General features: G+C 39.0%; 1 pseudogene; it reads left to right on the plus strand.

Moving 5' to 3' along the window:
- The first annotated feature begins 11152 nt into the window (after positions 1-11152).
- On the plus strand, positions 11153-56120 carry LOC129069350 (nuclear distribution protein nudE homolog 1-like; annotated as a pseudogene).
- Positions 56121-72089: the final 15969 nt, after the last annotated feature.

Consider the following 72089-nt stretch of genomic DNA (forward strand, 5'->3'; position numbering starts at 1 on the left):
TAGAAAAAATATTTGTGGTCAGATGTATATACATGACTCCAAATATTAGTGCTGCGGGTTTATTTCTGTATTATTTTGGGGAAGGTACTTAATCTTTTTGAGCACCAGGGTCCTCATCTGTTAAATGGTGGTGGTCTTATGTCCATCACTGGACATTATAGGGAATATATGGGGTCAGTTATATATAAAAGTCTAGCCCAAGGGCTACACACAGCCACTGCCCCCTACATGCTGATTCCTTTACATTCTTTCAGTAACCATCTTTTCCCGGAACTAAAACACAAACTGCATTCTGGGGAAGGACTTCAAGTTTGAAGACTGCCTGTTGGTTAGTAGGAGCTGGACCAAAGGGGGTCCTTGGGTGTCAATAGAGGAGTTTAGATCTTTGAACCTCTAGCTTCTCATTGCCTATGGCTCTTAGTCACAGATCTGTTTTAATTAGTATATGTAGCCAACCAATTTCAACATGTTTTCACTGAAACTTTTAACCACAGGGATCTTGGGAGACCTTTGTCTGAACCTCTGTGGGTAGGAGAGGGAGGTGGAGCTCAGAGATAGGTTGTTTAGGAAGGTCTCATAATGGGCTAATCTGTGCTAGAAGGATTTCAAAGTGATTTTATGTGCTTCATCTCATTTTATTTATAAGGGCCTGTGTGCAGTGCATGTGTGTGTCTTTATTATGGTTGTAGTTGCTACTATTACTTATTATTATTGCTATTAAGGGTACTATAACTATTACATACTACTATAGATAGTTAAGAAGTATCATAACAGAATGGTTAAAGCCATGGTCATTGAAGCCAGACTGACTGCTTCAAAACCAAGCTCAGTTTTCTCATACAACTGAAATGAAGATATTAACAGTCCTCATTTCATGGTGTGGTTCTGGGTCTTAAATGAATTGAGATACATGAAGAGTTTAGAGAAATATAATATTTGGTCAGAGTGGCACTATATAAGTTGTATCTACTGTACTGTGTTAATATTATTATTATTGTGTGCAGTCATAACTTATCTTCAATTTCAGGCTAAGGAATTTAGTCTTTCATTGATATTGAGAGCACTAACCCTCCAAATGCCCAGTACTGTTTGCTATTTCCAATTTATGATGACGTGCGCATCCTCATAGCATCATGTGAAATTTCCTTCACTAGACTCAGTTTCCTAGGCACAGGGCCAGGCCTGGCATGTAGCAGAAGTACAAAAAAATTGCTATGAGGGTCCATGTTTCTCAGGTTTGTGAATACTTACATGGGGGAAGAGTGGTGGTATGTCAGCACAGCATAAAAAGAGCTATGGGAAAAAGATATTGTGTTTTCATGAACTATCACATTTTCAATTTGGCATAACTTGATTTTCTATTTCATAACTCTTATGTAACTCTCAGGTAAGCCATTAATCCTCAGAGGACTCTTGCACTGGTCGCTTTGGGCTCTACCTCTAGGACCCTCAGGGGCACCTGGTCATTTTCCTCTCTTCTTTAGGTACCTTTAAAGATAATGTTTGAGCAGTGCTGTTTAGCTTCATACTCTGGGAAGTGATTCAAGAAGATAGTAGGGTGTGAGTAAGGCCTCAAAGAGTGAGCAGACATTCTGCAGGCAACAGTTGTGAGGCACAGGTTTCTAAGAAGAAGAAGAACATGATCAGAGTGACTTTTTTTTTTTTTTTTTTGAAGATCATGTTGGAAGCATCTGGCAGTGAATAGGAGGTGAAAGAGACTGGAAGCAGGGGGACCAAACCATAAGATTTTGTAGTTGTCCAGGGGGTTGGCTGATGGTAGGGTACTCCACATGAGGATATAGGAACAGGCTTGGGAGAAAAGTGAATGTACTAGAAGTGGGGACCATAAGCACTTGGTCCACTTCTTCATGTAACTGACTCTTGCCATCAGGGCCAGCTCAAGCCCTGAGGTCATCCATTCTCATGTCATTATGCTGACATGTCCCAAATTTACGTTTCTAGCTCTGTCTTCTTCAGTGACCTCCAGACTCTCCTTTCTACCTTCCAACTTGACATCTCACCTGGATGAAAAAGTTTCTCAGGCTTCAGTTTCACCTCAGCTGAACTCCCCTAATCCCCTCAGTTTTGTACAAGATCTTTTTCTCTCATGGTCTATCACAACAAGATATCATGTCACAACCATTAGGATGGCTACTATAAAAACCCCCCACAAAACCCCAGAAAACCTGTGTTGGTAAGGATGTGGAGAAAACCCTGTACATTGTTGATGGGAATGTAAATGGGTGCAGCCTCTATGGAAAACAGTATGGCAGTTCCTCAAGAAATTAAAAACAGAGACTGCTATATGATCCAGAAATCTGTTTTCTGGATATAGATTTAATAGAAATGAAATCAGGTTCTTGAAGAAATATCTGCATTCCCATGTTCACTGGAGCATTATTCATATTAGCTAAGATATAAAAACCACCTAAGTGTCCATCTACAGATGAATGGATAAGGAAGATGTGAGACATCTATTTACATCTCTGTCTATATGTATCATACTACTTTCATTTGAGGATGGAGTACAGCTGTGCCTGAACAACTTTATGGCTTAATAGGTTAGACAACATCCACTTTATTATGAGGAGCTGAGGTCAAATGTTAACTTGGAGGCCCATAATTAAGCATTCAACATTTACTAAGGAACAGTAGTAATGGTATAGGATTGGAGAGAAGGAAAACATTATGAGGACTATGTAAAGGTAGGCAAGAATGACATCCTGAGGCAGAAGTGAAGTCAAGGGTCCTATGACTTTGGTTAAATTTCATTTTAAGTCTTAGCTCTAGAAATAATCTCTCTCTACCCATCAGAGACCTAGCCTTTTCCCAAGATAATGGGAACCCTGAAGGCAGCAGAAGACAGCAGTTCACACCTCACTAATTGTTACATGGTCCAGACCTCTGGCAGAATAAAGATAACATCTTGACCGAAGTTTTGTTTCAGCTCCTGAACCCTAAACTGGACCGACTTCCTGGCTACTTTCCTATGAGATTAGACACTGGAACAGACCTCAGAGGTGTCCTCAAGATCTGAAGAAATGATTCATTACCTGTACCTCACCTCTGACCAATCAGCTCTCAGCATGGACCCAAACTCCCAATATAGACACTAAGTGTCTAGTGATTTTGCTCTATAGACTCTGTAACCTGCATGCCATTGGGGAGTTCAGGCTTTTGAGAATTAGCTTCCCATTGTCCTGGATGGTTCCATTTATAAGAGAGCCAATAGTTCTCCACTGCAATTTTCAGTGTCTAGTGTTTGGCTCTGCTAGCGCCAGTAGATGAATGTTTTCCATTCTGTAACAGAAGCAAGCTAATATGCTGTTTGTCTAAGACAGACAATACCAAAGGGATGGGGAAAAACCAGGGTGTATAATCTTGGGGAGTTACAGGACATAGCTTGTGCTTTTCTTTTTGTGTGTTTAATTAAAATATACTCAGTATGGAATGGGTAATGGAGACAGTATGTTAGGAGTTCAGAGAAAGGAACAACAGCTATGGGATGGACATGGTGGAGAGGTGGGGATCAGAGAAGCTTCTAAAGGAGATGGCACTTGGCCTGAACCTCAAAGACTTGGTAGGACTTTGGGGGAATTGGAAGAACATTCCAGACAGGAAAAAGGCATTGAGCCTGAAGACCTTAAAATAATACAACTTGGTCTGACTTTGATCCGAGGGGAGGAATTCACCCAAGGCCATTAGCCAAGTGGAAGAGCTCAGAGGTCAAGGACTGTACATTTTTTTGTAGCATTTCTCATTTGTTTGAGCTTAAATGAAGCTGAACCCTGCGGGGAAATGAGCACATGTTACACATCTCCAAAGCCAAGAGGATTTGTGGCCAGGAAACTATGCTGGTTGGATAATAATGCAAATGACTAATGCACCCTCCTAGATCTCATGTGGTTTGAGACCCCAGGAATCTGGGGCAGGCAGGAGACAAAAGGACCATGGCTCCAAGTGAGGGTGATTAAGCAAGAGGCAGCCCAGAGTAGTGAAGAATGTTGTTCTGGGAATTACAAGAGGGGTTCTAACTCCAGTGGCCCTGAACAAGTCAGGTTACTTTTCTGGGCTTCAGTTTCCTCACTAATGTCGATCTGATATTTGAGAGGGCTATGAATTACCTACCAACAAGTGTATGCCCCATTAGCTGGGACTGCTTCTTAATGATGGATACTCAAATCCAACCACATCAGACCCAGACTTAGGGACAAGTCATTTCACTCATAAGCCTGCTCTTCCTTTATGATGTTAGCTGTCTTCTTCACTGGGAAGTTATGATTCCCACAAACAGTGCTGGTCACTGCTGTCTTGTGTCCCTATAGCACTTAGGAATACATAATTGTCACAACTGGGACTTTGCAAGGAAATGTCACAAGGGCCATCTTCTCTTTTCCCCCATGGGCATTTTGAATGTAGGCAAGTCTTTGAATTGGGCTTTTCAGAGCAGAATTCTCAGCCTAAAAATCAGTGACATTGTCTCTATTTAATGCATGGGGAAACTGGAGCCAGCAAATCTGTGATAACTAGAATTATTTTATTTCTCTGAGCTTGGTCTCTTTGATAACACAGAATGAAGAGAAATCCATATTTCAGTCTTCAGAGGAAGACAATGGTAATCACAACACTAATAAAAATCACAGTAATAGTTAATAATATTCATCTAAGCATTGTATAAAGCAGCAGTTCTCAACAGGGATTAATTTTGACCATCAGGGGGCATTTGATAATATCTGGAGATGGTTTTGGGGTGGTATGGTATCTTTTGGATGTAGGCCAGGGATGCTGCTAAACATCTTGTAATATACAACAAAGAATTATCTGGTTCAAAATGTCAGTAGAGGTTGAAGAATTCTAATGTAAAACATTTAAATAAATTATGTCTTTCAATCCTTATTAAAACCAAATTAGATAGGTATAATTATTGTCCCTTTAAGATATGAGGAATCTGAAGCACAGATTGGTGAGGTCACTTCTCCTAAGATGACTTTAAGGAGTAGGAATTTAAATCTAGGGACTGAATCTCGTACTCCTGATGAGAGCAGGGTCATTAGCTCATTGGGGTTTCTCATTGCCTTAGTCCATTCAGGATCCTATATCAGAATACTACAGACATGGTGGCTTATAAAATACATAAACTTATTTATCATGGTTCCTAAGGCTGAAGTCCAAGATCAAGACATTAGGAGATTGGATGTCTGGTGCAATCCTTCTTCCTGGCTCACAGGCAGCTGTTGTTTTGCTGTGTCCTTACAGGACAAACAGGGTAAGGGAGCTCCCTTGTCTCTTTCATAAGAGCAGAAATCCCATCTGTGAAGACTCCACCATTATGAGGTAAGCACCCTGCAAAGGCCCTACTTCTAAATACCTCACATTGGGGGTTAGGATTTAACATATGAATTTGGAAGTGTGCACAAAAATTTTGTCTACAGCACTTCTGGCATTTAATAGAGTGCCCAGTGCTCAGAAAATGGAGGGGTTGTCCTGTGAATATAGTCTGTGAGTTGCTTGGTCCACAAATGAGCTGGCATTGACTAAGGAATGATTGCAGATTTATCCCTTCTTCACCAAGGGTTGGGAAACTTTTAGAAGCAGCAGACATTCTCAAAGCAGAGGAGATCCTAAAAGTTATAGAGAAGTCCTTATAGAAGAAGGCTAAAACCAGACTTTACCAAGCCTGGAAAAGTAGACTTGACAAGTAGATGGCAGGGTGTGGGCCCCAACCCACCCTCCATACTCTTTATTTAGGACCCTTCGCAGGGTCGTGTTATGTTCAAATGGGAAAATCAGTGCAAAAGTGCTTAGAAAGAGGACAAACGAGGTAGGAACATGAGGGATAAATAGGTCACATAGGCTTTTTGAAAAAGGAGAATGACTTAAAGCGTTCTAAGTTCATACATCACAAGTCACCATCTATGGCTTTATGTGTATGGTTGACCACATACAAATGTGATCCTATTTAAGTGGCCCCAAATCACCTGCTAATTAATTTTCCAGACTATAGGTTTTTTACTGTTTCATTCTTTGATATTTAATCTTCTTAAGTTGTCAGCAATTGATTTAATAACGCTTTTACAGTTTTCATTTAATTTGTAATTGTCTCAGCCAAAGGTATCTTTGGTTTCTCTCACACTCTAGCCCCTTACTTTCAGTATTTAAAAGTCCCATGATTCTTTGCTAATAGAATTTGGAGAGCAATAAAAACTATTTGATAAATCTCAAATATTTTATGAATGTGGTAATAGAGAAAAAGGAAATGACTTTGCTATTATAGTAAATCACAATCATAATAAGCATCATGATTATGACTAACATTTCTGCATGTGTGTATAAAGCTTTAAAGTTTATAAATTATTTTTATTTAACTGATCTTGCTTGAACACCATAGCAGCATTAGACAAACAGGACAGAATATATTCTTCTTGCCCTGGCTGGTGTGATTCAGTTGGTTGGAGTGTCACACCATGGACGGAAATGTTGCAGGTTCGATTCCCAATAGGGGCACACACCTAGGTTGCAGGTTTGGTCCTCTGTTGGGGTGTGGACATGAGGCAGCTGACCAGTGTTTCTCTCTCACATATGTCTCTCTCTCTCTCTCTCTCTCTCTCTCTCTCTCCTTTTCCCCCTCTCTCTCAAATCAATGGGCATGTCCTTGGGTGAGGTTAGAAATAATCTCAAATGAAATGAATTGCTCACTAGCTTCGTTTATTGCTTTGAAGGGCATAATGCAACCAAGTTCAAGGAATCAGACAGATCTGGGGTCAAGGTCTGTTTCTAGCCCTAGTAGAAGTGCACCTTTGGACAATTTATTTAACTGGTCTGGATCTTAATGTCTTTATCTGAAAAACAGATTTTTGTACAATTATTGATCATCTATTAGTACTTATTATAATAAAATTGTGGTTATTAAAATGGATTACTCTGACTTTTTGACCTCATCTTCCTAACAATGAGGCTGCCATATGGTTGTGTGCTACACTTGGAGACATAAGGTATCATTCTAGTTTAGATTTCATTCCTTTGCCAAATAAAGACCCATCCCTTTTCCTTAATAGGTGACTTTCTAGTCATGGACAAGGAAAAGTAAAGCACAAGGTACGAAGAGTTACTACAGCCAGAGGTATCCTTCATGATTAAAGGATACACAAACAAATCTTTAGAACAAGGTAGAATATTTCTGAGTAACAACAGCCTTCTACAGTCATATACAGTGGCTGTTTTGAAACTATTTTCCTACTCCAAGGTCATACAGGGGCTGAGACTTCATTATTCTTTCATCTCCAGAATTTATTCCATTTGTAGCCCAATAAGAATCAGTGCTGTCCTGTGGCCACCTAAAAAGCTGGTTGCATATCAGGCTGCCTGACTGGTGTGCAGCTTTCAGTGGCTTATCTCCCATAGTTCCTCTCCTCTGCATGTGCTACAAGTTCCTTCAATCTCATTAAAAACTGGGCTTGCTATTATCTGCTCACAATGCTCCCTCAGTGAGTAAATGGCACCAGAATCTCTTCTGTCAGTTCAAACAGAAATCTGGCAGTGGTGATCTTTGAATGGTACAGAGAAGAGACAATCATGTTCTCCTGAGTTTACCTTTGCAATGCCTTCCAAATTCAGCCCCTGTTTTTAAACTCTAATCCCACTATCCTCATTATGACCACTCTGATTTTCCACTTTAGCGATTAAAAGATTTTCTTAGCCTGTTTTCAAAAGGTCCATATCACTGGAGAGTAATAGACATTTTGCAGGTCCTATCATGAATGTCTTCATATGTTATGCTAAGGAGTTAAGAATTTATTTGGTAATAGGGAATGAATTAAGGCTGTCATATTTTCATTTTAGAAAAATCACTCCAGTTACAATTATAGATAGCTAATTAAATGGTATAAGCATGGCCCTGGCTGATGTGGATCAGTGGATTGAGTGCCAACCTGTGAACCTTAAGATCACTGGTTTGATTCCCAATCAGGGCACATACCTGTGAACCTAAAGATCACTGGTTTGATTCCCAGTCAGGGCTGCAGGCCAGGTCCCCACTTGGGGACATGTGAGAGGCAACCAACTGATATATCTCATCGATGTTTCTCTCCCTCTCTTTCTCCCTCCCTTCCTCTCTCTCTAAAAATAAATAAAATCTTTAAAAAAATGGTATAAGCACAGGGGGTACAAGCCAGGCTAACGAGACAATTACAATAATCAAGCTAAAAGGTAACAGAACCTTAAGTAGAAAGTGACAGTAGGTGTAGAGCAGGGGAGATCATTTGAAAAATAGTGGTGTGTAGCCCTGATTGGTGTAGCTCAGTTAGCTTGGTGTTGTCCCACAAAGTGAAAGGTCACTGGCTTGATTCCGGGTCAGGGCACATGCCTGGGTTGTGGGCAGGTCCATGGTTGGGGTGCGTGTGAGAGGCCACCGATCAATATTTCTTTTATAAACTGATGTTTCTTTCCTTCTCTTTCTCCCTCTCTAAGAGTAAATAAATAAAATATTGAAAAAAGAAAAAATAATAATGTATAGAATTTAAAGGATTGGTATTTAATAGAGTCTAGGTGATAAAGGAGATCTGAATCTTCAATTATAAGATTTTTTTGGTCTTAGAATGGATGAAAACATTTACAGTGAAAAAGGAAAAACTCAATGAAATAAGATCTTCCTTCAAATCCCTCAAAAGAGATCATTAAAAATTGATTGATTCAAGTCCTTAATCCCTTCTGAAGGTAAAACAAAAAAAATCTGAGGTTGGGAGAAGCCGATTTGGATATGGTATAAAAAGAACTTTCTAAAATGTTGCCCCCAAATGGGCTCTGATGGGATATTCATTGGTTCACAGATAGGTCCACTTCCTAGTTATATAATATAAGGTGAATCACTGATGAACATGAAGATTCCTTCAGACTCAATAATTCTGGGATTCTTTGAGATCCACAGGGTCAACCTTATGAAGAGGCACCGAGATGCTATGAAGGCAGTGCTGGGCTGGTAATTTGGTGGCCAATGTTCTGGTCCCAGTTCTTTGTCTAACTTACAGGGTGACATTAAGTTGCATGCCCCCTGGATTTTAGAACCCATCTACATAAAAGATGAGGATTAGGAGTAAATAATGATACTACAAACTAAAATAGAAAGCACACAGTGAATGGGACCACTGTTACTGTGGCCCAGTATCATGCCCCATGTTTCATATGCATTATATTCTTCAACCCTCACAGCTGGCACACTATTCTTCATTTCTTTATTTTACAAATGAGAAGCCTGGGGTTCACAGAGATGATCTCTTTTATCATTTTTACACTTTATGGTTCTATGGTCTTAATGTCAATGGGAGCAGGAGCTGAGTGTTGTTACTGTAGTATTCTACAGAAAAGGCCCTCAGACTGCTGCTGAGGCCCCTGCTTTTCGGTAGTGTGACTATCCTGTCTTTCCTGAATTCTGTAGGAGACCCAAAGACCCCACTCCTTATTCAAACTAAACTGTATTTCAACTCAAAGAATCATAACAATATACTTATTGTCGAGGAACTTAAAGCTGGGTAGAGGATCTGATTATATACACAATGGGCCCAAGTGACCTGTTTATGTCTTCATTGAGGCCAGGTACCAAGTCTGATTCACTTTTGTTTACTCAGTGCCTAGTTCAGGGTCAGGCACCTCAGGCACTCTGCTAGTATTTGTTGAATGAAATACTTTATAGTGGTTATGGAAAAAATGTACTCATAATATTTAGTACAATACATGTACATTCCACATCTGTGAGTATAGAACTGAGCTCAGAAAATAGGAAAAGGACAGATGTGTGGAAGAAAATTTTATATTTAGAACATACTGTATTTGAGATGCCCACTAGCATCCAACTGAAGCTCTCCAGCAGGCATTTGAATATGCCAAATGTACAGTGTATGAGAGGAGGAATGGAGCCGGATTTAGAAATTTGCCTGTTTGATCTTCCACTCATCCCATCCTTTTTCCCCACTCTGTTCTACATTGCAGGGAAATAGGGAAATAGAGTTTCTAATATCACTTCTCAACTGGCTTAAGACCAGGTTGAATTTTTAGGACAGAAAATCAGAGGGCAGAAGATGAGCCACAGTATGCCCCCACCCCCATTCTCCCTGTCTAACCTCCATGGATCTAGCTAGCACTAAATCATTCTCTCTCTGTGGTCCAAGTTCCCACTGGGCAGGGCCACTGAGGTTCTGGTCTCCATGAAGTTCTGGAAACAGTAGCTCCTCTCTGTTTCTTAAGTCCTATAGATAGTAGCAACTTTCTGCCTTACCTTCCCCTGGTCAATCTCTCCTCTCTGCCCTATGCAGAGCCCACTCCCAGAAAAGTCTGATTTTTGGTCAACAGGGTCCTGGGCCTATGTTCCACACATTATGGGCCATTAGCCAGGCATCCTTGTGGTTTCCAAATCCATTTTTGAGAAGGACATGGGGACCCAAGCACCAAGAACAACAGTTCCTTGGGTATTTCTGGAATGGCTCATGGGGTGGCTAATAGACTCTTTCTATTTAGGTGGTGTAGAACCACTCCTCCCAAGGCATAAACCCTTCCTAATATGTGGTGGGCAGGCTTGTTCACAGAAAAGGTTTAAGCAAATAAACCTGCCACCAGTTTCCAAGTGTCCCATCCGAGGAAAGCTAAAAAGAAAGCAATGCACATAAATTAATTTAGCATGCTTTGCATAAATGAGTAGGAGGTAAATTTAGTGGGAAGAGGAGCTTCAAATTCATCCAATATAATTTTTTCCAGGTTAACCATGAGTTTCTGGATTTTAAAATATTAAGATTTTGAGTTTCTTAGGTTTTGAAGGGGTTTTTTTTTTTTTTTTGGAGGGGGGCGGTGTAATTCTTGTGTCTGTAGGCCTCCCCAATCTATAAACATAAGTTGTGACCTCTAAATAATAATTAGCCACATTTTGCTAGCTATTCCCCATTTGCTTCTTATTAGTCCATCCCAAATGTCTTACTGCTGGCCTGGTTCTTCTCTCTCCCCACATCCCCTGTCAGATGGGGCCTCTTTCATAGCTCTGGTTGCCACAAAGCACCATCCTTTGTTGATTTCTTTAACCCTCCCTGCATTTCTGTTAAAACCTTCTTTATTAAATCCTTATTCAGTTAAGCCTTGCTGAGTTTGTCATCCTTTTCTTTCCAAGGCCATGATGATACATCCAGGTACTTCTTAGAGTCCTAGAAGGAACTTGAGTACATTCAAGCAAATTTTTAGCATTAACTGCCTGCCTGCTCTGGGCCAGGCACAAGGTGTCCTTTCGTGTACTAACTGCCCTCACTAGAGGACCTACCCCTCCAGGCTAGATTCCACTTGGCTGTGTCATGTGCTGCCCCTCTCCTGACATCCCCAACGCTGCAGTCTCTTGCTGTGCCAGTGTAGAGTCACATTTCTGGGAGTCTTCATTATGCTGAGGGCTCTCCAGTTCTGCTCAGAACTGAGAACTGCATCCCTCTGTCCTCCTGTGACCACCTCACTGAGCACAGCTGACCCAATGTCTTACAGAATATCCTCATTGCCCAGCACCCTTAAGCTCCCCCTGGAGGCCTCCTCCATGGTCTCTGACACCGGTCTGTACAACTCAGTCAGGAGCTGTAAGAGGATCAGGGTAAAAAGGATTCTATGACTAAGTAAATCTGGATTTAAAACAGTGGTGTCCAACCTTTTAGCATCTCTGGGCCACATTGGAAGAAGAGTTGTCTTGGGCCTCACATTAAATACCCAAACACTAACTAAAACAACAACAACAAAAATCTCATAATGTTTTAAGTGAATTTATGATTTTGTGTTGGGCTGCATTCATAGTCATCCTGGGCTGCATTCATAGCCATCCTGGGCTGCATGTGGCCTGCAGGCCATGGGGGGACACCTGTTTAAAAAGGAGAAAAGAGAGCTTTTATAACCACTTAGAGCCTTTCAGTGGTCTGTGCATTTCCAAAGGAGGCCTGTTGGGTACAGTGTCTGCCTGTGTTATTTGGCTATGGAACACTTCTATTGGGGGAGCATTGTGTGAGCCGAACTGCCCCCCATCCCGCTGCTGCTGCTGCTGCTACACATCCTCATTGCTTGAGAGCCCCAACACCATGCCACAAGAAGAGTGACTTCTTGCCACATTCTCACAACAGAGGACTCGGGAGAGACTTTCAGCTCTGAGGAGGAAGAAGCTGACTATTGGAAAGTTCTAGCTATGACCTATAAGCCAAGGGCAGAGAATACATAAGAGGAACTCTGAGAATTCCAGGAGGGAAGCTGAGAATATGAAGCTGAATTGGAGATGCAGCTGCAATAAATTGAAACCAGGAACAGGGACCTCCTATCAGAAAAGAACCTCCTTCACCCAGAGCTAGAAAGCATCAAGGACAAATGTGGCACGCAGCATTCTGAAGCCTACAGGCAGTTTTCCTCCTTAGAGGATGACCTGTTCAGATAAAGGCAATTAAAAATCAGCTGCAGAAATATACCTGAGAGCTGGAACAAGCAAATAGTGACTTGAAAAGAGCAAAATGGGTCACGATCCAGTCTCTAGAAGAACTGGAGCAGCACTTGAATCAAGCCATTGAAAAAAATGCTTTTCTGGACAGCGTGCTTGGGGAGATGAATCTCCTAGAATATGTTCAGCAACTGAAGGATGAAGCCAGAGATCTCTGGCAGGAATTGGCTGTGCAGCCAAAGCAGGAGAAACCCAGGACACCCCTACCCAGCGTGGTGGAAGCTGAAAGGAGAGACACAGCTGTGTAGGCCACTGGCTTGGTGCTGTCCAGTCCCATGGTTCATTGGTGACCCAGCTCTAGCTTAACTACACTGGGGAATTCAGATGTGGTTTAGTTGATTCCATGGGTAGGACTTCCTCTCGCCTGTGGCCTGGATATTGGCTCTTAACATCATGGCGGACCTGCTGTGGAAAGTAGGGGCATTGGAGTCCAAACTTGCATCTTGTTGGAACTTCATGTGTAAACAGTTGCCAAACCAAACAAGTGGCCCAACCTTAGGGTGGAGGAGCAAGAACAGAGATGGCCCTGACAGACAGCCAAGCAGTACCAGCATGCCTCTGGGCGATAAGCTTCAGCAAAATGCCTGGAATTTGGGAAGCTGCCTTCAAATCTGTCTTCATCATTGCTGATGTCAGCCCAGGGTGTAGTCAAAATGCTGCTTTTGAAAATCCACAGAAGCAAAGCCACCAGTGTCTGTGTGGGAGTTGTTACCTTTCTCCCTCTCTTCACATTAATTGCTTTTTTTTTTAAGTTAGTTTGAGACATACAGGTAAGCAGTCAGACTAGCCAATGACTGAGGCCATTGCCTGTATTCCAGTCTAGAGCACTTCCCTCAATCACATACTGTGATTGGAATACAAAGAAGGGGTCTCAATCCCCAGCCTCTTTGCTGGTGTGCTGCAGATGGGTAGGGACAAACTGTACCCCCTGAAAAGGGCTCTGAACTCCAGGTTACCCCATCACTTGGAGTGGACCCAAGTCCTGCTTGGTTTTGGGAGGTATTTTTAATGTCCACAGACGCCTTGCACATGGGATCTGAGACCACCTCAGGCTCATTCCAGGCCTACTCAGCTGGAGCTCTCTTCCAGAATAAAGTCTCTCACAGCTGTATATCACATACAGTAAGAATCTGTGTATCATGTTTTGGACTAAAGAGTAGACTAGGTATTTTTTTTTTTTCTCTTTAAACTGTAGTCTAGTGTAGCCCCCACACTTTTTAATCTGCCTCTCATTGAGGCTTTTAGTGGTGTGCTTGAGTTTCAGAGTATGTTATGCATGGACCAGGTCCGTGGATAATCTGTGTCCTCTTTAGATCTATTCTGATCATTAGTTGCCCTGAGTCCCACTCCTGGCATGGGGGTGACCTCCACTTCAGGATGCGGAAGGTCATTGGGGTGGAGCAGCCTTAGAAATACAGCCTATAAGAACAGGACTTCATTCAAGGCCATCATGAAATAATCAAGTGAACTTCAAATAAGATTAAACCACCAGGATTGTTGTGGGAAGCTTCCTTGTCAAAGAAGAAATGAACGCAAGATTTCCATGAGGATGGTGTCTGTGCTTAGCTCTGCTTGTTCACAACTGCTGTTTTACAAGACTGCTTTTGGTCACAAGTAAAAAGAGTGCATGAATTCAGGAGTATGTGAGCAGTTTAATGACTTTCCTTTTGCTACTAAGTTATTTTTCCAAAAGAACAGCAAAATTATCCTTGATTTGAAAATAGGACTTTTCAAGGGTTACTGAAATTTAATAGAGAACTAAACTTCAGTCCTTGGTTCATTCCCTAGAAACATTTTTCACTTGTATTGGTAAAAGATTACTTTTATAAAACAACAACAACAATAACAATAAAATCAAAAGAGAAACTAATTTTTTTTTTAAAAAAAGGAGCAATACATTTTTAGGAAATGCTGACCTATGGTGTTCACTGCTTTTCAGTAAGAATAGTGCATCACTTAGTATTTCTACTAATTTATGATAATAAAGCTTTTAATGTTTTTAAAATTTTTATTTCAGGCAGACAAAATGGACTTGCCAATGGGAAGCCACTTAGAGGAGGGGCAACATATTGTCTCAAGAAATAAGTGGGGATTTGGGTGCAGCCAGACTTGAGTCTGAAGTCTGAGTTGCTGAGTGGCATTTGGCAAATTACTTAACATTTCTGGGCCTCAGCTTTTACATCAGTAAAGAGGAACCAATGAAGTCTATGAAATGTGATAATGATGGTAAAGTTTTTACCTGTTTCTGGAACATAGAAGGTGCTCAACAAGTGTGATTTTCCCTTCCTTAAAAACAAATACTGTGTCACAAGACCCGGACATCACTAACTTCTTATTGGACGCTTCCTTGAGTATTTCGTTTTTATTATGAATTTCTCCAGCATTTGAAGCATAGATAGGATCTGGAGAGGCAGAGACTAGGTCTGAGTGAATCAGAGAAAGTTAAATCAAGAGAGAAACTGTCTTTGCAACCCTGGCTCATTAACGATGCCGATAGCTGCACTAACTTCAAATTCTTGGAAATGAATCTTGACAATATCCTTTGAGGCAAAACCCACAAGGATTTCTTCACTTCTTACTCCAAATCTGAAAAGAAGTTTTCTCCTCTAGTTTCTATTTCTTTTTAATGTTATTCCTTATTATAAAAATAATTCACACAAAATTTTGCCACCCAAACACATCAAGTATTTTCATTCTTGCTGGTGCCTTTTGGTTTTTGCAATAGCATAAAATATTTTTGTATACAATCAGAGATTACTAAGCATAATATTAAATTCAGATTGATGCCTTGGCTTTAAAATTATTTCTAATGACTATATGATACTCCAAGATTTTTATGGGTATTAAATTCAAGTAAACTTGGGGAGAAAGTCTGCTCTGGTGACTGGTTATATGATCCTGTCCCCACTGTTGGATAGTTTTTTTGTTCCCAGTTTCTTTTTTCATGGCAATCTTCATGCATGTGTGTTAGGATAATTTTTTGAGATATATTTTTTTTCTTTGTGTCCATGACTCCCTAGCCAAACACAGATATTCTGTTCTTATTCCAGCCTAGAGGAGGCTTGGGGCTGGACTAAAAGCACAGCCTTCTATATAATTCTTCTCTTGACTTTTGCTTTCAAAGGGAGGAGTGTAGACGTTGGTGGGAGGAAAAGGGAGGGCAGCCAGGGGATCTGGGGAGAGGCAGAGTGTCTTGGAAAATATAGTAAGAACATAATTCCTTTTTATCTCCTCTGTGTATGTGGGGGTAGGGGTGTACTATCATTCAGGAAGATCCCAAAAACTGAGATTAAACTTTCCAGGATGACTAAAGAAATGGGTTTCAGAGTCAGAAATTGAGTTACACAGAAATTAGGATACTTCTTTCAATTCCAAGTAAGTGAGCTAAAAGTCACACCTATTTTTAGGTTATTTTTAAAAGATATTTCCTGAAGAAGAATTTATGGATTAAGATATTGAACATTTTTACATCTCTTTCATGGTTCCAGATCATTTTCCAAAAGAATTACCATAATTTACCTGATACCAAGAAAGATTTAAGGTACTATTTTCATCATGTATTCACTAGCTTTAGTGACTAGCATTTAAAAATAATTATTGCTTATTAACTAATGAAAATGTTATTTCAATTTAATGAGTACATCTTAAGTTACTAGTGAGTTTGAAAACATTTCATGAATTTATTTGTGAGTTTCTTCCCTTGTATATTAAGCTTTAGTGTGTAACTATTAACTTAGAAAAATATTTTTATCTTTAATAACTTATTTTTCCTTGTGGATTTTGCCTCTCACAGAATATTCTTCATCTGAAGTCTCTATCTCAAACTAGATCCAATCCCTAACCTCTCACACTGAAAAATATGTCTTTCATCATGTAAAAAATATGTGAATTCAGACCTGACCACCTAAAAGGCCAAGTTCTCCTTTTCATCTGAGATGGACAGGTTCTAATTAGGCAGCATCAGGATTATAAGGAAATTATTCACTTTTGAAATACAGAGGAAATGTGATCAGGAGTAAGGCAATCCACTGCATTATATAAATAGTTGTAGGCACTTGGGACTTAAGACTACTATCACTGGCTGCACACTTTCTAAAGGAAATAGCCCAGATGAGAATTATACATTGGGTGGAGATACACAGTATAAGCCTTGTGTAAGCAAACCCACATTTTATTTATAAAAATGAGTTTAGTAGGATTATAGTTCCATACAATGTTATTCAAGAGTACTTTCTTCCACGCAATCCAGGCAAGTTTGAGAGGCCGCAGCAGTGAAATTGAAAGGTGCACTGGGTGAGAAATGCCCTCCCTTTCTTTGTCTGCTTGTCTTAACTTAGGTCTCACCTCCTTTTGGAAGCTTCCCTTAACCTTCAAAGAGGATGGGTGACTCTGATCTGTGCATAGGTAAGTGTGTTCTTTTGTCTCTCTAGAAATCTTATACTTCTTTCCCCGGGGTCTTTAACTTCTCCCTCTAGGCTATACACCTTCTATCAATAATCAAGGATGCCTCAGTCTCTTCCAACTTATTAAAGTACTTTCAGGAGCCCTCCCAGATACTGCTGTCTTACTCTCTCTCTTTTTTTTTTTTTTTTTTTTTGCTGCTGTATTTCTTAAAAAATCGTCTATGCTTTGTCTCTACTTCATTTTTCATTATCTCTTCAACCCATTCCAATCTAGTTCTGCCCTATAATTGCACCCAAATGGGCCTCCCTAGAGAGTTAGGTTCATGTTGCTAATGCCAGTGAACCACTTTCAGTAGTTCTTGTTGCACTAGGCTTATCTGCAGCATTTATCACTGCTGACCACTGGCCCTCTGTCTTGACTTATTCTTGCCTTGGCAGGGTGATACCACATTCACTTGATTTTCTTACCACGTTTCTGATGGTCCATCTTGAGTCTTCCTCTCTGGATACTCATTTCTGACCATATTCCTAAAAGCTGGCACTCCTCTCCTTCACTCATCATCTCTACACCTGGAATTAACAACCCATCTACTTGCCAATCAGTCATATTTGTATCTGAGCTCTACTCACCACTTTTGCATTTTAGCTTTGCATACCCAAACTCCAACCTGGCCTGTCTAAAAGGCACTTTGAAATCAGTTGTTCCAAAGTGATTTCATCATCCTCTCCCCTAACCTACTCCTTCTCCAGCATCCTTCACTTAGGTATGTTGTCCTTAATGTTTCGGGTTATTTTATTTTTTTCTTTCTAGTTTATGTTTGTTTGCTTATGGATTTATTGATTGATTAATTAACTGGATTTAAGTGATATTTTTCCAACAGTCAAGGAGAAAGCTTTACACTTCATTATCAGCCTAGAAAAACTTCCTGTTTAATGAAAATTGTTTCCTCAATTTTCCTTTCACATGTGATTCATCAGCATTGCCAATGATATATGAATTCTTTGGAAATCCTGATTTTATTTAAATAACAGGATATGTATATTTTATTTTAAACTATTAAGTTTGGAACCATATGTTTACAGTGCTTCTTCAGCACTAATGGAACTAGATTTAATGCAAATAAAATAGAGTTCACTTTTTTAAAAAAAATCTGATGCTTTGAAATTCTTCCAACTATGTAAAAAACAATCACAAAAGACCTATTCTATCCCCTTTGTGGCTATTGGATGAAGCTACAGTGGAAGAAGCTACTCAGCTGGGACATATCTTAATCATGTTTCTAGCCAAACTCTTGCAAAAACACATCAGCTAGGAAGATCCTGAATACTAATGACAATCCCTTACGTTTGCATAAGCAAACACATGCATGAGGGATTGCTTCACAATTTGCAAAGCATTTTTTGATCATCTTGAATCTTGCAGCTACCATTAGGTAAGCAGGGCTCACTATGTATTTTGCAGATGAGGAAACTGAGATCCAGAGAGAGGTAAGGTCTTTCAGTTTGTAAAATCCTGTCGTTTGTAAGCCTCCTTGCTAGAGATTGAATTTAGGTCTCTATATTTTTAGTCTAGGATTACAACCCTCAGGCCACCCCTTGATCTCAGACTACAGGAATCCCAGCCAGTATGCTGCATCAACCTCTTTCAGGGAAGATGGTAGGCTGGTTTTAGCAGAAAAGGAAAAGCATGGGAGAGAGAGAATTTAGACACTATCATGGAGAAGCATACAGTTAGACTGGCCTAAAAATCAGGGTTCAAAGGAGGAAAAGAGCAGGAGATAGGACTGGAAAAGGTGGCTAGAATTGGAGCACAAGGCCCTCAAATGTTAGGCTAAGTATTTTCACAGGGCATCCTCCTGCTGCTGGGAATGCTGCTATAGGATTAATTCTGCCCACAAGGCAGGGTGCTTAATTAAAAGTGACTTCACAAGGCAGGCTGCTTGGGACTCTCATAACTGAGAGACAACCTTTCTGTGGACCTGTAACTCGGAGAAAATTTCAAAATGGCTCCAAGTTCAGTCTGGAAACTGGAGAACTAACTTATAATAGGTTGTACTTGCATTGAACACATCAACTCCTCACCATCTCCTTGCACAACTTTATCTTCCGTTTATAATTTTTAATAATTATTTGTGTTTAGAAATATCTACCATGCTATATTTCAAGCTCCTTTGTAGGCAGGGGCTGCATCATATTTATGTTTAATTACTCACCCTCATCGGCACTTAATACAGAGACTTGCAATAGTAGGTGCTCAATATTAGGTGAATAGACACGAAGACAAAAGAAACCTAGGACCCAAAGAAGTTCAGTGAAGAGATGATGGAGGAGAGGGAGATGAGTGGGAAAAACAAAAAAATGAGTTGTAAAAAGATTCGATTTTAAGTCCAAATGGAGCATTCAATAATGGTTACTTGGGCAAGTGCCTTTATTATTTTCTTTATGCCAACATTCAGCTTTCAAGCCAGGAAACCCATGAGTTTCATCAAGTTAATTAATACCCAGGAAACAGCTCTCAAGCAATGAGGAACTGGGAGTGGGATAAATGCCCTGGTTTTTGTCTCTTGGTAGAGGACAGCTATAGGTGTTTTCTGCTGTTTCTAGTTCCTCAGCAGGCTTAAGCTCCTGTTGTCCATGGTAGTGACTGATTCATTAATACAACATTTACTTGCTTCCTTTTCCTCTCTTTCCCCCCACTTCCCTAAACGTATTTCCTGACATTACTTCCCTCCAAAACTATTTGCACTCAACTCTTTGTCTTAGGGTCTGCTTCTGGGGAAGGCCAAGACAAATGACTTTCAGAATACAGAGCTGGGCTGATGCTTGCATTGATGAAACCCTCACCCTGATAGAACAAAATGTTAAAATAGAATGGGTGACCTCAATTTTGGATGAAACTTTCAACGGTGAGTAGAAGACAGGTGGCCAGCACTTTGTGCAGGCTGCACACAGGGTATGCTCTAAGGAGGTTTTGTGACTCCTAGCCTGTTCAGCATCAACTGTTTCTATACATCTGAGGTATGTATTGGGCTGAGAAGAATTTTTATAACGATGTGGCATTTTCTCTGTTCTGTCTCCTGTGGATCTTTCTCCATCTCAAGATTAGTGAGGAGGGCTACAGAGAGTCCAGTAAGAGACAGGCATGTGTTCCTAGACCTGTGCCTGACCCATATCTGAGATGTCCTAAGGGTCAGAGGTTTTACTATTTATTCCATAGCGGTGGAGCAGAGAGGTGGCTACTTTGGGAGCAACGTGCACTTCTCTGGTGTCATGAACCAGGTTGGCCTTTTGGAGTGACCACATAGAGGATTGTTTTAAAAGGGATCCCACCTAAGAGGACTTCATGGCTGGGGCTGGAGAAGGGAGTCGTAAGAGACCTGCTCTTGTGTCATAACACCAGGGCAGCTCTAAGAGGAGATTCTCATAGTTAGGAAAGCAGGCCTGAAGCCAACAGCCATTTAAATTAAGCCATTTTGGAAACATTGTTCAGCTGTAGTCAAGCATTCAAAAGACCTATTCCCTGGCCAATGACTGCAGCCTTCTGAGAGACCCTGAACCAGAACTGCCCAGCTGAGCTGGTCCTGAATTACTAAGGACATGTGAGATAATAATATTTATTGCTTTAAGCTGCTATGTTTTAGGATCCTTCATATATTCCTACATGGCAATAGATAACTAATACTTTTTGTTAAGAGAGTGGTAGTCAAATGTTCCCCAAAGGCAGTTGTTGAAGGGTTCAGAAAAGCAGCTTATTAGAGAATAAGTTGGCTTTGAACATTTATCTGTCCCAGGGGACTTCGAGGGAAGAGCACAACCATCTCAATCTAGGAAGACTTCTCACCTCTCCCTCTGTGACTCTACCCACCTCTTGCTACATTTTGCATTAGCAAGCTGGGGGAAGGAAAAGGGAGAATTAGGAGACCAGACATAGTAAAAATGCTAACCCCTCAAATCTGTTAGAGAAAACATATTTTACCTTTCAATGAAATTTGAACATTTTGTCTATTGCATAGGGTTGTTGTGTTTTTCATTACTAAGGTGAAAAGAGTGAACTGAAGGTGAAAGGGAACTGCCCTAGATTTCACCCACTGGGCAGAGAAGTAGCCAAATAGGATGGGTTTGAACAGACTGTGGGGGAAAAGGTTGAAGTTCTGTGTCCTGGCTCCTTTCAACCCCGCCCCTATCGTGGCAGTCAAAATCCTCCATGGCTTAGGTTCTACCTGTCTTTTCAGCATCAATTTTCTTTTGCTTGTGGGAATTCTAGGCTTTGTAGTATTTTATAAATATCACCTGTTCTAAGCAGAGCCTCTTAGATCCCATGTGAGAATTCACGTCCTATCCCATAATATTCTGGATGTCTGTATCTTGGCTGTTCTTTTCACTTTCCTTTTGTACACAATCCCTTTGTGGCATTTTTTTATGTAGTTCCTTAAGATAAGTTGCCTTATCTTGTTCTCATAGAAGACTGTGAGTTCGTTGAAGTTTGATCCTATATGGTAAGTGCTCTAATAGAGTTTTGGTGACTGATAATGCAGAGATTAACAAGACAGTTCACTTTGTATTTGAGTTATTACTGGTAAAGTATGGCTGAAAGACAGTTCCTTACTTCCAGAGACTATTGACTGAGTGAGGATGATTCATAAACAAAGGTCCACTGAGCTGCCAGAGCCTGCTCAAAGATGGAAATAGGGTCTGTACTTGAGGTCAAATGTCAGGGTCATAGGCAGGTCACCAGTGAGCATGCAGAGAACTCACTGAGTGGACAAACAGGTCACGAGTGAAGCTGACAGAAGGAGACAGGAAGTTCAAGAAGGGACACAATAGAGAATCAGTGTGTGAGAGGCAAATCCAAAACTAGAATTGACAGAGACTCAAATTTATTCATTGGGTCTCCACAGAGTGGCATGCAAACATCCTGTGATAGTTACAAAGGCCCAAGGCCAAATTCCCCCAGTGCTCCTTTGCTTGACTTAAAGGCATGGTACCTTGCTTTGGGTATAATTGTGGTATTTATAAGTAGGCAGAATTTGGGAGTGCAGGATCAAAAGAGGACACTTGAAATATATTTGGGGAGATTCTTATAAAAGACTAAGGCTATGTAAATCATTGATATTTTGATACGAAATATCAATTTTGATATGAAAAGTGAGTGTAGGGTTATTGCCATTGATGAAGGACCAAGGACATAATGTGATAGTCATTGTTTTCCTCAAAAGCTTTGGGTCGGGGAAGACTGAGAGCAAGAGCAAGAGAGAGAGAACAAGACCCTTAGGGGGGACTCCCCCTTCAGGTTATCTAAAGAGGAAATCAATTACTACTTTAGGCCGATGGCTGAATGGAGCCTTTCACAATAGTAGAAAGGCAAGACTGTTCCTATTATGCTGACTTTCCTTTGGTTGATAAGCCTTCCTACCACTTTCACCACAAGGCTGTGGTGCCTTGGACTTGACTGGGCTTCTCAGCTGCCCGTTTCCATCCTCTCCCCTCCCAAAGTGGGGTGGGGCTATTTGCCTTGAAAACTTCAAATCCTGGCTGGTTAGCAGCCAGCTGCAACCCATCAAACCTGCTGATTAGGGGTTTGAAAGGGTGAAGCATTTTTAACACAATGATTGACAATGGCTTCTATCTCACACACCTGCTGCTTTAAAATCCCCATAAAACGTCAGCAGGGAGTGTAAGTGATATATAGCAGTAATGCTGCCCAGGGTAGGAATGTTAAGTGCTAGGAAAGGGGAGTGTCTGAATTTCAGCTACTGGAAAGAAAACAAAACAAGCACCCATTCTAATCCATGACTAAAGGGAGGGCTACCAGGGCATATTTCACTAAGCCCAGCTTTGCTAGCCCAGGATAGGGCTTCAACATTGGAAATCACAGTCTAGCCCTGACTTGTGGTGGCTGTGCGGCTACCTCAGACTGTTGCTGCCCAGTGCAGGGCCAGCTCCTGGGGTCCAGATCAGGCAGCTTCAAAGTCACTTCTGTCCACCAGGCAGTTTCCATGTGGGTCAACACTGGCCATTTAGGATTGATGCAGATTTGAGGGACTTTATCAGTACCCTAAGAATAGGCCTTACTCAGCTGAGTGGCTCTGTGATAGTTTCCTTATAGGCAGGCTGCCAAATGCAGGTGGCCCATACTAAAATCAACCCAAGCACAAACTTATCCTTGTGCCGAATTACTCTGCCTGGGTGGCCAAAGGCAAGTGGAGGATAAAAAAGATTCCAGGTGGATCTGAGAACAAGGGCTGAGGTATCAGGTACAGAGCTGGGTCACCAAAGTCAGAGGATAACCTGAGTACAACCAGTTTGCAAGTGTGGTCCTCAGTTCGGCAGAGTTTAGAGACAGAGCAGGGAAGGAGCAGGCCTGCAATATTGCTCTACGAGGCAATGTTCTAGGAGGCAAGGGAAACCCAGTTCATGTTTCATTTGCAATGAGGTGGGAATATGCTAATCCTGAATACTGAGACCTTTATGCTGTGTGATTATTAATGAATTAAGTTCTTTTAGTTAGTAAATGTAAGGTTCTGTGCTGTCACCTGGGGATCTCATAGCCCATAGATATTCTTCTTGCCCTCACAGAGATATGTAGATACTACCTGAACACTTCTAGTCCAGTCTAACGAGCACTGGGTAGAATGGGAGAGCACAGAGAGCTTTGGGAGCCCTGCTGTGAGGGAAAACACAGGAAATCCTGGAAACTGCAGAAATCTATTATTTCAATCCAACAAGCATCTAATGAGCAGCTGCTATATACCAGGTACTACAAAGGTGTGAGAAACTCTGCCCACTACTATGCCCAATTTAGGGACTGAGTTTCAGTTTCTTTTCATCCCTAAATGCACAGAAACAGAATGTAGCAAGAGGGTTTGTCCATGTGCAGGGTAGCAAAGAGGGAGGAATGATTATTATAGACTTAGAAGGTTTTTCTTTTAATTATAAAATATTCCAAATATAGAAAAATGAGAAAATCATAGAACAGAAGACCAGGTATATACATCATTCAGAAATAATAGCCTTCATGTTGCAAAATCTGCTGCAGCTCTGTCTTTCCACGATGACATCTACATCCAACGCCTCTTTGCTCCAGGCAGCCCCTCTCAGAAGTCAGAGCTCTCCTGAAGCTGCTCTCATTCCAAACACTGGAAGAACAGTTGCTTCATTTGCAAGACCCATGTCATCTCCCTATTGATCCCTTGTCTTGCCACTTCAAGTACACTGGTTTTCACTTAACACGTGTTTTAATTTTTAATATATTCTATTTTATTACTCTCTTTTTTTAGATGTACCTCTTGCCTACTGATTTAAAAAAATCCTTGCCTACTTTGAAGTCATGAGACATTGTTCTCTATTGCCTTTTGACAGTTTCAGAGTTGTGCTTTTACCTTCATGGCTTCAGACCTGCTGAAATTTTTTTTTTCATGAATTTTGAAGAAAACATCTAATTTCATCCCCCCCCTTACTAGATAGCCAATTACCCCAGCAACATTTAGTGATTAGTCCATTTCCCCCCACTAAGTTCTAATGCCCTTTCTCATATTCATGGTTCTCCTATATATGCAGATCTATTTCTAAACAGTGTACTTTTTATGGTTTGTCTAGCCCTATGTCAGTACCATACTGTTTACTTATTATACCTTTTTGATAAACATTTGGGGTAAAGTTAATCTCCGTTCATCCCTCCATTGGATTAGTTATTCTGGACTCTTCACACGTTCTTTTAAAATTTTAGGATTGACATATTATTAGCATAAAAAACCATTGTAGAGACTCAAATTTTGAATTACATACATTTTTATTTTAATTTAGGGGAAATATTAGTGTGATTGTTTTCCCAAATATATGAATGTAATTTAAATCTTTATTTATTTAGATTCTTTTTTACATTCTTCAATAAACTTTTAAAATTTCCTCTATAAAGATGTTAGCAGATGGCTACATATGTTTTAAATAATTTATGCCTAAGTGCCTTGTATTTTTGTTATCATAAATGTTGTTTACAGTTTTTAAATTATTGTAGATCTACAGGTTTATAGCAGCAACTGAATTTTGGTTATTGATACAGCAAACTGAAACTGTGATGAACTCCGATGTTGCATCTTTTTTAGAGTCTCAGGTTTATGTAGTTGTTTTGGTTCCAACTCTATCTTTTTTTTTTTCCCCTGTAGCAAATAAACCCAAGCCCTTGGTGTTGAATGCCCTAATCAGTGCAGATTTTGATAACTTATTTTCATTTCTGACATACATCTTCCTCCTCTCTCCTCTTTCTCTCTTTTTTTCTTTCTTTCTCTCTCTTTTTTCTTTTTCTTTCTCTTTTTCTTTCTTTCTCTCTCTTTTTCTTTCTTTCTTTCTCTCTCTCTTTTTCTTTCTTTCTCTTTTCTTTTTCTCTCTCTTCTTTCTTTCTCTCTCTCTTTTTCTTTCTTTCTCTCTCTTTCTCTTTTTTTCTCTCTTTCTCTTTTTTCTTTCTTTCTCTTTCTCTTTCTCTTTCCCTCTTTCTCTTTTTCTTTCTTTCTCTCTCTTTCTCTTTTTCTTTCTTTCTCTCTCTTTCTCTTTTTCTTTCTTTCTCTCTTTTTCTTTCTCTCTCTCTCTTTCCCTCTCTCCCCCCTTCCTCTCTCCTTTCTCTCTTTAATGCAGATTGATTTTATTTTTTTAAATGTCAGTTAATTATAAAATATTGAAAAATTTAAAACCATTATAAAGTCTCAGCAACTGAACCAACATGACACCAGCACAGAACCCTTTATTTCTTATGAAAGAGTAAAACTAGTTAATTTAAATCCATGGTTTGTAAGAATTTTAGTGAAAGTTTTTATGTGCATGTGTTATTTGTAGTTCATAACATTGCTAGAATCATTACAGAGTTTCTAAAAAAAAGGAATAAATTGAATAATTATTTAAACATTTATGAATTATCAAGCATCTCTTCTTTATCAGGTTCTGTAGAAGGTTCTATAAACCGATATATACATGAAATGGTCTCTACTCTTTAATTGTTACTAGTCTAGTCAGGGGAAAAAGACAAAAGCTGATTATAATACAGTATAAATATCATAATAGAAAAAAGAGGTACAATAGGAGAAATGAACTCTTCTCAAAAAAGATAGAGGTCCAGATACTAGGTCTTATAATGTAATAGGGTTTCTCCCAACCCCAACTAGTGATATTTGGGGGGGTTTATTTTATACAAATGATTTTGTGTTAACTTTGTTTCTAGGAAAATGAGATTCTGAAGAAATGAAACTAACATACATCTTAGACCCCCAGATAAATATGAAACTCATAGCTGCAGGCTTTGATTTCAGTGTTTCTATATTTGAATTTCTTTTTAAAACTCAAGGAGGCTGCCATCAGCTTGATAGTAATGCTAACACTTTGGTCCTATGGTTGAAACTGACCAAACTTGTTGGCAAATCCACATACTTTTTATTTTTATTTAATTATACTCTTAACTTTAAAAATGTGAGTAATCATCAGGGTTAATAAATGTTGCCATAAAACATAAACCTTTCAGTACTAAACAAATTAATTCATTGTTTTTATATTTATCAACAAATCCTCCTAATCATTACCTATCAATTTTACTGCTCCTCAAAATCTAGTATTTTATTTAAAATTTTTACCTAATTATACATCATAGACATTTTTATTAAAAATATGATTTATGGCAATTTCTATTTTATTCCATTTTCATTTCTGTAATGTCTGTTACCCAGTAAACAAGGTGAAATTATCTTAACTCATTTTTTGCAAATATAAAAGATATAGCTATGTATCATTCACATTGTAAAATTATCTCTGATCAAGTTGTTATAAAATATCAGAAGAACATTTCCTTCATATTCACTTTGAAATTTTTTCATAGCCATATATTCACTCTCTGGTGCAAAAAAAAAAGATTCTTGCACTCAATGTTTGGTACAGTTTGGCATTGGAAATCTTCATAGGCAATTTCTCTTTAGTCTTCTTTCTTTATCAGAAACCATCTTTAAATAGATTTATTAACTTGTCAGTGACAAAACATACAATTTTTCCTTTTAGATCTGAGTATTATGTCTTTATTCTAAGAATATAAAGTCAGAGTAATGATGAAATACTGCATCACTGGCATAGGTGATCTCATTTTACACTCAAAAACCTGAGCTAAGTGTTACTACTGTGCATTCAATGAGAAGGAAAGAGAAGGACTTTCAATAATGACGGCTGAAGAAGATGGTGATCCTTTTCTACAAGCAAGTATAAAACTGGACAAAAATTGTCAAAAGTAACCATTTCAAGGCAAAAGGAATTGACTAAGGGCAGACAAAAAATTCAGAAGCATTTATTTTTGAAAAGCTGCTTTAGTTTGGGGTAAGGACAAAACTCTGGTCCTCTTGCCTGTACCTGTTCCCTTCCTTCCTTTACCAGATTAGTAGGAAGGATAGTAAGTTTGTCAGACTGGGATTGACTGCGAAAACCAGCAGCTTCGCTGCCAGAAGTAATTAATTCAAATAGTGACAGGAAGCACAAACTTTTGGCTTTGCCAGCTAAAATGGCAGATTTAATTAGAAATGGATGAGTAAAATACACAGCTGTGCAAGACCATGGTTGCCATTCCAATTCAGGATGAGTGACAGACTATTCAGAAACTTTATGAAGAGATTGTAGAAAGGAGACAGTTATGGAAAGCCTGAGATAAGCTTTTCCACACTTCTCTGTTGTATATAAAACTACATATGCAGAGAAGAGACCCAGTAGGGTATGGCAAAAATGAAAGCCAAGTTACACTTGAGAATTTCCTCAGGCTTTAAATGCATTTGCCAACCTGCACAGAACAACTAAAGGTGGGTGAAAGACTCTAGATCCTAGATTTCCCAGAAAAAGAAAAGAACTCCGAAGTAGCCATTATAGATGTGTTTAAAGGTTTCAAGTAAATTATGTCCAATAACCCAATAAATAAAAGAAATCCAATAAATGAATACTTTAGAAAGAATCAAGTGGAAATTCTAACAAAGTAAAATAACTGAAATGAAAAATATTCACTAGATATGCTCAACAAAATAGTTTAAAGGGCAGGTGAATCAATCAATAAACAAAGATGAATAGAAATTTTTCAAATGGAATTATAGGGAAAAAATTGAAGAAAAATTAGCATAGTGTAAGGCACTTGTAGGACAATGTCAGGTTTTATATATATATGTGTGTGTACACACACACACACACATACAAATGGAGACTCAGGAGGAGGGTAAACATAGAAAAAGATAGAAGAAAATATTTTGAAATATGATGGTTCAAGCTTCCCAGATTTGATGAAAACCATTAACATACAGATCCAAGAAGTCTGATGAACCCCAGATTAAAAAGGAAAAAAAAAACAAGGATAACCACACATAAATACAACATGGTCAAATTGCTGGAAGCTAAAGCAAAGAGAGATATCTTGAAATCAGAAAGAAAAATTGTCACAGGGAATGAAAAATTGTCACAGGGAACAACAATACAATTTATGCAACAAAGGAGTCTAGATGGCAGTTGAATGACATATACAAAGTGTTGGAAGAAATAAAAAGCCTGTCAATCAAGAATTCTATATTCAGCAAAATTATTCTAAAAAATAAAAGTGAAATAAAGACATTTCCAAAATAAAACTGAGGGAATTTATTGCCAGATACTTTCTCTATAAGAAATACTAAAGAAAGTCCTTCAGGGTGAAAGGAAATGACCCTATGTGGGAACTTGGAACCACAGGAAAAAATGGAAAGCACCAGAATATACACACTTTGCTTTTTTCATTTCTCAATTTCTGTAAAAAACATAAGCAATAACTATAATCAGCATTGTTGGGTTGATAGCCTATATAGTTTTAATATATATGCTAATACTAGCACAAAGAAGGGGAAGGGAATAGAGCTATACTGGTACAAAGAAGTTATCTTTTGTGGGAATAAAGTCAACATTAATTTGAAGTAGGTTGTGATGTTATAGATATATATTAAGACCTCTAGAGCAACACCTCTAGAGCAACACCTAAAATTTCTTAAAAATACAGTTAAATTATTAGTGTAATAAAAATGGTACACTAAAAATATTTGCATGACACAACAAAAGGCAATAAAAGAGATGAAAAGAAACAAAGAGTCAAGACATACATAGAACAAATAGCAAAGAGGCAGTCATAAATCCATCCATATCAATAAATGAAAAAATGAGAATAAATTAAATACTTAAATCAAAAAACATACATTGTCAAACTGGATATGAAAACAAGATCCATCTTTAAATCTTGGATTTAGAAATAAACAAGTTGAAAAAAAATTTTCAAAGAGAAAAATACAAACCATGTATATGCTAATTAGTGATTTAGAGTGGATTTATTATTATTTAAGACAAAAAAATCATTACTAGAGACAAAGAGGACAATTTCATAATGATGAAAGTATCAATACATCAGGAAGATAGAATAGTTATAAATACATATGAACCTAAAACCAGAACTCCAAATTACGTTTTAAAACTGAATGAATAGAAAGGAGAAACAGGCAATTGAAAAAATACAATTGGAGATTATATTAGCGTTCTCTAGAGAAACAGAATAGGATGTGTATGTCTGCATGTGAATTCCTATAATGAAGAGACTTATTATAAGGAATTGGCTCACATAATTATGGAGGCCAAGAAGTCCCAAGATCTATGATTGGCAAGCTGGAGACTCAGGAGAGCTGATGTTCCAGTTCAAGTTTGAAAGCCTAAGAATCAGGACAGTTGGTGCTGCAAGTTGCAGTCCAAGGACAGGACTGACATTCTAGTTAAAGTATTCAGGCAGGTAAAATTTCCTTGGTCTTTTTTTTTTTTTTTTTTTGGCTTTTTTCAATAAAAGTCTGCAGGACCTTGTTCTGAGGCAGAGCCTGTTTTGATAACACTCTGAACCAAGTCATCAGTTATGTTTCTTATGAAGTTATGGTCAGCAAGGGTATATATATTTTTTGTGTCTACGTCCCCTCCTGCTCTGCTTCAGACCTGCCGCCCTGAGACGGCACTCATCAGTAAAGCTGAGCATGTAAGTCTTGTCATAACCTCAGTCTTCTGGGGAACCAGGGATTGATAAAGCTACAGGTCTAAGACCCAGATATATGAATTTTATTATTTCTAGATGTACTGGTTTTCTCATAATTTGCAATTAGTCCATCAAAAAGAATAGGATAATTTTCTAATTATTCCATGTGAATTTGAACTAGTTTTAAAAAGCCATCATCCCTTTAGAAGGATCTCTGGTGAGAACATATTAAATATTCTAACCAATCTTACTCATGTTGTGTATCTTTGGGGGTGGTTTTGCAATCCAAGATTCCTTTAGACTATGGTATCATTTCACTTGGTACCACACAACTGGGAAGTCTCTAGGGTTTTCCAAGGTCATATATAATGAGAATTAGAGATGGCAACCTGCATCTGTCATAACTCAAGTTCATCTCTTCTGTTTTGTATTTCAATACCCCAATAACTAAGACTACCTACTCCTCTAAGTTTCTCAGTCTTTTTGTTTATTTAGAAATAGTCTCTAGTCTTTTCGTTTTATTTAAACCTTCACTTAATTAGATGAGTCCATTCATAAGGGGTGTCCAAGTTTTTGGTGTCTTGGGGCCACCCTGAAAGAAGAGTTGTCTTGAGCCACACATTAAATACATTGTGACATATAATCACCAAAAAATCTCATAACGTTTAAAGTAAATTTACAGTTTTGAGTTGGGCAGCATTCATATCCATCCTGAGCTGCACACGTCCTGCAGGCTGCTGGTTGGACACCCCTGAGAGAGAGCAATCTGCTTTATTCAGGCTATCAATGAACAAATGTTACTCTCATCCAGAAGCACCCTCACAGACACAACTATAATGTTTGACCAAATATCTGAGCAATCTATGGCTTAGTCAAAATAACTCATAAAAGTAACCATCACAGATATTCCAATACTCCTCTCTCAATAACTGATATAACAACTAAACAAGTATATCAGTAAAGTATAGATGATCTGGACAATTTGTAATCAATCAACTTGACATTTCCTTTTATTAGCTGCAACATGTGATATATATGAGAAGGTCAGTCTGGCTTAAATGCACAAGGTAGAACTAAACAGGGCTACCAGATATGTTATCCTGCCAGTAACTTAGAGTGCAACCAGACACAGTGATAGAAACATTTGCAATGAGAGCTGGGAAGAAGGCCAAAAAAAGTGGCTTATGCTTATTTTAGTGATCAAGATCACATCTTATATACCAGCTCTGAGTGGCAGCAGCAGCTAGGCTGGCTTGATACTGAAGACCTCAATCACTTATGGTATATAGTTATTCACTCCTATCCTTGCAAATGATTGTACATATCTGCCTCAAAGGATTATATAGATTTACCTGTTGTCATGGACTTGCACCTCCTCCCTATGGAAGGAGCATAATTCCCTGCAATACAGACATCATGCTTGACCATGTGATGTGATTTCACCAGTGGAATATGAGAGAAAGTGACATGCTCATGTCCTTGAAAAAACATTAAGGATCATTCTGTGGTTCAACCTTTCAAGAATGGCATATCCCAGACAGGGCCAGCTTCTCTAGCCTGCACCTAAGGATAAAAAGGACACAGGAAACAAAACTGCAGCTGACCCATAACATAGAATAGAGTCAAAGCCTATATGAAGCCAGCAGGTAATATGAATGGAAAATAAGTTTTGGTATGATGTCGGTGTTGCTTGTTGCCACAGGATACCCTAGTGAAAGGTGACTGATAAACCTTGATACTGAACAGTCCAATTAAAGCCACTACTCCTGTGTGGTAGACATTTATTTGAATGTCTGCCTGGCTATGTTTCTCTGCTGCAGGAGAGGATCCTGATCATAGGTTAGGGCTATGGAAACCATATTGGTATTATATTTCCTTTTCACTCTTTGGCCCTAGCAGGTCAAAATAAGCCAAATTCTCTCCTTTGAGAATTTTACCCAAGACCTGGAGCCTAAAAACTAGGAGCCAATTCCCACCCATTTAAAAGCTTCCAGAAGAAAAATCTACCAACTCGTGTTGGTTCCCAAAGAAATCCTTGTTCTTACCCCATTCTGCTGCTTTATTAATTCTCTTGGATTCTATATGATATCCCAGTATTCTTTTAAAAAAATCCCAGCTGCCTTTAAACCTAAGCCAGTGCTAGTTGGTTTTCAACCAAAGGAAACTTAACTAATATCAAGCACCTAAGATTATAATAACATTAGTCAAATTCATTCTTTAAATGTTGGCTCATCCAAGGCCAGTCCCTGCCAGGGGTTGCTCCTGCAGTGGCTGAGGATGTGAAAGGAGTCCCGGGCTAAGGCAGCTAGCCACCCCTGTGAGCCTCACCAGGAACAAAGCAGAGCCTGAAGTTTCCAAATCCCATCCTTGCTTTCCAATCTCCACACGATGTGTCCATTTTACTTCCCCATCTCCCTAAATAGGATCCAGATTTTTAGCTAGCCTGGTGCATCCTCTCCCTGGATCACTAGGACAATGAATGGGGCAGAACATGCACAACACAGAGCTCCCTTGCTGTGTAAATGGGTGGTCCCCAGCAGGGTTGTTTTTGGCCAAGTAGGTGCTGGGTATTTTCAGTTACAGTTGCATATCATTGCCTGCAAACTTCTTGGCAGTATTCCAACCTAATGCATTAAATATAATTGCCATTATGAAGAGAAAGAACAGACATGCATGAACACAGGGTTCTGCAAAGTTAGGGACAGCTAAAATTTTAAGAAATAAAATTTTGTTAGAATGAGGGTGGATCTTCTACTGGCATTTTCACATTTTCTTTTTGTTTGTGCATCTGAAGAGAACATCCATCCAGGTATCAACTTTTGTCAAAGATACCTGCCAGACTTCTGGACAAAAAAATATTTTAAGTTTTAGAAGTTGATAGAGCAGAGAAAGTGTTCCTTCTTCCCACATGACTGTAGCCAAAGTGTCTTGATCACTCCTATGAGATTTACATCTGTGTCTAAATAACTGCTGGATATTTCCAATCTAAAGGTGAGTCCACTAGGTCTAAACTCAGTTTGGTGCAAACATAATTCAATTCAACATGTCCTCCACTCCCAGACCCCATGTTTCTTTTCCTTCTATATAATCAATTTATCTTGTTATCACTATCCAGCCATCCATGCCAATTAGAATTCTCTCTATTATCCATGACTGGACCTTTTCCATGACATCCATGTCTAGTTAATCACTATCTTCAATTTGGTTTTCCAAATAGTTTGAATTTGTTACTACACTGACTTAATAGAGAGGAACAATGTTGAATCATTATGATAGCTTTTTAATCGGTTTTCTGATTAAACACTTAATTGTAATGCTTCCTCTCTCTATAATCAGCTGTTCATATGGCCATCAAAGTGATCCTCCTAAAGAATAACTTGGATAAAGCCACTCATGACAAATCTTTGAATTATAGGCAATATGGCAACACCAAACTCTTTAAAAGGGTATTTCAGACCTTTCCTGTGTCTTTTGAGTGAAGACACACTTTCATTCTTTGCCTTTTCTCTCACCCAGTTCGAAGCACCCTGTCTCCACTACGGCCACCCCACAAGACCCAATGCAATGTCACCACCGCGGATCCCCCAACCAGAATTAATTGCCTCTTCCTCTTGCTTATACTGCATTTGACACAGTGCTCCAGTTGGCATTATTCCATTCTCGGAGGTATTATAAATAAAACCCCCGCCCCTGGTCTAATTGGTGTTTTGTTTTCTGTGGTTTGTGAGTTCTCTTTTGAAAAGGAATTTAAACATAGATGTCCTAGCCCATTGCCTTAGAGAGACTGAGAGGAAAGGTGTCATTTCTGGCCTCTCAGAATTTGCAGATTTGTGTCCATCAGGAATGCTATTTTGAGAGAAGATCATTCTTGCAGTATAACATTCTTTAACCTTCAGGGACAACAGAACTAACTGGGGGAGGCTGCGTTGTTTACAGAATGGACCAGATAATTTCTTCCCATATTTACAGAGTGACACAATTTGTTATCTGAACTGGGATACTTTTGAATGAACTAAAATAATTAAATTTATATACTTTTTTGGAAATATTTATTGATTGGCTAACAATTTTATCAACCTAAAATAATTCTATTCACATTGTTTTCAAAAATATTATTTCTAAAAACTAAGAATAACATCTGTAGTAATTAAAAATCTCTACTTTGCTTACATGACCATTAGAAAGTAACACAATAGTTACACATGCCCACATTTTTTAATCAATTTCTGCACAATACCCCTTTATGGTGCCATATCATTGGTATTTTTCTGCAGAATTATTTTTTTCCAGTATAGTCTTATCATTTTACTTTTTCCAATACAATTGCCTGATATATTCTTTAATTTGTATTTTTTTGGTTAATAAATTCAACTTAACTTTTGTTTAAGACCATGATGTTTGAGAAAACTATATATGTACTTAGGTATGTGGTAAGCTCAGAGGAAATTCCATTAAATAAAGATATTTACAGTTTTTTTTTGTGTATTAAAATGTATTTTTATATTTTGATGGGTACTATCATTTGTCCCACTTAGAAAATCTTTGACAAATTTTTAGAAAGTAAAACTCATCAAATAAGTTCTCTTTATGCTTATTTTCACTAAATTTGCATGTTTCAAAAATGTAGGTTTTCTCAGTGTGTTTGTTCCAGCACAGAATAAACATTTATCCAATTAGAACAAGAACTTTATCAAAATATTCTTTTCTCAAGCTAAGGCATTCCAAAGTGCAATTACAGAATTTCAAAGTTAAATGTTGCATCCTGTTTGAGCTCTCATTGTCTAATTTGCTCAGTTTCTACCTTGCTTAGAAATATATTTTGTCTTTTTCTGTTTGGAAGCTTTATTTTCTATCACTGAAATTTTCTAAAACTTTCAAAAGCTGAATTTTTAAATGATCTTTTTATTTGATTTTGAATTCATGCAATCAAAATTTACAATACTTATTTACAAATTACACTTAAGTTGACTTACATAATCTTTTCACAGGCTCAAACATTGCTAAAATTTAATTAATAGGTAGCAAAAAGAGAAGATGCCCACAACCAGGTTAAACATCTTTTTAACCTTGCCACAAGATCTCTCTATATTAAAACAAATTTTGATAACTACAAATCATATTTCAAGTGTAGAATGTGACAGTGGATTATTATATAAATACAAAATATTTGTTTATCACTACTTATTCCAAGTGTATTTGCACCCCACCACAGATTTCTTAATTTAATAATATTGTTTTCAGCAGAATGCTGTGTTCAAAATCTTTTTATTTATGTTATCACCTCAAAAATACTTTCATGTTCAATATTTAACTTTGAGTGCAAAATAGTAATATTAGACATTTCATCTTTGTTAGAATAGACTTCCAAAAATTTTACTTTGATTCTAGAAATTTGGTGAAAAAATTCCCATTGTTGAAAATAATACATTTTTATTTGTTACATCTTATGACACTAATATAAAACTGGCATTAGTTACTTGCCAAAAATTTTTCCTCTGAAAATGGAACTAATCTATTAACATTTATCATTTCATTTTTTATATAAGCACAAGAAAATCTTGACTTGAAAAATGAGCAAAATTAATTTTTAAGAGATAGTTGATCTAAATGAAAAACCATACTTCACAGGATGACATGTGAAAATACCTTCTATAATTGTTAACTCCAAGCAAAGGTTCTTAAATATTTTCTTAAAATAACTAAATTTTGAAATAAATTATAGATTATGATTCTTCATATTTGTGTCTGGTCTTCATGTAGTTTTTGATATCACTATGGCCCCTATGGCAGATGAGAAATGTTGCAAAACATTTTATGAAAGTTACATATTCATTAACTTTCTTGATAACTAAAAATTTAATGCTTAGTTTTCATAAGCATGTTTTTATCTTTATTGCTGCTTAAATGTTTATTGAAAAATATAAGTTATAAAATCATTGTAAAAAGTTGTGTTTAGACTTCTCTTTGTACACTGTACCTTAAAAATGGCTCACTTTCTTTTTCCCCTTGCACACTCTTCACTTAGACTTAATATACAGTTTTACACACTCCCTGCAGATGTCACTGACTGGCAGCCTGACAGCTTTATGCATCTTGAAGTCCAAGACAAGGGCCATAGCACAACTGACTGTACACCAAATGGATGGCAGAGGAAATAGAATGAATTTCTTCTGCCACTACTACCTGAGACTAAAAGGAGTTAGATGTTCCTACCCAATGATATTTGAATATATTCTGTTTTATCAGTGAACACCCAGCAAACTGTTCTTGGAGAATTTTATGTTTACCTTTCATCTGAAAAGTGTTAGGGAAAAAATGTTATCATATAGGTCATTGTGATTGTTTTTATATTTCACTATGTGCAAAAGTGAGAGCTTGTCTCACATATACTTGACAAGACCATGGCAAAAACTTGAACAGATTGGTTTTCCACCAGATTATCACAGGATGTTTTAATGCAACTATTAATAATATCTTTTTAAAAATAAATTTGGGACAAATTCTAAACTGGATGAGTTCCTGAGGTGATAGGAATATACCAGAACCTTCTCAGGTAAAGTAAGATAAAGGTCATACTTTTTGTAGAAATCTAAAAACTTAGATGTCTCATTAAATAAGGGAATTGTTTTTATTAAAATTCTGATGATTTTCCAAATATCAGCCATGTAACTTCTCCTTTGCTTTTTCCCTTTCCTTTTATTCCCAGTAGACGTCAAATTCTAAAAAAACCATCAGTTATAGCAAACTAAGCAATCTGATAAAAATATCTAAGAAATTTAGAGCTAATATTATACTTAATGATGAAATATTGAATGCTTTCCCCATAATCAGAACCTAGGTAAGGATGCCACTCTTACCATATCTATTCAATGTCATATTGGCGGTCCTAGCCATAGAAATAAGGCAAGAAAAAAAATAAAAATAAATGTTATCAGTGGAAAAGAAAACAGTCTATTTGTGGTTGACAGAATTGTTTATGTAGAAAATCCAATTTCACATAACCAGAAAGCTTTGTACTTGTAAGGCATGTAATACTTCATTTCAGACTTGATTATTAACTATTATGTATATGCACTCCGCTAGAAATTTACTAGGAAATGCTAGAGGCAGGTGAGAGAGTTAAGATCTGGATTCTCAGTTCCCAACCTAAAACCTTAAAAATCAAATAATGTTTCAGTTTCTTACAATCTTTAAAGCACATGTACATTCATAATTTCCTAAGAACTTCATAATCCTCTGTATTCCTTCATTTTAGGTATGAGAATTTATTATTCCCCCACCATAGATGAAGGCAACTGAGATTTAACAATGTAAAATGATCTCCTTATTTGGGCAGAGCTAATAGGTTTGCAGGAGTAATCTCTTTGGACTGGAGAAAAGTTGTGAGCTAGTGATAGACAGGAGACCAGAGACAGACCTTCTGATTTGTATTTTGACATTCTTTTTAAACCAAATTATTTAATAGGCATTTTATACCTAAGATTTGGCCATGGCTCTCAGTTTTAATTAATTAATTTTCTATTAGGAGCCATCTAGAGTGAGAAACTGAATTTAGACTAATGTTCTTGGGCTCATGAGGGAAAATCCCAACTTGACATGACTAAGTCAAAACCCTAAACCTGGAAAACAAAACAGCTCAGTGTATTGTAACCTGTTAGAGAGGTCATATTTGCATTTAAGCAATAATCGGAATGTATCACTTCTTTTGGGAACTGAAATTCAAAATCTACACACTGATTTTTGTCTGAGAGATGAGTCATGCTAACTAAGCAGGTGTAGTACTGGGGGATAGAGAGCTGAGAATGAGCCCAGAAATTTTGGATTTAGATTCTGAATTTACTATACCATGTAGTATGAATTCATATGCAGGTCCCTTCTATTTCCTGCACCTCCAATTCTTTGCCCATCAGGGAGCTGAGTCAGATGGGTATAGTTACTTCTAGTCATTATAGTCTAAAGTTTTAATATAGGTCTCCCTTTAGGTAATTGTTTTTCTCAAGAGGCTAACACAAATCCACCCATTCTGATACAGTGAGACTTTCTTTTTCAGAAAATATTCAGAAAAAGAATCCATGGTATGTAATATAACCTAATTTTTTTAAAACTAACTTAGTATATTACAGTGGCAGGAATAGGAGCCTTGCAGCCAGACTCGGGTGCAAATTCTATATAGCTGTGTGACTTTGTACAAATTACTCCTGCTCACTGGTCTTAGTTTTTTTTTTTTACTGTAAAACAACAAAGTTAGTATCTCTCTTATAGATTGTTCAGAAAGTTAGAAACCAGTATCAATAAAATATCTGGAATATAGTATATTCTAATAAGGTGGCTTCTATTGTCTGAATGTGTACTCCACCCCCGCCCCCACCCATTCATGTCTAGAAGTCCTAACACCCAAGGTAGTCATAATAGTTAGAGGTGAGACCTTTGGGAGGTAATTATGTTTAGGTGAGGATATGAGGGTGGGGATTAGTATCCTTATAAGAAGAAGAAGCAATCAGAAGTCCCTCTCCCACTTCCTCTTTCTCTCCGGAAAACAGTGAGAAAGTTGGCTCTCTGCAAGCCAGGAAGCTGATTCTCACCAGGAACCAAATCTGCCAGCACCTTGTTCTTAGACTTCCCAGATTTCAGAATGGTGAGAAATAAATGCCTGTTGTTTAAGCCATGAGTCTATGCTATTTATTATAGCAGCCTGAGCAGACTAAGTTGGTGGCTATTATAAAGCAGATGAGAAAACTGAGGGACAGAGATAATCCACAAATCGAGTCAGAGCAGAGACTAGAACTTAGCTCACTTAACCTTCAAACTTCAGGCACAACACACCAGGTGCCACCACCTTTTGCCCAGCAGCGTATCTGAAAGGCAATTCTATTTTATCACTGGATTATCTGGGAAAAGATGAACCATCTCTATGTGTAGCCATTTTCTCCTTCCACGATGTGGAAAATTTAAACCCTTTCAGCAGACAGCCTGCCTGCATACTCTCAGGAGACACAAAGATCCTGGCAAGCTCTGTGCTCCAAATCACCCTTCTCCAATTACACTCCCCCAGGTTCCTCAGTTAGCAGCCCCCAGCAGCTCCTCTCCACTGAGCCAGTTCTGGGGTTGGAGCCTAATGCATCACAGGTGGGTCCCAGCTCCAAACTCATTCCAGATGGCCTCACAGTCGAAGCCTCCCAGCAACCCATTATGTATTTTGGCTATCCTGGGATCGTTAATGATACTGAAGGACCATGAGTACTGAGGATGGCAGCGACAGGCTCTGAAATCAGGACCTTTGAGAGACCTTGTATATTGGAGCACCCACCATAATATATGCATTCACAGGGAGCAAGCATATGCTGACCTGGGCACTCAAAGGTCACTGTGAGAGGTCCATGAATTTGACATTGTGAATGGTCTGTCTGCTTGGGTCACAGAACAAGCATAAAGGAATCATCTGTGTTCTTACAGAAAATAGCTCCATTGCCGCTGGGCTCTAGAGAGAGTGAAGATATATCCTTGAACCCTAGTAATTGCTGCACCAGTTATTCCTTGGGGGAGCGGGACATGATGGGGCAATTGTTTAGGGGCAAAGGGTGAACCTTATAGTTTTTAACCTTTTAATAGCCAGATCTCTTCGGAAAGAGTATAAGATTCTTTTAACTGCATTTTTATATTACTAAATAGCCTTATTATACAAAATAATTTCAACTCTTTCCAGTTGGAAAGCTTCCCAAGGCAGATACTGGAAGTTGAGCAAATATCAGACTATTCAAGGGGCTTTTAAATTTTTGATATGCTTTAGAAAAAAGCGCATTTGGACTTATCTATGTTTAGGGGTCTTATGAACTCAGTGAAAAAAAAATTAAGAGTAAAGAGCATGGCATTTAAAGCCAGTCATCCTTGGATTTAAATTTCAGCTCCTTCTCTTACAAGCTTGGAGAATTTCTTGGAGAAATCTTCACTTCTCTGATGGTCATTATCTGTGAAATTGGGAGAATCCCAACTTAAGAGGACATTTGCTGATTTTGTTTACTTCCTCTCTCATGTATTTTTTCCACCCTAATTCATTCATGCATTTATACATTAATTTGTTTATTCCCTGAGTCCCTGCTCTGTCCCAGGGACCACGCAAGATGGTACAAGAAACAGTTTGAGACAAAACTGATGTTTAATTCAGGTTGATAAATATTTGTGGAGCACTCACTACATGCCAGTTACTGTGCTGAGCAATGTACAACACAATACTTGTCTTCATGCAGGTTAGGGTTTAGTAGATACCGAACCAAGTATACTACAGCATGATTATTGCTGCAACTGTATGTTCTTGTATACTAAAATATGATTAAGCATGGAAGACTTTGCTTGACTGGCTCACTAAGGCTCTCCAAAGAGAAGATAGTCAGCCTGGGTTCAGAAGAGGCATTTGCAGGAATGATCTGGACAGGAGGAAGTTGATACTGTCATAGTTTTAGGTGATGAAATCTGCAGCATATATGAATACATGTATTCATTCCATAGACAAATTCCTAAAGTTCTCCAAAAAATATATTTTTTACTTTATGATGCCATTCATATATTCACTGCCAGGAATAGCAATTTTTAACACTCCATGTTTTACCTCTGAAAAATTACAACAACAAAATAGTAAACATTGTTGAAGTTAAGTTCCTTTCATCCACCACTGCAGAAACTGCTAATTGCTTATCCTAATCCATTTTCATTTCTGTGATGTAAGCAGAACATTGATCTAGTTCTAGCTAAAAGACTATTTGTTGGCTTCCCTTTGGTTGAATGAGATGGCTGGCAATATAATGGTTATTTTATTTTTAAATTGGGAGTTTAACATGGGTTAAGAAATAGGGTTTTTTTTTTTTTTTTGGATTTATGCAGCAGGAGTTTTAACAGGCTATAATTCCACAACATTGGACATAGACCTAAATAAATGTAATGTGAATACCTTGGGCCTGGACCTACAATAAGAGTGTAAGTGTGTATCAACTCTTTCCATGCATTGCATTTTCGCCTTCAAGCAAGCTGCTTCTTGTTTTTACCACTCACTCACCCAGGGCCACACAGTGCACTAATAAAAGGACTAGGAGGCAAACTTCAGTTCGTTCTATTACTATTACAGGAAGTAATAGTGGGACTTGAGACAATCTAGGCAAAGCACCCAGCACTGGTCTTAGAACACCCCTGATGCTGAATGAATTTCAAGTTACCTTTCTTCTTCTCCCTACCTCCTTTACTTTCCGTATACTGGACTCCAGCAAGATCAAAACAAACTTGTCAATCGGTTTGAGACCTCCTTAGAATGTGTTTTATGGTATGTACTAATGCAGGCATGAGTGAGGCAGTGCAGGTGTTTAGAGAACACTGAGCAGGTCTAAAAAAGATGCAGTGCAGCCTCTTGTGTTTATCTGGACTGCAACTGAACACGTGTCAGCATCTTACCGCCTGGGCTGGAGACTGGACCCCTTGATTAGGACCTGGTTTCAATACCTATTAAGCAATCCATTTTGGCCCATGAGTCAAGCATATCTTTTTCCCATGGTCCTCTTTGCAGTTTCTATAGCATATATCCCAGTGTCTGCGCTGCTGTGCAGTGTAAAAATCATGATCAAAAAGAGGCCAGAGGGTCAGCTACTTAGACAAGACTCAAACAAGCCACATATGTGTGTGGTTCCCATACATACATGCACATATTCAATATAAAATTGTTCCCAATAGCAGCTAAAGGAAAATCAACTAGTAGCTGAAGACACTGGGTGGTCAGTGTTGTGAGAACAAGTCATTTGGCAGCTGCTGGGTGCAGACCTTGCCTGACCACACTTCCATGCATGTCCACATCTGTAGCTCCTGACACTTTTTGCCTCCTCGTTTCACCCCAGCACTCATACTGGTGTTTTTCACCTTCCTCCTTTCCCTCTTGATATTCCATCCTCCTGGATGACATCTTACAAAACTTGGTTAAGGCTAAAGGATCTCTTGCAGAGATCTTCTGTCTCTGCTAACTCTGCTAACTCATGGACTCTTGAATAAAAGAGATTATGTATTTTAGTAATTCTAAGTCCAGGTATATATAAATGGTATATATGTATATCATATGTATATATTAATATATATATTTAAGGATTTTATTTTAATGTAATGAAATATTGGCATTAATAGTATTTTGTAAAAATTTTCACAATACAAAATTTAAAAATAAATTGAATATTTAATACATTTTAAATATAAATATGTATAATCTTAGGAAAAATCAAGTTAAAGGAAATTATAAAAGTATGATGTTAAGCATATATTATTTTAATGAACTGTATAAAAACAGTAAATATTCCACACAAGAAAATTTATATTTAAAAAACTGAAAATGAGGTCTGAATGATAAAAAGTACAATCTTAAAAACAACATCAATTTTACACTGGTTGGTAAGGCAGTGTTTAATGAGATTAGATTAGTTTTATCTATTCTTGTAGACACTGATGCAGAAAAAACTATATCAAAGCAAATGGGTAGATTATTTGAAGATGAAGGAGCTAGCTTATAACTACAAAGAACAAAAACTGCTTCTTCTGGAACATAAAAGTTTAAGGAGAGTGAGGGAAGGTAGAAGAGGTTATGGTGGGATAAATGGTGACAGAAGGAGACTTGACTTGGGGTAGTGCACATACAATACAATATAGAGGTGAGATCTTATAGAATGGTATACCTCTAACCTATTTAGTTTTAGTAACCCTAATAAATTAAAATATTTTTAGAAAGAAAAGAAAGTTTTAATACTTGAAAAAATTAAGTTCTCAATTTTTCACTTTCACCCCTGTTACCTTTGCATTCCTCATTTGGCGATCTTTCACCAATACTAAGAATCGTGCCTGTGCTAGAAGAATCCTGTCCTATTGGTCACTTTCTTCTTTCTTACAACCTCCTGCAGATTAAGGAGCCAGAGTACATGTTCTAAATGAACATAATTTTGTTTAATTTGAAATTTAAATGTTGTATATAACCATCTGGGTATATTGAAGATAGAAATGATTGGGATTTCAGAGTTTGTAAAACTCTGCAATAAAGATATCACACAAACAAATTAGTATTTATTTATATAAAAGTAACCTGGTATCCAGAAACCAGAATTACCAGCTCTATTATCTCAATAAGCTCTGCACAGGACTAGTGAATTCACTTCTTTGAATATTTACTACACACCTTTTAGGGCCTAGAGCTATGCTGGACCTGGATTTGTAGTAGAGTCAGAGCCAAGCCCCTTTGTCCTCATGTAGCTGCTACTTCGGCTGGGGAGCAGGCACTGAATAAACACACAAAAGTGCACCACTGATTGTGACAACTGCTTAAAGGAGAGGAACAGTGGCCACAGAAGAGTGTAGCAGGAAACTTAAGGTAAATCAAGGAAGTGGTGAAAGCTATAAACAGAAACCTGAAAGATAAGTAGAAGTTAGATGAAAAATTGGGAGGTAGGGAGTTAAATGTGCTCTATGTAGAAGAAATAGCATGTGCTAAGGTCTTGAGGCAGGAAGAACTTAGGGTTATTTTGCTTATTTCAGGAACTGATATAAGGTATCCAACACCACTCTACCCACTCCTCCAAGCAAAGATGTGCTGGGAGAGTAGTGTGAAAGGAGGAAAGGAGGTGGAGGAGACTTGAAGTACCTTGGCCTCTCATTAGAGCGACAGCTAGTCTCTATGCAGCCCTTGTGCAAATTAGACTCCCTCTCTGCAGATGAAAACCCACCCACAGGACTTGGTGAACAGAGCACAGGATGGATTCTTAACCTTAGTACTCCAGTGGCCTTTGTGCAATGCACAATGATAGGTGATGGACTCAAGTGATGTTATTCTTTGTTCCAAAAATGAGATTTGTTTCTAACTTCCCTATTTTTGCATAACAAATTACCTCAATACTTAGAGCTATAAAACAAGAAAAAGTACCATCTTTCAATTTTTGAGAGTCAGAAATTCAGAAATGACATGGCTTGGCAGTGCTGGCTCAGGGTTTCTTAGGAAGTTTAGTCAGAAGTCCACAGAGACTGCAGGATCTCCTTCCAATGTGACTCACTCTTAGGGTGAGCAACCATTTTGCTTTGCATGAGATGGAAGGATTTCCAAGAATGTAGAATATCCAGTGCTAAATCCAGGAGAGTATCAGGCAAATTGGGATGCCTGTTTACACTACTCACTCAACTCATGGCTGGCTAGTTGGTGCTGGCTGTTGATGGGAGGACTTGGTTCTTTGATTTGTGAGGTTCTCCACCATTCTGCTTCAGTAAAAATGAGGCATGGATGCTTTGTGCCAAGAATGTACATGATTAAAGAGGTCAAGGTAGATGGTGCAATGCCATTATCACCTAACATGGAAGTCACGCACTATCACCATCATAGTCTTCTTGGTGACACAAACTAGTCCTGATATAGTGTAAGTAGAAACTACATAAGAACATCAACATCAGGGCACAGGGATCATTAAAGGTCATTTTGGAGACTTGTTTGAAAGAGAGCAAGAGTAGGACAAAGACTTGCAGAAGACTTAAAATGGCCTAGTTGAGAAATAGTAGTTTGGACTACAGCACTGCCAGAAGTGATGAAGAAAAGTAAACAGATATGATAGTTGGATTTGTAATTTTACATGCTTAACAATACATATCCATCCTTTTCTATTCTTAGATCCAGGTCTTGGAATGGTTGGATCACTGAGTTCTTGAAATAAGCTACCCAATTCATTTCATTTGTGGTAAGCACCTACTATGTGCCTTGTACATAGTAGAAACTCAGAGCTTTCATGCTTTTTAGATCTCATTTGAACTTCCCATTTTACAGATTGTTTAGCAGTTAGGTAAATTGCCTAAAATCAATAATTAATAAGTATTGGAACTGGACCCGACTTTGGGATTTATGACAGGCAATTTTGTGATATTTATATATTTTCAAAAACAACTATATATCTCATGCATCTTTAAAGATATGGGTTTTTGTTTTTCCTAATGAGGAAATGAGGCTTTTTTCACTTTAAAATAAAGCAGCATAATTCTTTTCACATGTTAAAAGCATTTTCTCTAAACTTATTTAATAATTTGATATTACAAACTTATGGCAATAGGTTTGCCAAATATGGTATATGGTTTAATGCACAAATCTACACCCATTTTACAGATGAGAAAGCTGAGGATCTAAGAGGCTACACTTATGACCTTAAAGATATCTGTAGTCATTGACAAAGCTCAGCCCCAGGGCTTTTTCCATTGTGCCAAATGCCTCCCTAAGAATCATGAGACTTCCTAGGACAAAGGGACAAAAGGCAGGGGTCAAAGGGGACCACTCCCTCTCCCTCATAGGTAGGAGACAAAAGTTAAGACCATGCTCTTCAAAACCAGGTAGACCTGAGGTGAAATTCCTGTTCTACCAGTTTCCAGTCCTATGTTCTTGGGAAAAGAATTTTAGCTCTTGGAGCCTCAGTTTCTTCTTTAGTAAAATAGGGATAATTATTATTACCAACAAGCTATACAGGTTTAGATGAGTCAGGATTTGTTTAGAAAACCAAATACAGATGCCACGTTCATTGTAAGAATTAAGTTTTCTCCTCTTTCCCCCTTGACCTCCCAACGCTAGGTTCTCTTTGAGGCAGAGGTGCCTCATTTCAGAGTTTCAGACACTCATTGAGATGGGAGAAAAGACGATTTTCTCTTGGCCTGCCAGCCAGAGCTCTGATTAAAAAGCTTAAGGAATTTTGGAGAAGGACACTTCTCTAGAGCACATCACCCACCCAGAGGTACTTAGATAGGCCTCTCAGGCATGAAGATGTCAACACATGGCTCTTGGTCAGGAGCCTGGCAGTATCAGAAGGGTCTTGACATGTTTTGGGACCACATTTCCCTAATACACTTGTTTTGAGTTTTGGATGTATTGTGTTTTTCTTTCTTGTAAATTTTTTTAAAACTTGGAATAGGTAACTATACTTTCGAAAACTATGAAATCTAATATATACTAAATTATTTTTGTAGCATTTTCCAATTTACAAGGCCTTTTCACATACATTCCCTTGTTTTGTCTTGAAAAACTGTTGGAAATAGGAAGTACATAAGTTAGTTCCATCTTATATATGGGCCTGGTCCCAGAGATAAATGAATAGGTCTGGAAGGTGATTTAGAGGTGAGTGAGACGGTAGCAGTGGGAATTGGACGACAACAGGGAAATGGTGTTAGGGTTTCAGGAACGGTTTTAGAAGACAATTTTGGAAAAGTTTAAAGATTGGGACACAACTACTGGGTAGGTGTGTGAGTATGTGTTGGGTTGCGGAAAAGTGCATAGATAAGCTGACTAACTGGAGAACAAACTTTATGATGATTTGTTGTGTGCTGTGAATGGGCAAACTTTATTTATGATGATTTGTTGTGTGCTGTGAATGGGCTCTTTACTTGGCATTGTCAGGAGACTGAAGAGAAGATTTAGATTATCCCTTAAATTATTTTTGGATGTTAATCTGATTTCTTCTGATAGTGATGCTATACTGAAGGGGATTACAGATTAGTTCAGCTTTCTTTCTTTTTTTTTTTTTTTAATTTAGTTCAGCTTTGTACAAGCTATATAAATAAAAATTACTTGAGACACATCAAAAACTAATTGCTACACACTCTGTTTCTCCCTAGTTAAGAATCCCAGGTTTCTTCTAGGTCTAATGTTCCAAGAATCAGTAATCTTTAAGATCCAGTCAGAATGTCTACTTTCAATGCCAAGTGAAATATAGAATAATACAAGTAAAATCCTAGCAATTTGTAAATACTGAATAGCAATAGTAGTGCATAGTAAATGATATAGGTAAAATCTTATATAAGTCCTTATTAAGTGGTAACTTCCTTTTCTATTAAAAACAAGTGTTTGTATTTGAAAAACAAATATGTCTCAATGTATGACAGAGAATTTTCTCTGCTTATTATTAATATTTTCATTCTAGGTTATCTAATTATTGGCATATAATTGTTCATGCTAGTTTTTTGATTCTGAGTGTATCTGTTATTAGCTGAAATGTCTCCTCATTCATTTCTGATTGAGTCCTTTCTCTTTTTTCTTAGCATAGCTAAATGTTTGTCAATATGTTTCTTTTCAAAAGAAAACCAGCTTAATTTCATTTATCTTTTCTATTGTCATTTTAGTCTCTAATTTACTTATTTCTGTTATGATCTTTATTTCCTTTTACTAATTTTGGGCTTAGTTTGTCTTTTTTGTTGTTCTGTGAGGTATAAAGTTAGGTTTTTGAGCTCTATCTTTCTTATCACTATAAATGTGCCTCTTAGAACTGCTTTTGTTCCATTCCATTAAGTTTTGGTATGTTGTGTTTCCATTTTCATTTGTCTGAAGACATTTTTTGACTTTGCTTTTGATTTTTTTTTCTTTGACCCATTGCCTTTCAAGAGCATGTTTTTTAATCTCCATTTGTGAATTTTCCAGTCTTCCCCTTGAAATTGATTTCTAGTTCCATACCATTGTGGTCAGAAAAGATGCTTGATATGATTTCAATCTTCTAATTTATTAAGATTTGTTTTGTGGCCTAACACATGATCTATCCTGGAAAATGTTCTATGTGCACATGAAAAAAATTGTGCACTTTTTTGCTGTTGGATGGGATACTCTGTAAATGTCTATTAAATCCATATGGTTTAATGTGTAGTTTATGTCAAATGTTTTCTTATTGATTTTCTGTCTGGATGATCTATCCATTGTTGAAAGTGGGGCATTTAAGTCCCATACTATTATTGTAAGGCTGTTTATGTCTTCTTTTGGTTCTGAATTGTTTTATATGTTTACATGCTCCTATGTTGGGTTCACAAATATTTACAAATGTTATGTCCTTCTGTTGAATTGACCCCCTTATAATTATCTTTTGTCATCTAATTTTATTTTGTGTGAGATAAGTTTAGCTTTTCCTCTTCTTTTCTTTCCATTTGCATGAAATATCTTTTTCCATTCCATCATTTTCAGTCTATGTATGTCTTTAAAGCTAAAGTGAGACTCTTACAGAGAGTATATAGTTGGGTCTTTCTTTTAAACAAATTCAATCAGCCACTTTTTTGTCTTTTAATTAGACAATTCAGGTCATTTAGATTTAAGGCAATTATTAATAGGTATGGACTTACTATTGCCATTTTGGTGTTTGTTTTCTGGCTGTTTTGTGGTTCCTTTATTCTCCTTTTCATTTCTTTCTTTTGCTATTTGATGGTTTTATATAGTGGTATTCTTAGATTTCTGTTCTTTATCTTTTGATTATCTACCATCAGTTTTTGCTTTGTGGTTACCAAGAGGCTTAGGTAAACATCTTATGGTTATAACAATCTATTTAAAGCTAATAATTTTGAATGTATATAAAAGCTCTACTATTTTTAAACCTCTCACATTTTATGTTTTCATGTCACAAGTTACATATTTTTATATTCTGTATCCATTAAAATGTTATGTTTCTGAATAATTTTGTCTTTTATCCTTTATACTAGAGTTATAAATGATTTTTCCACTGTCATTAAAATACTAGAGTATTCTGGACTTAACTATTGTATATACAGGGTCTGGCACAAACAACACCCCTTTTTTATTACAAAATCTTTTATTACAAAATCATAAGCATGCAATTCTATTACAACAATATCACACTGAAGCATACCATATAACATTTTAGGTAAAATGTTCAAATTAAAACTGTAAATTATTGCACCCATATTATTACCCTACCAACCATGCTCAAGGAGGCTTTACTTCTGCCAGACCCTGTATATACCTTTACCAATCAGTTTAATACCTTTATATATTTTCATGTGACTAATTAGCATCCTTCATTTCAACATGAAGAACTTCAACATTTCTTATAAAGTCAGCCAGTCTAGTGGTAAACTTTCAGATTTTGTTTGGAAAACTCAATCTTTTTTTAAGTTCTGGAAAACAAAATTTCTGGGTAAAGTGTTCTTGTATAGCAGATTTTTTTCTTTCAGTACTCTTATTATATCATTCCACTCTCTTTTGTCTTGCAGAGTTACTGCTGAAAAGTGGGCTAATTTTCTTATGGGAATTCCATTTTTCCTAACAAGTTGCCAGATGCTGGGGGGTGAGGTGGGAGAGAAATGGAGATTTAATAGATACACAGTTCTGGTTTTTGATGCAAATAAAAGATTTATGTGGCTGTATGACAATGATAGCACAACAATGTGAGGATACTTAATGGCACTGAACTGTACACTTAAAGATGGTTAAGATGGTAAATTTTGTTATATGTATTTTATCAAATTAAAAGGTTTTTAAAAGTTGCATTAAGGGAGGTTCAGAATACTCTCATTTTATAAAAAAGTTTATATGTATATGTATTTCCCCTGTCACAGCATATACAAAGTGGTAATTGAGGAGACTTTAATGAAGGGACTCCTTTCAGAGGATTAAAGGAACTGCTGGATATTTCCCCATTTACTTTTCTCAGTTAACTCTCCACTCAGTATCTCAAGCCATGGGAGGTTGACCAATATGGACCACATTTATGATTTCCTCTGGTTCTGGTTGGGTTTGGCCAGTGGGAAATACTGTTCATGACCTTTGCACATTTTTCTATTATGTTATTGGACTTTGTCCTATTGATTTGTAAGAGCTCTTTGTAAAACTAAATAACTCCTAAAACAAATTTCTAATTTTAGAACTTCATATATTATAGGCCAAAATTTCTATGGGAGAGAAATGGATAGATTTCCTATAAGACCAGTGCAATTACAGCACAGCACACTATGACCCCATCAAAGAGTCTTTTCTCTCTCTGCACCTTTCAGTACATCCAGCCTGATCTACTTGGTAGAACTTGTACAGATCTGTGGACATTCCTGTGATACTTCATACTCAGAGGCAACATGGAAAAGTGGAAATAGTACTTATTTGTCTTTGGAGTTAAGAGACCCTGGTTAGATTTGTCATCTAACTGGGCAATCTGGGGGAAGTTATTGTATTCTCTAGTGAAATGGCTAACAATGCTTACTTTGTAGGTTATTTTTGAAGCTTTTATAATACATGAGAAAGAATCTAGCAGATTTTCTAGTACATACAATGTGCCCAATTAGTGCTAACAGTGAAAGAGGAAGGATGAAGGTAATTATCTAAGGCATACTCATCTCTTGAAATTAAAAAAATTATATATATATATATGATTTCCCCATATATATATATATATATATATATATATATATAACTTCCCCAAAAGATTTCCCTCAGAATTTCTGCTTGACTTATATGCAATGGAAATAGTTCAAAGCTAGATCTTGATTTCTTTAGACATAAATTTATCAAATGTTGTTCTTATTAATGCAATACTAATTTTATTCTTCTCTGGATAGTGTTTCTCAGTTTCTGCAAACATTTTCATGCACAGAATCTTATTTGAATCTTGTATCCTCTTCTCTGCTCCATCCCAATAGCCGTTGTACTTGTTCAGGACCTCCTCTCCTTCAATTTGACTGTAATAGCAGCTTCTTCTTCCTGTCTCCTTGCCGCCAGCCCAAGTCAGCTTGATTCACAATTCTTCCACAGTCTTATCTGCTGAAACCCCGTATCCACCACCACCTCTGGAGAATATGACTTTTGCTTCACTTCTGCCTTTCAAATCTCACATAAATGCATCTCAATGATGCAAAACTCTGGAGGCAAGGGAGTTTGGGAAGTGTGATTCTCGGGCTTTCAGCCCCAAAGATATAGTAGAAGGCAAAGAAGCAAATAGAAAAGAATGCTAACACACAAACCAAAGCCCCACATCACTTAGAATCTCACATCCTGATGTTGGGCTCAGTGTCCTCTTTAGCCTCTCCTGCCTGACTCTGTGTCCTAGTCTCATTAAATGTGTGGCTTTTCCTGTGATGCACTCTGGCTCATGCTCTTTTCTCTCCTTAGAGGGACTTTTCTTCCTGCAATTGACCTACCTCACATTCTCACTTTCACTCTTCCTTTATGTATTTGTTAATGGATCTCCTTCCTGTAGAAGCTGCTCTGACCACCCTGTCTGATTAGGTGTATCTTGCCCATATTCTCTCATCACCATACACTCATGTCATGTTTTACATTCATCCATTTATTTGTCTGTTCTCCCCAGAGGCTGGAACTTTCAGAATTTAAGAATTGTATTTCGGTATGTATCTGTACACAGCACCTTTGCATAGTCATCCACAGAAAAAGAAGCATGTAGCATACCTTTTCTAGGTACTTACCATGAGCCAGGCCCTGTGGCAGTTTTATTCAAAAAGTGGAAAAGAAGAAAACAACCACAGTATCAAATTCTCATCTATTTAAAAAAAAATGGTCATAATTTCTGCCACATCTTATCTCTCTTTTTCCAGTTAAAGAGTGGAAAAGTCATCTCTGGAGCCAGGTCTCTGCCCGACCTTTCTTCAGCACAACACTCCCCTTCTACAACCAAAAACAGGACCGTTACCAGAGCCCTCAAACTTTTCTTCTGTTTTCTTATACAGAGAAATGCATCCACAAATTGCTTCTGCCCCCAGCCATGAGCAAGGCCAGTCAACATAGGACACAGCTCCCCTAGCATGGCCAGCCCCTCAGGACACCCATGCCGGCCTTGAGGGCTTGGGGTTTCTGGCCCTGTCAAGTGTAATCAGGGCCACCGGGACAAATGAAGTCTGCAGTCCATCAAACGTGCAGACAGATGTGGTTGGCGGCGAGGGGGACCATGGCTTAGAAACTACTGGAGTCTCATTATGGAGACACATGATCCTTGGGAGCTTTGCTTAGGAGAAAGCCAGACCCTCTGTTTCTTTCTTATTTTTTTTTTCTTCTTATGCTTCAAATTGGTCTGCAGCCCTGGGATTTCTCATTAGGAGAGAAATGAGAAAGTGCATAAAATCTGATCTTTTTAGATACAGAATTTTGTGTTTTACTTGATGTTTAAAACCCCAAGGCTTTGGTCTCAGTGCCTTAGGCTGGGAGCAGGAGATGTTTATTCAGGTTCTCTCTACATAAGCCTGTTTCAGCTCATTTTTCTGTTCTATAAAGGAAAAAGGCCGATTCCTGACCTTTTCTCTTGTCACAGATTCATTTGGAAATCTAACAAAAGCTATGGATCCTCAGAAAGTGAGTAAGTGTAAATCATGTCTTAGCCACATTAAAAGTTTTAGTTTCTCACCATCCCTTTCCAATGAAATCACTGGGGACATTTACCCCCCTCCACCACCAACCTGGGTGCAAATTTCAACAGATTCGTGGCTTTTCTGTTCACTCTTGATCAATATTCTTCCTATGGTCAATTTAGGTCAAAACACAGGTTTAATTCAAAAGTCAGAATATCCAAGACAAGATATTAAGTCAAACTCCAAACTTGATTGAAAGGATTTTTCCCCTTCCTTAGTTTTGGTTGGCTATGGTGGCAGCTTTTGACCTAAGAGTAAGCACTCAGGGACAAGATAGTGAAGGGATAGGAAAGTTCTTACCAGAACTGGCCTCACTTTCTGATTGTGGCAGATGTCTGGAGCATTCCTTTCCTCTTTCCTTAGGCTCTTTCATGGGGCCTTGGGGCTACCTGCTGGGTTCCATCTGATACTATTAATTCCTGTGATATAGGCCAGAACATTTTAGTTGGCTGCCATTAAGTCTCTCCTGCAGTCAGAGTTTCAGATTCTTGCTCTGGGTTCTCTAGACCTGTTAGCAGCAGCTCTCTTGGGCAGGTTTCAAAACACCTCCAGGCAGCTGTTTCTCTTCCTCTTCTTGCCCCAGGAAACACTGCTGTACCTCTAGGCCCAACAAAGGCTGAGGTGCAGGCTGATCTCAGCGCAGCCCCTCGATTCTGCTGCAACAGGCAGCTTCAGCTTTCTCAGGTATGAGTCCTGCATTATTCTGTCTCTCAAACTCAAGGAAGGCCTCCCAAGCTCTTTCAATGGTGCTGTGGAAACCTCCTTGGCATTAGGCTGGAAGTAAAAAAATGAGCATCCCCACCATTGCCACCGCCCTCTTAGTGGAGGTAGATTCTTCCAGACAGTAATAGCTTTCTTCACATTCCTTCATTTTCCTTATGTCCTTAGCCCTTCTTATGCCCCCAATCTGCCTGAAGGTCCCAAAGCCTTGGAACTGCTGCTCTGGATTTCTTTTGGTATCTGTTATTTGAGAATATGGAGTTACAAAGGGTGAGGGAGAGACCATCATATTGATGATTCAATAAAAATGGAGGCAGGAAAATCCCAGCATCCTAAACAATAGATACAAACCTTTTTGCATATAGTTTCAAGGATTCGAAATAATAAGTAGAAGCCAGGGAAAGAGTGCTTAGGTTACAGTGCTTGATCCACTTTGCTTTTGTTTTAAAATATTTTATTTATTTATTTTTCGACAGAGGGGAAGAGAGAAAGAGGGAGAGAAACATCAATGTGTGGTTGCCTCATGTGTGCCCCTTACTGGGGACCTGGCTTGCAACCCAGGCATGTGTCCTGAGTAGGAATCTAACTGGTGACCCTTTGGTTCACAGGCTGGTGCTCAATCCACTGAGCCACAACAGCCAGGGCTCTTGATCCAGTTTTTATTAAGCTCTCATTATGGGCTGGACATAAACTAAAGTAATAGGGATATAGGAATAAATATGTATGGCTCTTACTTTTTTAAGTATGTAAATAGTTCTTAGAGTGCTCTTGATAAATGCTATAATGGAACAGGGGGATGGTGTGTGGGAAACATCTGGTTCCATTAAGGGGATGCAGTAAAGGCCTCAGAAGAAATAGTACTTAAAAGGAGGCCCAAGGTGGACAAAGTGGGGGTAGAGAAGAGGAAGTTGAAAGTACCCTAGGCAAAGGTATAGAATCATGGCAGCTTGCAGAAAGCAGGGTTCATGGAGCCACTTGATAGAAGATGAGAAGAAGAAAGTTAGGCAGTGATATGGAGTCTTCACTGCCTTGGTCAACATTCTCCCAATTCCCTGCCTTGCTTATTCGGGTGAACCCCAGCTCAGTGACAGACAGGAAATAATTTTGGAGCGTCTTGAGCAGTTTTGGCATGAGATTATGACAGTCTGGATGAAAGTACTGGCAAGGACAGTGAGGGAAAAGGTAGTATTTGTAAAACTCAAATGTAGTTTGGGATAAGGGAGAGGGAAAATCAAATATGACTCGAAAGCTTTGCGATCAGGAAATACAGTGGTGATTTTCAGAGAAAGAACACAGGAAAAGGAGCCAATTAAGGGCTAAATGATAAGCACTAGGGAGAAAGACATTCATTGGGGACCATAGTGAACTTGAGGCCCATGTGGCTGTAGAGAGGACACAGGGATTCGCACAGCTCCAATCACTGCCCAGCCCCAGCCTTCTGCTCTCAGCCAATTTTCCCACAGGGCTCAGAATCACAGAGGCAGGTGCAGCCGAGATCTATTTTAAGGTCAGAGTGAGACATGTATAAATCAGGGTAAGACAAGCCTTTACTCTTCCATTTTGCCTTCATTCTCAAGAAAAGGGGCTGAAATTCATAACCAATTCAACAAAATGCTTCAAAGGTCAATTCTTTCTGAGGGTAGGTTGAAATTCCTTTCAGTCCAGGTTGGATCAGGCAGCTCCACTTATTGGTCAACAGGGCATTGGGCTAAATGATCAAATCTAGGTCTGATTCATGGGGCAAGGTAAATGCAGCTGACAGACTGGTCACAGAAATCCTAGGACTTACAGTGTACCAGGTAATGATTTATATCCATGTACCAACTACTTAATTGAAGGGGATTGCATAGTATAGAAGAGAAGAGAAGCTAAGAGAATGGTTAAAGAAGCCATGTCAAACTTTAGCTTCAAAAGATGAGAACAGGAATTAAATGAAGAGGCTAGGAGCAGGAAAAGGCTTTCCTTGCTCATCCACCTAAGGCAGGCCCTGTTACCCAATTTTGTCTCAGCTCCTTGTTTGTTTCCCTTGTGGCACTTATCATAAAAGTTTCTATTTCTACATCTGTTGATCTGTGACTTCTCCACCAAACCAGGAGATAGCAACTCTATTTTTTCTACTCCTTTGTCTCCAGGGTCTAGAACATGATTGGCACACAGGAGGCCCTCATGTATGTTGAACAAATGAAGTAGAATAAAAGGTGGGTTCAGGCAAATGGCTCCGGAGTTAGATCATTAACAAGGTGACGCAGAAGACCACCTCTTCTTCTTAGGGCTCATTATATTAAGGTGGGCTGACATGTCAACATGAGGACCAGGCCAGACCAGCCACCGCATGGTTTCTATGCCAGTCAAGTTTCTTCTAAGAATGGCCTTTCTGTACTAGAACCAAAGACTTTCATTTGGTTTCTATCTGTCACCTCTACTCCTGCCCAAATACAATACTTGGATCATTTCTAAAATACCCCTGCTTCAATTGTCTCTCCTGTTTGTATAATTCCTTCCAAGGCAAGGGACTTGCTGTCTCTGGAGTAAGCCCTTTGTTCCATGCATAGCTTTGACTGCTATGTTTTGCCACAATATTGTGAATATCTGATGTTTATCTATTTTTACTACTCATAGTACAGTACTTTACTGAAGAAGCCCTGTGTATGCTTGTTTTTATGTACACAGAAATGAGGAAAAGAGAAACACGTATAGATGTGTCTTTAAATAAAGTATCCAGAGATATTCCTTGATTATTATTCATTTATTGGGACTGTGGGAAGTGATAAAATGCTAGGCTTTTTTTCAGTCTTTGAAAGAGGCTGTCGCCCAGTCACTCCATGGTGAAAAGCAAGCAGTGCAGTAACTTCAGGGTATAGGGCTCATGCCAGGGATCAGGGCCAGGATAGAGGTGAATGAACTTCAGATATTATCTGGAAGACAAAGGGAGTAGCTAAGGAGGAGAACTCAAGGCCAGTTGCTAAGGGTCAGTGGTCGTAGGTCATACTCAGGAGGTATTAGGTCACAGTTGAAGGATGGAACTCAGGGTAGTTAGTGAGGTCTTAATTTTTGCTACTTCAGAATTCTGTGACCCCCAGAGTTGTAACAGGGACAGAAGTCAACTTAGGGAAGTTAATTGTGGGGCACTTTAGAACAGGGGCACTTCAAGAATAAGACTTGAGTATCTGACAAATGTCTCCCTCAAGTTCCAGAATCACATGCACAACCCCTGAATGACTTTTTTCTTGGTTGTCTCCAGCTTGACTTGGCCAAAGCCATGGTCATGGGCACGGCTGAGGGAAGGATGCTGGTGCATCAGAGTGGTGGGTCTGAGCTAACTGCTCATTAGCTTGCTTGGACCCTCTGGTTCTGCCTGTGTTTGATCTTTACCGTTTCCACCTTTTGATGGAATGTCGCTGGGCCCATTTAACCTTATGACCTGGTGGGTCTGACAGCATTCAGCTCCTTACAGGCATCTGTGGGCACATGGTCACTTGGTGTTAGCATACAATCTCATTAGCAACAAGGGCTAAGGGGCATAACAAGGATTTTGTTTTGTTTTGTTTTGTTTTGTTTTTAAATGACAAGGGGGTAAAATTTCAGAATGTGCTTTTTTTCAAGAAATTGCTTATTGAAAATAACTCTGATCAGCAACAGATGAACAAGGAATATTATACCATATTTACCATTTGGGGGAAAGGGAGAGGTAGAGTTTGTACTTTCACAGAGTAAAAGAAGCAGAAATATTCAACATTATCTCACTTCTACTTTATCAAAGAGAACAATTTAAAAAAATATTAATGATGGCATAAACATAAATTTAAGTAAAAATACAATAAGAAACAATTATAAGCTATAATAAATTGAATTATTATAATTTTTCCAGGCTCAAAAGAGCACATCTTAAGGTAATTAGAAAATAAGACTTGTAGGTTTGATATGGAAATACTTGTAGTAATTATAGAGAACTAGAAAATAGGTTACATGAGTTGAAAATATACCTTAACATTTAAGGAAAGAGAAGAAAGGTAGACTTTTGGAAGCTTCAGACCAATGAGCTTAATGTCAACCTTCAAGAAATTCTAGAAGGGGTTACTAAGCAGGTTACTGAGAAGTTAATAAAGAAGAAAGCAGTAACTACAAGGGACTATTTAAAGTTCTGAATTGGTAAAATAAATAAATAAACAAGGTGTATAATTATCCATGGAAGATGGCATGGCCTTCCTTGTTGAAAAAGGAACCCCAGAGACCTGTGTTGTGATTGTTCCCCTGGGACTTGCCACAAATTCCATGTGTATCCCTTTCTAGGACTGATACTTCCAGCATCACAGGGTCTGCCAGATTAGATGGCCCAAGTGATTGGACAACTTGCAACACACAAATCTGAGCCTTTAAAAACACACAGAGCCTCACTGGGTAAGCCTGTTTGGAACTGAGAAGGGTGGCAGAAGAGGCTTAATACACGCGTGAAACAAAGATGAGGAGAAAGGAAATTCTGTTCTTGTCTTGGTCCTGTAAAGAAAACCACTGGGCAAAGCGCTGACCCAGCTTCTCTCCCAGAAAATCCAAGCTGACTGGCTTCTGCCTCATGGGGTTGGATTTGTGGCATCAAGAGTGCTTTGTATGGGCAATATGTTTGCTTCCCTGGGTTCTATGAAGCTGAGCCATGTGAAATCACCAACACTCTATTCTCTCCTTTGCTGACAATTTTCACTTGGATTCACCTTACTGAATTTCCTCTTAGGTTACAGGTTATTAGCCACACTCGCAGAGTCAACACAGTGAGAATGAGATAGCAAGGACAAAATGAAAGGGATCACTTTTTGTTAGCTATTGTTTATGTCAGGAAATATGCTGGGAACTTTTTACATTAAACAAACACTCACCCTTTGTTATTAAGCTCTGCTATGTTCATTTTACATAAAAGGTAACTGAGAGGTTTAAGTGATTTGCTCAAAGTCACATACAGAAAAATGATGTATGGGTAGGATTTTGACTCAGTTCTCCTAGAAAAGAAGCCTGAGTCTAAGGTTTTTGTGTTAACGCTTTGCTGGTGGGTAAAATTCCAGGAACGTAGGAGTGAGATATAAGGAGTGAGGCAGGGAGAAAGGAAGTAAGTGTAACTATGCATTCTGAGTTGCCACAGCACAGCAATGAACTGATTCCTTGGTCTCCTGGCATCTTCAGGAGAGGCTGTAGGAAGCTGCTGTGTCCCAGCCTGTCTGAAAGAAAAAATTGGCTTATCAGCTGCCACCCCCACCAGCCAGGAATGGCCCCGTGGCATGTTAACTCTTAGGCACTTCTAGGCTGTTCAACTGAAGGTGTTAGGAAGTTGGTCCTGTCGTGGCTCAGCTGTGACACAGAAGCCCCAGTGCAGAAGGCAATGCATAGCACAAGCAGTGTGGGCTTGAGGCAAGAACTGGCAGGGCAAGCCCTCAAGGGACCCGAGGGATTAGGAAAAATTACCTCTGCTTCTTATGGTCTCTGCAAGCCTCTCTGTTTGTAGCAGCAGCAGAGGCTGCAGACACCTGAGTCTAAGACCGTGGGATTCAAGCAAGACTTCTCCAGGCCTGCACTGCTCAGAAAGCAAGATGAGGGGGCAGATCCTGGTTATGACCTAAATCTGAATCCCCTATAGTTAGGGTACATGGATCTGTTCTCCCTTTTAATCTTTGAACAATTCCTAACATGTTTCAACTAAAATCAACCTTGAAAAGAAGGGCTAATTGGAGCACTATAAATATCTTTCAGGTTCTGAAAATTAGGTACCATTTCTTAAGATCTAATGTTTCCCTTTAGGTGATTTCAAAATTATAAAAGCTGATTATTATTCATATTGTAGAAACACTGAAGAAAGGTTGAAAAAAAACCTAAAAGTATGAGGAAAAAAAATAAAAATCTCTTATCGACAATACTTAAAAGTAACCATTTGGCATATTGTGTGTATGTTAACATAAGAAATAAAGGCAGCTATTATATAAATATTATGTAAAAAATGAAAACTGCATGTAAACAGTGTGTTGGATATATATCTTTTTTTTAAGAAATAGAGGATTGTGGTAAAGTGTATATAACATAAAATATGGCATTTTAGTTATTTTTAAGAGTATGACTCATATCCCTTTTACTCTTTCCTATTATCACTGTTGTAGGGCACAACTGAGCATGTCTCTTAAGACTTCATACCTGTGACAGCTGCAAACGTCTGCTTCAGCAACCATAGCCTGATAACTGTGACATGAAGGCTCATAAAAAGTAGAATGGGAATCTGCCGAGGTTCACGGTGAGGTTCAAGGGATATGGGAGGGACACCGAGAGCATCTGCTATAACTCTGAGGGGTCCCAAAGAATAAGGAAACAATCTCTCTTGCTTCAAATCACAACCTAAAAGTCTGTAAGCCTCCACTTGAGTGCTTGCCATGGCAGGGTGAATTTTCTGTGTCGCTATCACCTGCCCCGTGCTGAAACACTGAAGAGACATTGATTCCCTTCTGAAAGGGGCCTGGGTCTTTCAGTGATGAGGGTCTGGATCACTATTAGCTAGGCACCCTGGACCTGCAAAATTGCAGGCTGTGCATGCAAGTGACCCAGCGCGGGCATTGGAGGAGAGAAATGTTGATTCATTTACAACCTGGGGACCGCGTGCAATAGTGGAGACTGGAGTTTGTTCCACCGATCCACCTGTATTAAGTATTGAGGGGATTGCAATGAGCAATCTTGAGATGAGCAGTCATAGCGATGGGCATGACTAGGGTAAGTGATGGCTGCCGTCAGGTGCCCCTGATGCTCTGTAGTATGTCTTTCAGCTCTCCCTTCACTCCACCCATTGCTGCAGCATCAGCTTCGCACACCTAAGTTTTCAATACCTTCTGTCCCAGGTCTTCCCCGACACCTCAGAGTGCGAGGTCCATGGAAACTCTCATTACTCATGTTTGTGCTGCCCTGGACATACAGAGGGAGGCAACACCCACGGGCAAGATTCGGCCAATGGGGAATGGAGCCAGTGGACATATCCTCCTTTCTCCCATCCATTCAATGGATGATCCTGAGGCGCATTCCACACAGCTCTTCAGGGGATCACAGTGGGACCAAATCCCCTTGCACACAGTGGTGACAAGCTCAGTAATGCACCCTTGCATCCGTTTTCCACTTTTTCTCCCTTTCTTTCCATCCTGTCATTTCTCTTCCCAGAGATAACTTCCCCTAAATAAATTGCATGCCAGCAAGCTCTTATCTCAGGCAGTGCTTTCTAGGAGAACCCAGGATAAGATTAGTAGTGTGTATCCAATTCAACATAAATATCATAAGCCTGTCTCTCTATCATTATAAAATACATAAACATTTTTAATGGTTGTGACATAAGGCAGGCTCTAGAGCCACACTGCCTGTCAAATGACTGCCTGTTAAATAACCTTGGACAAGTTATTTAACTTTTTGGTGTCATTTTTCTTATACATAAAATGGTGATAATAGTAATAACGCCCTCTTAGGGTTTTTAAGAGAATTAATATGTTAATTCAGATTAAGTGCTTTGAACTTCGCCTGGCACGGAATAGCTAAATTGTGCTTTTTATTATTTTTATTATAACAAGAAACTGGCTAATTACAATTTCCCCACCGTTTCCATAATTTTTCCATGGTTAAATAATGCACCGTGTGAACCACAGCGGCATGAACAAGGTCTGCCACAACTGCGCTCACTGTGCGAACACTCTGTGTGAACCATTTCTGCATTTCAGATTATTTCCTAAGGATGGATTTCTGCAAATAGGATTTCCGGGTCCAAATAGGCTGCGTCCTCTGCTGTGGCAGCACTTAGCCTACTCCATTGTAGTACTCGTAATTACCAGCACCCTCCAATATGGAAGTCCTTGAGGGTAGGAGCTAGGACTTTTTGATCCCTGCTGTATCTTCAGCGCTTGAAAAATTACTTAAGACTCTCCTATGTGCCAGCCTTAGAGTTAAATAAACACAACTATGGTATTGATATATATTTCTGCAGTGTTTTCCAAAATAGGTGACATAGTCTTAATATACTTTGTAGTGAGTTTGGAGAGTATAGATATCTAAAATTGATTGGGATACTCACAAGACAGACAACTTGCACAAGACACATATGATCAGAGTTTACAAGAACTGGTGTGCAGAATATATTACTGTAATATAAACTTACCCACCTACTCCCATTAAAAAAGTAAACATGTTTCATATCCCAACTGTGTCAATAACCAAGGGGCAGAAATGGATCCCATAAGAAAACAAACATTTGGCTTTCATAATTAAAAGTCAATATTAGATGAGGACCCCAAATAGGCTAGGCAATTACCTGCCTCCTCTTAGCTTAGGCCTTGATGATCCTTCCCTACGTACCGTGGGAGGAACAGCTGCCTTGCCAAGGCTCACCTGGTTAGAATTTTTCATGGAGCGTGACTTTGAGAAAAAATCCCAGTCAAGCAAAACTGTGCAAATTAATTTGGGTTTACGTTACCAGGAATGTATGCCAACTGGGTGTCTGCAAAGGGGTCTGAAGGAAAATTGAAACATAAAATGCCATATAAACAGAAAAAAAATTGACCATTTTGGAAGCAATAAAATTAGTACCTTCTGGGAAATTAAATTCAGTTACAAAAGGATACTAAGTGTAAACAGAATTGATGGAAACAGATGCAATATACACAACTATTAATTTGGAGACACTTGGATTTTAAAACATCTTAAACTATTACTGTGCATCTTCCTGCCTGATGTCACGATATATACCCAGGGTGTGGGGATAAGGGGGCACTCTCTTCCACCAGGATTATGTAGTCACAATACAATGCATGTTAGAACAAAGTACAACAGGAACACAGGTGCTCAAGCAATTAGTTTTGCTTGTCATCAGTGGGTTACAGAGACTTTTTATTAGATTATATGTATTTCCAGATATAATCAAGACACAGGATGAGTCACCCTGCTTTTTGAGATGAAAAATTCTTTCACTTGAACTCCTATCTCACAACATGAGACACTCTCCGACCTTCTAATGTCCTCAAAATCACAGGTAAGTGTTCTGGGGAGGTTTCTGTTTCTCCTGGTTATAGTGACTGTGGCTATGGGCTTCTGATTCTAATGAATTCGACCACTATATCAATCCCCTGGCTGTCCACACATGCAGTCCCTTTTCCACATGACATCAGTCTAGTCAGAAAGTCATTGTCCTTTACCCTCCCAACCACCACTGATGCCAGCTGCGCAGCACCAGAATTCCACTGAGTGGCTAGATATGGAGGGGGTCTCACATTATATCATCTATTACAACCTCAACCTGAGTATTTAAATATTCTTATTCTTAAGTCATTCACCTACTTGGATACTAAGAGTTTCTGACCATCTAGCTTATTTAGCTTTTGCTCTCTTTCTCTTCAACTCTGCTTCTTAATACCATTCACTCCCTACTCTCAATTCTTCTAGCTAAATGATTCTGTGTTAAAATTTTTTATAGGTTTCTTTTTCAGATCTATCATGCTAGTTTCTTCCAATAATGGGTTGTGCATTATTAGGTATTTCAGGGGATAATAGTACAACAAGAAAAACCCCCAGGAACACTGGGATCATAAGGAACCCTTCAAACTCTATATGTTTTCTATTTGAGTTGCTTAATCATGGACAAATCAGCAACATCTAACCCTATTTGCCCTCACATTGAAAATGTGGACACTACCAGCTGCTGTATTTTGCTGTGTATAATGTACACCCATGTTCCTGGCCCAAACTTTCAGGAAAAAAATCTCTCATTTTAATCTTTTAATTCAATTTTTTTTATTCATACTTAGATACTTGGGGTTTTTTTTTTTGAGCGTGTTATAAAGGAATTTTAGCACTTATTTTTGAACATGTTATGGTACAAGAAATTTTATGTAACGAATAATTACAAAAAACAAGAACAGATACTAGGCATTTGAGGCACTACGCATGTGTAATGTGCATCCTTGTTTTCCTCAAAAATGTGGGTGAAAAAGTGTATTATACGCAGCAAAATACAGTACTTTAAAGGTTATTGGAGGACTTGATGAAATAGTATATGGAGGACTTCCAATGACAAATGGAGATAAAACATGGAGAGCTTAGGGAAAGACCAAAATAATCTGGCGGGCTGTGGCCCAATGAGCCTACAGACAAATGGGCATTTGTATTTTTTTGTTTTTGTTTCTTGGCAACTCATACATTTTCAGGTCAAGTTAGTTGTGAACATTTTTTAGAATCAAAATGTTTCACGTGCAAATCCGGTGTTCTGCATTTTAAAAAGTCAGAAGGGGTAAAAAAATCAGGCCTGCCCTCTCCCTGGCAACAACTGGCTGGGGCTCTAGCCCTCACTGCCCCGTTACAGTGGGTCAGCTTCACTCCCTTTTGCCTGCTGCTGGCTTCCATCAGCTTTTGGGCCTGCAGCTCCTTTCCGACGTGTGAGTCCAGGGACTATGCTGCTGAAGGCAGAAATAGAACATCTGGTCTGATGAGGATGTTGGCAGTCATGAAGCTATTGAGACAAAACCATTAAAAATGGGATTCTTCTGGAACGTCTGAAATACACGGTTTCTAGAGAAATGGAATCGTGGGGGATAAAGGGTGGGAAGAGTTCGGGATGGAATGGAGACTAGGTAATTAGATTGGGGTTAAGCTCAGCACTACTACAATAGTCACTCAGGGCTCGCCGACCTATTCAGTGCAGTTTTTATGGCAATAGAGCTTTAGTTTTCAGTTTCTTGGAATCTGTAAGTTCCTTCTTGCCCTGTTTCCTCTTATCTTACCCAAACATAATTTTAACAGCTAGAGAATGTAGGTAGGTAGGGGCCCCTCTGTCTGCTGATTCCTTCCATATGTGGGTTATTTCATTTTCCAAGGGGCCCTGGTTTTGGGAAAACTACTTGTCCAGTGTAATCACCTATGAGCTAGTATAAACTCAAGCTTTACTGCAATTTATTAGTCACTGACATACCAAAAGGAAAAAGGTTTAAAGAAACTAAGAAAACAGCCATTTGAGATTTTAATCTAAGGTACATCTGAGTATGTTTGGGGTTTAAAAAATAAGAAATAGTAGATCCTTTTCTATCAACATCCATGCAACATCCTGCAGATATTTTAAAGCTGATATGGCTGGGAGCCCACATTTTCAAAACAGCCCAAGCATGGATTTCAGCAGCTCTTTCCTGATCCCCGGGAATACTGGTGTTTGAAGCTCTCTCCTGAGAAATCAAAGCCTTGGGTCTGTCATAGTCTTCCTCTGTAAATTTCAGATTGCCCAAAACATCTTTTAAAGGGGAAGTTGGTATACAGCAGATGAATGTCTTTCCTGCAATCTAAAGAGCTATCATATTAGTGCTGAGTAGTTCCCTTAGGAAAAAAAAAAAACATCACCAGCTCCCTCTTTTTAAAGGTAGGGAAATTTAGTCTCAAAGAATAAATTCATTCAGCAAGCCACCCAGCCCTTACTCAGTGTGGCCCTGTGACAAAGTGTGGAGAGAACCCTTGTCCTCACAGAGCTTAAAGATTGACAGGTGAGACAGATACATAATAAACAAATATGAAACTACACACAATATAAGGGCAGAGAAGTGTATGCATAGACATGCCTAATCTGGGTTGGTAGGTTTTGAGGAAGTGAGACCAAGTAAAGATCTTAAGGATAAGTAGGCATTAACTAGGTAGACTAAGTCAGGTCAAGGGTAGGAGTTACCCTGCCAAGAGCACAAAAATTTAGGAGATTTGAACGATCGGCAGTGGGAGAGGGAATGTGCAGTATTCTTTATTCACCTCCTAAGATATTCCTTCAACAAGTTTCAGAATGTTACTACTCCTGCTTCTAATTATCTTTAAACATTTCTGTGCGGCGCACTCTCCTAGGCATTGCAAGTGCTTATTTTTATTCCAAAGTCCAGGGCCTGTTACAGAATCTGTGATTGCTGAGATTTCTGCTTTGTCTCCCCTGTTTGCTTACTTTCTGCTGGAAGTGCTAATTGACTAAAATCTTTGGAAAGATTTTCTGTCAAATCTTCTAAACCTGCAGAGAGCAAAAAGGGGGAACTCCCTGACTAATTGGACTTTAAGTCAAAAATTTTTTCCTTCTAAATTGGTTGTCAGAGGAAGTCAGTGACCAATGAAATGATGTGCAGATTGCTCCCACATTCAGGCTCCTCCTGCTTGTGTTGCTGTATGGGATTAGAGGAACTGGAAAATATTAACCACCAGGCCTGCGATGAGAGGCACCTGGACACTTGGCTCCATTTTGCGGTAATGATCATTGGATGGTTCATTAGTGAGAACGTTAACAAGATTAAGCAAATGTTTCTGCTGAATCAGCTCCAGTCAAAATTACATAGCTTTTGGCCAAAAACATCACAAGACACACAGAGCAAAGGGTAGTTACAATGTACTTTAATAATCATATTGCAACAGTCACATTCACAAAGTCATGCTAACCTTGTTCGAAGAATTAGGTCCATGAAAAGAAACAGACCCATAAGTTCTGTGGTCATTTTAAATAAAATGCTAAAAATGGCCTTAGCTCTGATGTTAGAAGAAATTGATATACAGAACGTACATAAACATGTACATATCAATATCTGATCATGTGTTACTTTTCCTGAGATGGTAGGTACTAGTTAAAATCACCTAAAAAACAAACAAAAAAAAAAAAAAAAAAAAACAAAAAACATGGTCACGGTTCAAAACTCCCTGAGTATGACTTAAATGAATGCAGTATAACACAAATAAAATTGAGATGCCTGGTGGTTCAGCCTTAAATGATATTGCATTAAAAAAAGTTAATGAATTATTTTTCTCATTTTATAAAGAACTTCAAAAATGCAAAGGGAGAGATTACATATATGACATTTTGTCCCCTTTCCTAAGATTTTTCCTCTTTTGTCTCTCATATGCAAAGCAGTTGTCCAGCAGTGTCCTTTCCAGACTGTCCAAATTTTCTCTAAGCTTAGAGGTCAGTGGCTCACATTTCTGTAAATTATCCTCTGAATATATTAATTTCCCTTCTGCAGCAAAATACCTGTCCTCTTCAACATGAATTACTGCGTAGGCCATGCAGCATCTCTCGGTTCACTCCCTCACTCTGCAAGATAAATGTCCAGGAACCAAGCTGGTAAAAGACAATTTTCCTGTAAAATATGCCTATGTGAGGGAGGAAGAACAGGTTACTCTAATGGGGGAAAATTTAAGATACAAATATTCACAACTCCTTGGCTTTAGTCTTAAAAGCTCATCCCTTTTAGTATATTGTAAATTCCTTTAGGGAAAAGAATTCACCTGACTGTACAAAGAGGGTGGGGCAACAGTAGGTTTACAGCTGTTTGTATGGAAAATAAAATACGTAAATAAACTCTGGTGTACTCACAACTGTAAACCTACTGTTGCCCCACCCTGTATAACGGTCCCTGAACAATTTTAATTAAACACTATACTAGGACTTGGGTATACAAATAAGTCTGTTGAAAACAGTCTTTGAATTTATTTGGTCAGCGGAGTCTTTAACTCAAGAAATAACCACTGAGTACCTCACAGGTGGGTGCTGGAGATCCTGAGGTCAGATAACTCCCTGTCCCCAGGACCTTTCATTTCATTCGGGCCCATTAAGACACCTCCTTCCTTTGGGGCAATGAATGTGAAGAGGCCCTGTTTAACCTTCATGCAGCAGAAATAACTCTCCAAAGGAAGAACAGGGTTGACTGGGAAGTGATGGTCTGTCGCCTAATAAGGGCAGCATCAGTCCATGTAACCACACACAGCACCTCCCCAGGGATCTCCCTGTGCTGGTGCTCTGAGCCACCTGATCATTCCCACCTCAGTCCATTTGGTCCTTCTTGCACATGAACTTGCTGCCCTACTTACATGAAACTATTCCGTCTCCCTTATGTGGCTGAGTTCCCAGGAAATAACTGTATAGAAGCCTGACTTTGATTATATTCCTTTCATGCTTGTCCCCCCATTCATTCTATATAAATATAAATATTCTATAAATAAATACTTCTTTAAATATGCTTGTCCCCCCATTGATTCTATAAATGTTTCATTCTACCTGAGCTATGAAAATCATTGTGGTTGGTGCTGGCAAAATCAGAAAAACATGGAGCTTCTTATGACTAGAGACGACCTGATTGGGTGAATGACATTAGTTAAAAGGTGGAAAGTTTCACAGCTTATTAGATACCAAAGCCAATAAATGTAAATGCTAGAAGACAGGGAAATTCAACATTCTATGATTATATAGAAGGGTGTTTGGCTCACCAGGCTGGGAAGGGCATCGTTGTCAGAGAAGTCTTCATGGAAGAGATTCTAGAAATGAGTTATGAAGACTTCATGGGAAATTCACACTAAAAGCAGGCAGCATAAACCTCAGAGTAAGCAAGACCATGTTCCCTAGAAAGCAGAGCCTGAGGCAAGGATTAAATTTGATGACTTATAGAAGGGGTGCAAAGCCAAGGCAGCAAGAATGTTGAAAAGGGGAAGTGAGGCAAAGAAGGATTGAAGCATATGAAGTAATGCATTATCATGCTGGCAAGTACTTTGTGATAAACTGTGAAGAAATGTAGCAGATTGTTTGGCAGATGTTTGCATGGCACATGGGACTTCTCCAGAGAGGCTACGGGAAAAAAATTTCACCTGAGAATAGTTCATGGTGAAGAATATTTTATCTCCCCAGCTACCTCTCATGTCCTGTTTCCTTTTGGTCAAAATTGGCCTTGGAGGAGTTTCATCACCTGGTCCCTTTTTAGCTACTTGCGCTGACAGATACTATGCCCTGAGGCACGATGTTTTCCCCTAGACTAGAAGTGGCAGGAGGAACGACAAACTCTGGGCACACAGCTGGTTGGCCTGGCTGTGCAGTAGCTGCCCTGACATTCCCAAGGCAAGTGACTGGTTGGCCTCAGATGGCTCCTAGGATTGTTGGTCAAGCCTAGAAGAATAAGCTACTGTGAGTCCAGGAAGTGGGTAGTATCAAGGGAATCTGAGAAGGTTCACACAATTTCTGAATGATACGATTCTGCTGTGACTGGACAGCTGAGACTGTTCATAAGTCCTTCCAGTTATTTCTTCAAGTTCATGGTCAAACTGTTTTAAATACCTTCTCCTGTCTCAAACCTATTACACAGGTTTTCCACAGTTAGAGTAGCCCAGTCCCTTTGGCTTTGAGACCTACTGCATATCGCCTGAACGCTGGTCTAGTAACTGGGTTTGCGGTGGCATGTGGTGGCCACCAGCACACATGCTTACTGCATAGTTGCCCATTCCCCTCAAGTGCATCATGACTTTTCCCATCAGTGCTCACTTCATCCCACTATTCTCTATCCACTGGACACTCTCCCTTTCTCAAAGTCCACTTCACCTGAATGGAGCACAGTGAATCCATATAAACATGGTACTTCAAGAGAGGTAAATAGCTCATTTTGACTAGCCTCGGAGTCATGGCTGGAAAGAGGCCTGTGACTTTTGTGAAATAGACCCAGAACAATTTTCTAAGTGAATGGTTAATATACACAATGAAACATGCTTTGTAACATCATTGGAACTGAGAGACATATAGAAATATCTGAGTACCAGCCTAAGGTGCCTAGCTGCAAGGAGAAAAGCTAGGTCATAGTTTTGGGCAGCCCAGGCTGAAGAGACACCTCCAGCATGGTATTTCTAGCTGATTCTGACCCACACAAGACAACATTGATGATTGTCTTACATTGTTCTCCCTGGCCAGCCATGCCAGGAGGTGGAGAGCATGAGGGCGCTGAGTTCCCACAGGAAAGTATCGAGACCCTGAGGGTTAACGCCTAGACTGAGCGAGCAGCAGGGATGCTCCCATGCAGCAGAAGGCAAAGAGGCCTCTGGAGTCTGATCCAGGTACAATATCAGCTTTGTGTCTAACTTAAATGATTGTTGGTAATTTACTTACCCTCTCAGGACCTCAGTTTCATTTTCTGGCAAATGAAGTGTCAGATTCTTCTACAGCTACAAAAGGAGGGCAAGAGAATGAGATGATCTTTGCATTGGTTGGATTGAGGTGTCTTGGTTTAACTTTAGGCTGGGTTCCCTAGAAGCACAGTCTGAGAGAATTCTCATGAAAGTGACATAGTGAGGGAAGGCACAAAGGAGAAGTCTGTATGGGAAGTGAGGGAAGTAAAATAGAACAGAAGTTTAGCAAAGAGGGGATTTCAAATGAAGTCAAATGCCAGCCTTCCTTCCATGAATAGCACTGGAATATGAACGGGATCACAGAGTTGTCCCACCTTGTGAGGCATTCCTACTTTCAGCCTTGTATTATCTGTGTTTTACCCAGTGGGAACCTATGTTTTACCAGTGGGAACCCAGCAACATAGAGTGGCTATCAGTTCAAATTGAATACTGGGTCCAGAAAGAGGATGCCCTCTGCTTGTAGGTATCATCTTGAGCTGGCACTTCAGCTACACCTCCAAGAGGTTTTATCCACTAGTCTTTCAGTCCAGCACCATATGGGTGGTATGTTACATGCTCTGTCTAGTGGGTCGAACGGATAGGTGCACATGTAGATTTGACATTCACTGTTAGTGCCACGTGCCTTAGGTCAGGTTCCCTAAAGACAGGGACTTTTGTGCAAGTGATTTATTGAGGGAGTATTTTCAGGAGAGATCTCTAAGGAGGTCAGGGAGCAGGTTAGGGCAGAGGGAGGAGGAAAAAAGAGATGTGGTGATAGCTGCAGTCTACTGCAGTGTGATCTCTAAAGGGGCCGTGAAACATGAACGGCCCCATAGGACTGTCCTACCCTGAGGCAAGGGATCTGTGCTTTGGCATCACTGATTGGTCTTGGGGCACCCCTGGGGACAGCATTTCCAGAGGAGGGGGTTCCCATCAGTGTAGGGCAACTTTCTGGAGAAATGTACATGTAGAGCTATTAGCATTCCACACTCACATCAGCTGGGTAATGGGTGTGCTGACCCAGGAAAGAAGATCTGTTTGAGACCCTAACAGTTGACTTCACCATTGCTTGTAACCTCTGCCATGAAAGGTTCGGATTATTACCTTGACAGTATTGTCACAGTCATTAAGCTTAAAAGGTGCCCCATCCCATCTCCCAAATGCCGGGAACCAAGCCAATTGTAAGATTGGAATATCTATTCCTTCATTGCAACTTCCATTCATCTTCAACATATTTGTTAAGTCCTGACTGGCAGATATGATATGCTTTGGGGACATAAAAATAAATCTAACAGTAATGCTTTTATAAGCACTCTATTTCCAGCATTTTATACAGTAACTCAAGCTTCATGGTCTATTGTAGTCACAAAACCATTCATCAGGATGGGGCATTAAATCTCTCTCTATAGCCACCATGTGTTTTCATACCCCTGCCTGTGATGTCTGCTCTAGCAGCTCCTGAGCTGCTTATTCTGGATGATCTAATGTCTCTGCAGGATTAGGTTCTGCTGACAAAGTCAGCACAAGTAGTCATGATAACAGCTTACATTTGGGGGCACGTAAAGCATGTTAAGTACTTAAAATGATAAACACAGTTTTCATCAATTTTAGAAAATAGCCTGTAATGAAGTTTTTCAAAGTATGGTCCACTGCAAATACCTAGAGGTACTTTTTTACAACACAGATTTGTGAGCCTCACTCCAGAATTACTTAATCAAAATTTATAGGGCTGAGGAACCAGCATTTATAAGCTCTCCCTGAAATTAGGCACACTAAAGTGTTTGACTCACTCACTAGAAAGTAATTTATACCTCTCTTCATTATGACAGATGATGAAGCAGGCTTTGAGCTCCCTAAATAACACTGTTAATAGGTAGTGGGGCCAAGACCCATGCTCTTAACCTTTAGGGCAGAGTTTCTCAATCTCACACCATTGATAGTTTTGGCCAGATAATCTTTTGTTGTAGAAGTTGTCCTGAGTATTATAGGGTCTTTTAAGGTACTTAGCATCTCTGGCCTCTACTCAACAGATTTCAGTAACATTCCTCCAAGTTTTGTTAACCAAAAATATCTCAAGCCACTGCCAAGTGTCTCCTGGGAAGCACAATTGCCACTCCTACCATGGCTGAGAACCACTGTTGTAGGGTATGGTATCTCAAGAGCAATATTCATGCACTGACTTTTCATATCAGATGGACTCATGTTTGAGTCCTGACTCCACCACTTATTGATTGTATGATTTTATGGAAAATACTGAAAGAATCTTTACAACCACCATATGGCATAGACAGCAGGAACACAAAATCATGGCTTCCGGGGGTGGGAGGGCAGGTTGTCATCTCCCACCATATTCTCATGATTCCTCCTCCCCTAGGACAAAACACGTCACTTGCCAAGCTGCCAAGGCTGCTTCAAGACAAGTCCTCTTGGTCCCACTCCCCTTTAAACTAGATTTTACTGCCCATATGACCCTCATAAATATAATATTGAGCCAGTATGGGTACTATTAATAGTTCCTCTGAAATAAAATGGAAGGAGTATGAGGCAGACATTTGTCATTGCTGCCTTTATCCCTCAGAATTTATTGTTTGATTGCACTGCAGGCAGCTTCTAGCTTCTAGTATCTTCATCTCTGCTATTTCCAGGAGGCTGCTCTGCTGCCACCTGCATGGCCGGCTGGACTTTCTGGTGATTGACCACCATTCAGACTCAGTCCTTGGCCAAGGGTGACCGAGAGGAGGGATGGAAATACCCAGGTCCCTCACCTCTCAGTGGGGATAATCCTGAAAAGTGTGTGGTGCACCATTTCTGAGATTAAACTCCAGCCACCCATGTGGTAGCTAGCTTAGTACAGCTGGTGTTGACTGCATTCCCCATTATTACTTCATTCTCCTGCCATCATTCCCTGCATCTCCCAAATAACCACTTACCTCACATCTTTGTCTCAGGGTCTGCATCTAGGGGAACCCAAACTAAAATGCCAATTCTTGGGGAAAAAAAATTCTCATTTTAAAGCATCTAGTTGATTTTCCTTTCAGCTCACTGCAGTAATGAACCTCTCAGGGGACAAAGATATTCAACTGAGATGCTTTGAGTCATTCTCTGTTAACACTATACCAAACTTAGCTGTAAGGGAAGAATGGCAGCAGAGGGAAGAGACTATGTCCTTTGAACACTGCATTTCAAGTGCACGGACCATGCCTGAGAGCCAGTTCTTAGTGAGAAAGTATTAAACAGTCTATTAGGGATGGCAGCTGAGCCTAGGGCGCGTTGTGTCGCCCCATCCCAAAGAGCCCAGCAAGCCTCTGGAAGCTTTTCACTATTCATCCCAGTTGCACAGCCTAGGAGGAACATGACACACTCCCGCAATCAAGACCCAAAGATTTTG

Source organism: Pteronotus mesoamericanus, unplaced genomic scaffold (genome assembly GCF_021234165.1).
Source record: "Pteronotus mesoamericanus isolate MK-2021 breed Mesoamerican mustached bat unplaced genomic scaffold, CSHL_Meso_final contig_105, whole genome shotgun sequence".
NCBI lineage: Eukaryota > Metazoa > Chordata > Mammalia > Chiroptera > Mormoopidae > Pteronotus > Pteronotus mesoamericanus.